We start from the raw sequence: 65,455 nt of genomic DNA, 5'->3' as shown, positions 1-65,455 counted from the left end.
TATTTTAAAGTCCTTTTACATTACGACAAACCATTTCCCGAAGCACAGCGCAGGTTTCTGATTGAATTCTACCTTCCAGGCAGCACAAGGACAATTACCCAGTTACATTATCATGTTTTATTGCTGTGGCTGCAGGGATCATTTCTAAACAAAAATAGCTTCCCATAAGCCCCTCGACACGCCAACAAAAGGAGTGTTTTCGAAACAGTTTCCGGTGTTAATTAGTTGCCTAATAAAAAATAAAAAAAGGCAGCTATATGTTCAGTTTGATGGATTATATCAGCGAGTTGATCTTAATGCTTTACTGCCATGAACTGAAACCAAGGCTGCCCTGAAGGTGGAAATCAATAGTAATGTTAAAAGTAGAATCCATTTGTTATTAATGGGCTTAGACAAAGTCTTCTTTATGGTCCTTTAATCGGTCAGCTCAATAAGTTTGCATGCACACTAGTTATCAAACCTAAACACATCAGAGTAAAGAAAATAATAATAATGAGATGTGATGAAGTATAACTCCGGGGTCTGCAGGGACCACAGATTGTAGGATGAGGGTTAAAGCATCTTTGTCTTTTTCTGTTGAAGCGGCGACGTGACGGAGTATTTAGGAAACAGCTCCCTGAGTTACCTTCCTGAGATGACTCGAGAATTAAAGTAAACACTCTTTGAGCTTCAGAACACAGACACAGAAATTGATATTCATTCAGCAGAAGAAAACTAAATAACCATCACACATTTATTGGCGAACACAAAAACTCACTCAAATGAACTGCTATTAAGAAAAGCCTCACAAACACAAAATAAAACTGTCAAAACCTCCTCCAGTGTTTTACAGCCATCCTCTCGAGCTTCACCACGTCTTCAGTTTCAAACAGCTCAGACAAAAAACATCACACACCTGACTCCACTCACCCCACAATCTCCTCCACTCACACAAGCTGCTTCATAAACAACATTCTCCAACAGCGGGATGGAAATGAACTTCATTAAAAACAAGCGCTGCTTTTAAATATCTACATGTATGCACTTTGACTCGCTGACGTGCTGTTCATGCATAATTTACCGTGTGTATAATGGACTGCTGAAGTGTATAATGCGTTTGTGTTGGTCTGCTGAAAACAAGCCTATTATTTAGTAAAAAGGCCCACAGACCACTGCAGCTCCACACGCGCTAACTAAGCAGATGCATCATTCAAACCAGGAATCCGTGCTCGTGTTTCAGACAGAGCTGACAGCAGGCGTTTAGCGCAGCAAATTTGCAGAAAATGGCTTTAGAGGTAATTTAGTAAGTGTTTTTACAGTTTGTCAAACACAGTGGTTTAAAACGCTGTGCACAGTATGTGAGGTGACAGCAGTGTATCACAGCTGCAGGCTGTGAGGCTAATTGTTCCAACACTTTTGTTCTCTGATGTTGAAATGTAAAATCCATTATAAGTAAATGTCGTGAATTTAAAATGTTGAATGTTGATAAAAGTACAGATTTATTCTGGTGTCAGCTAAATTAGCTGGTTAGCGTTAGCATGAAGACTGGAAACGGGGGAAAACTGCTAGCTTAGCTCCAACAGAGCTAACAAAATTTGCAAAGCAGCACCACTGATGTTGTTGTAATGTACATTTGTGTGTGTGTGTGTGTGTGTGTGTGTGTGTGTGTGTGTGTGTGTGTGTGTGTGTGTGTGTGTGTGTGTGTGTGTGTGTGTGTGTGTGTGTGTGTGTGTGTGTGTGTGTGTGTGTGTGTGTGTGTGTGTTGTATAGTAAGTTAATGTATAAAATGGGGGGTGTTGGAAGGCGGATTTAAGATGTGAACCGTTTCCCCCCTGCTTCCAGATCTTTATGCTACAATACCAAACTACTAAATATAGATGTAGCTTTAATTAAATGTTATACTGGTGTTGTAAAAAGTACAATATATCTGCCTCTGAAATGTAGTGAAGTTGAAGTATAAAGTAGCATAAGATAAATTAAGAAAAATTGTGCAGTAACACATGCCACTGTTGGTGGAGACAAATACTGTTATATAGTACATTTACATCTAAGGGTCTCGCACAGGGACAACGAATTGTAGACCGTGTCTAAATATAACTCAATTTCAACTTTTATTCCAGAGAGAGCAAGATCCGATCCCAGATGTGTAGAGACATGACACATGAAAAAAATATAGTTATGAATATTATATTGCATTTCTGCTCATAGATCCCCCTCCCACTGTGGCTTTAAGTAAACATTCTAGTATCATTTAGTTCCTAATTATTGTATGTCAGCTGAGGACATAAACATTTCTTTCATTTGAAAATAATGCGAGTTGCTGCTGGTGTTAAAAGAGAGAGAGAGAGCTGTAATTTGTACATTCCTCGATGAATGGCAGAGTGAGCATCATTCTTCCTAATAGAGTCTGTGTGTGTGTGTGTGTGTGTGTGTGTGTGTGTGTGTGTGTGTGTGTGTGTGTGTGTGTGTGTGTGTGTGTGTGTGTGTGTGTGTGTGTGTGTGTGTGTGTGTGTGTGTGTGGGGGGGGGGGGTTAGCTTGTTCATATTCCAGTCATGTTTGAGTCACCTTGCAGCCGAGGCTCTTCAGCACAATGAATGGCTCTCCATCCCCCTCCCTCTGCCTGCTCTTCACATTCTTTAAATTATTATTGTGATAATTGCCAGCTTCCAGCCCACAGCACCAGCGAGATGATTTTCATGTTTTTTTATTATTATTACTGTACAGAGTTGTGCAGATTTGGCACTTATGAGAGAGAAAAAAAAAACAGATCTATGAGGTGATATGTACGCTGGTCAGACACACATGCAGAATATAGAGCCTCCCTGTCTTTTACACACACACACACACACAAAAGGCAGATGGTGCCAGATAGAACTGAGACTGAAATAGAAATAGAAAAGAGGGTAAAAAGGAAAAGAGGATATTTCAGAGCAAAAGCAGAGAACAACCCTATGGGCACAAACACACACCAACATGCACATCAGAGGCATGAGGTTGAATGTGGACGCTGACCAAGTCTTGTATTTATTTATTTATTTCATCGCTTTATTCTAAAAATGGCACAAAAAGGTTGAAAATATTCACATTAGTTGGTCTGGATTTTGAGAGCTACAATGTGATCAGTGTGTCTCAGCATGTGTATGAATGTTTAGTAATGTCTGAAACCGTAGTATAAAACCATTTCTGTTGAAATATTGCAGTGTGCAAACATTGAATACTATGGAGGCAGAAATATACCACAATGCAATGCGGTAGTGATAACAATGTTCATAACGGACAATGGCGGAAAGCTCTATAACGCCAATAACGCCTCAATGCAAGTGTAGGATTCCACTTTGCGAGGCGTAATCTATATTTTAAATTGGTTCAGGAGTTCAGTGTGTACGAAAACATACATACCGTTTATTCACACAAAAGTATGCTGAACGATAGTAAATGTTTTGAGTATGTAGGTTTGCAGTTTGATGCAGAATCAGATGATAGATGGCATTATACAGGCTGAATAGTAATAAACTGACCGTCGTGTCTAAAATGGGTGGAGCGACATGCTTATGTGTTCATATACTGTCCAGTAAACGTCCAGAAAACATTAAAGGGTTAACCGGACAGTAAAGTAAGTGCCTCAGATACCTTCAAACTCAGGTTCTCTCTCTAAAGAAGAAGAAATACATGTAGGCCCATCGAGGGCTTTAAGAATAGTCAGCACAAGTCACTTTAATGATTTCCATTCATGATGAAACACAGCACACAGATGGTAATTACGAAAGAATGCATCATGTGATGAAATTGTAACACACAAACGGATCCATGTTTCTTAAAAGATACTGAAATTAATGTGGTAGTTCAAGCTCTGAATTTCACTCCTTTTTTTAAAGACAAAGTGATGAAACCAAACCTCAGAAAAATGTATACATTTACATTCTATGCTCAAATGAAAATAATCCTTCTACAGTGGTTGATGCACGAATGTGTAAGGTGGAGAAAGCTCCGGGGTGTGATCCTGTATATAAGTCTGACGTTATCTTTATGGTTGAAACGTTATATCTGCCAACTCAGCAGAACGAGCGTCCGCATTAACCGAGAGATGTGACTCGGAGAGCAAAATTCCAGGAGGACAAGCGTCAAGATGACGTCATCTGTCCTCCACATCATTTCCCTGACGTTGGACAGGTCCACTCTCAGTCCCTGGTTACGTCACAACGCTGCGAAGTCTCAGCCAGCTCCACATGAATCACTCAGCCACCACTATATCACATACAGGTCAGCTGATGACTAACACATCAGCCATGCAGCATTACTCCATGCGATTCAACAGATTCTCACATTATGGAGGGAAGCTGTGAAATGAAAGAGGTGGCGGGGGTTTCACGTTAGTAACACCCCGATGACCCCGTTTCACACAGACTTTATTTCCCTTGCATTTATTTAAAGGAAGAAAGCTTACAGAAAACATGCAGTAACAGCAAATCTGTAGCCTTCACTTGTATGGTTACTCACCCCAAAATATCAGATACCTCCTGAATGTCAGGAGAAGAAAGGTCATTATTGTTATTATTATTATCATTTCCGTCAACTTGTCTCCCATCAGTTCAATTTCTAGATGTAAAACAGCTGTATGGATAAAAAAACAGAAACTCACTCACCCATCTGGCCATGAGGAGTCATGACATTGCCTGCAGACGACGCACTCTACCCCGGATCATTAACTCACCTCTTCTCAGCAAGTGATGACTTCTGTGCGCGGCGCTTCATGTGAATTCCTGTGAAAACCAATTACCTGCAGGGACGATACAGCTGACAAGTCCTCCGCGAGTTTGCCCCCACCCCGACGTGTGCAACAGAGACAACAAGAGAGCGAGGGAGGTGTCAATCAAGGAGAGGTCTAATCAGGCAAAGTGAAATTACCTGTGTGTAAAAAAAACACACAGGTGTTCCCTCCGTTACTATCTACTAACCTACTTCAAGAGCACACAGTCAGCGTCATGAGCCAGCACGAGATCCACAGATAAATCACGTCAAACTCATCCCTCTGAGCTTCTCTTTGCAAAGCTGTCAGTTAAACCAGTTCACTTCCTGCAGATTGTGTTTCAAATTAAAAGGGAAAACATGGAGGAAGTGAAGAGTTTGCATTAGAAATAAAAGACTACCATAATAAGCATGTTCCTCTCTTCCATCGAGGTAAATAATATTTGAGAATGTATAGTAACAGGAGAGGTAGTCTTGAGGAGATATATGTATATCTAGGCGTAAACATTGGCTTAAAATTAAACTACTGTACACTGTGTCTCGATGTAAACATACTCGAGGTACTTAACTCAATCTGTGAACAACACGGACCTTCCCGTACACGCAGACTGAAATCAGGAGACGAAGAGAGCGATATTGGTTTTGAATCTCATATCCTGTTTTATTGTTCAAATATGGCAGAACAAGATATACAACACGGTACAATAACACACCCACGCGGTCAGACGTACACACGGACGAATGGAAAGACCAACAGAAAAGACATTTGTAGAGACGTTCGAAGACACACACACATACATACATACACACACACACCTGTGAGTGTTCATGATTGATAGAGACATGAATTTCTCTGGAGAACCACTGATCAAACATCCCACACACACACACACACACACACACTCGCTCAGAGACAGACCATACAGGCCAACAGGACAATTTGTGTATTAAAGGGGAGTTTAAGGAGATTAAGGATCCGGTGACAATAAAAGATCAAAACAGAAACGACCAGAGTCCACCGTGAGACAGAATTCACCTGTTATTGACGTTTCAATGAGCCCACAGCAGCAGGACTTAAGTGGATTTCACAGGCACGAGGCCACGTTTTACAGCTCGCACTAGAGGGAAATAAACCTCACATGAGCTGCTGAACTCCTCCGTTCCTCAGGAATTTATTTGAAAACACAACTTACATGAATTGTGTTTCATGGTGGACGATTTTTTTTGACATTTAACTCAAGAATCAAACTCTTTAGCCACAGGTTTACATTTAGAGACTTCGGCAAATCTCACAGCGAAACGAGCCATCGTCACCCAATCACCCTCCACCGGCTGAACAAATAGCTATGTTATGCTAGTTATGCGTTGTGACCTTAAGCACTTACAGAAAAATCTACTTGTTTTTCGTGACTTAAGGCCACTTTGAACAGAGGTGATTTTATTTACCTGCTCTTTAAAAAGTGAAAGCAAAGACAATTAAAAAAAAAAAAAGCAAATTTCATCATTGTGCTTTACCATCTCTGAATGCAAACAATGCTCTTTTTCCTCATTTCAAAACCAAATATCTTTTCAGTAATTTCTTTAGGAGGGACAGCAACACATTATAAATAATAGTTAGAAAGGATAAAATAACATATTTAATGTCAGAGAGCAAACCAATCGCTTGTCTCACAGCTGGATCATCATCAACATCTTGCTGTCAGCTGAAAACCTCAAAGAATATTCAATCTTCCTTAATTTCACGCCTGTGTGATTTTTAAGTTTAACAAAAAACAAATAGATGGAAGACACTGAAATCAAGAGCCGGAGGGTTTTCAGCTGACAGCAGCAATTTTCTGAGTCAACCTCCCCAACATCTGAAGAACTTGCTCGGCTCTTAGATGTACACGACTACAAAATAAAAGCTCCTCAGATCAGCGCGAGGACTCCCAATGAACACTGAGCCTCGAACAGCAACACCAAACAATTTATAAATGAATTTAACACAAAATAGGTCATCTGTGCATGTCGCTGCTGCTTCAAATTCATTTCCCGGAACAAAAAAACGGAAAATATAGTATGTAAACACAAATCAACTTCCTTTATAAATGATCAGACAGGAAGCAGGCGTTATGGAATTAATGCCTGTGCGTAATAGTAGTAATAATAGCCTGTCACATAGTTTTCATTGAGACAAGCAAGCAACCTCTTTAATGGGAGGTTTTGGCATTAATGGAGTGGAAGATGCTTTTGTGGCAACTCGTAGTGTTTTGTTGGAGTGTTATTTTATCATTCTTTGTAAAGTTAGTGCTATTAGCGGAGATAAGTTAAAGTGACAGAGGGATAGCAGTCCGTATGCTCCCACAGTGTTTGTGGACCAGCAGAGGAGTCCGGCTTAGTTTCTTTTTGACAAAGTGTCTTCCCACAGAATTCATAACTGATCTTAAGTTGACGATTGTCTCAGTGCTGCGCCGGCAAAACACACTTTTAGGTTAAATAAACGGCATAATATTTAAAGCACAGCTGAGGCCAGATCACTTTTATACAAACAACTGAGAATAAAGACAAAGATGCGGTCAGACACCTTATGTAAAAAGTTTAAGTAAATGCTGGAAGTTTAAAGTTTGCTGAAAGGGCTTTGAACCCAGACTCGTCCAACATCTCATACTGAAGTCTGAACACAGTCATAAAAAGCTCTTCTCACAAATCCCCTTCAACCACAAAGAAGAGCAGATGTGTAATCTCTTGTGAATGAAGACTGCACTGATTTTTTAAGAGAAAATAAAAAGGAAAATACAATTATTTTCTTCACCTGAAACAATAAAGTTAAGGAGAAGGAAGTATGTTTTTCTTAAGGTCATTGAGTCCCATTGTTAAGTGCAGGTGATGCTCAAAACCAAACGGTCTACAAAGGATGATTGGTCTTATTCTAACAGGGCAGTTTGTGAGAGGCAGGTCAAAGTGAACCCGACATGTGCGTCTCTGGAGGAGTGCTTCACGTAGGTTTTCTGGGTCTGATGTGCAAACGCAGACCGACAGCTGAGTGACGATCGAGGAGACCACGTCCTTGCTGTTAGATGTAGTGAGCTAACTAACAGTCTTAGCTGGCCGGTTGGGATGTTCACCTGAACTCAAGCTACATCATCTATTTAAATAGCATCACGCTAGGTCAGTTGGGCAGGTAGCTGGCATGACTGGCTAGCCGTTGTAGTTGGCTAGCTGGGTTAGCTAGTCAGCAAACTGGGCTGACTGGTTGGCTGGTTCAGGCTTTGAGCCCAGGGACTGCTGACCCGTCTCCTGGTTAGCCAGGCCGGGCTGATGTTTTCTGGGCGGCTGGTTTGTCAAGTCTCTGTACCTCAGTCCGATGATGTCACTTCCTGTTGTCTGTAGTAGAGTTAGCTGTAGTGTCCGTCTTTGCTGCAGTTTCCTCAGTGTTTCCCGGGGGCTGCGGGGCCGTGGCGTTAGGCCCACCCCCATTCTGGAGAGTTTCTTGTTTGAACTGTTGCAAGGCTCGATTGACAGCATCCTCGACCAATCGCCTGCTCACCCTCAGTAGCTCCGCCTCGTCGGGCTCAGACCGGCGACGCCCACCTGGGTTGAACAAGCACAATAGAACGATATTATCCTAATCATTCACAAGAACACACGATCATTCAACTGGACACCTGACGAATCCATCTTTTAGCTCTGTTTTTGGTCACCACCAACATCTGGGGGATATATCCAGCTCTTTAGCTGCTAAACGTTCCACTAAGTTCACAAGCTGGTGGCTAACTTTGTCCCTCTGCTGTTTGGGGCTGGACAGGTAGCGTACAGTTGGTTTAACTGAACTTTTCTCCTCTAAACATGAACCAGAGTGAACTAAAAAGGTAAAGTTGAAGGCCACAAAACCAAAACAATGAGCTGCAAGACACTAAAACGTTCAGTGGAGCGGAGGGATGCTGCAGAGTTGAGTTTTGTGGGTTAATCACTACAAGCAACATCTGTCATACTACATTTTTCCCATTGTTAATATACAAATTGATTAGTTCAGCTTTGTAATACATTAAGTAATATGCCTCTTGAAAAGAACTCTGGGAATCCAATCCAATAGACAATAATATAAACAATAATGTAAATTTGGAATTTACATTATCGTGTTTACGCCACAAACTGAGGGTCTGATCCACTGTGTGTCACATCTAAATTACAATTTATTCAGAAAGCTATAAGCTCCCCAATGAATATGATTGTAACAGTAAGCCCCCCGTGGTGTTTGGGTATCTTTTCATATGTTAAGAAGGCTGATTTCATTCTTATTCCAGCATATTGAAAATGAAAATAACTATTAATCTGACAATGATAAACGAGTCTGCACTCACTCATCATAGACCGAATGCAGCAACAAGAGATGGATGTGACAGGAGATGTGACAAGTAGAGTTAATAATACCATCTCTCAGCTCTGCTATATATGCAGCTTGGATTTAATCAACCTCCCGGAGTGAAACTCTTTAACACAGACAAAATTAACACGGTGAAAAAGAAGAGGAGTCAGACAAACATAAAGGCTGTTAGGAAAAAAAAAAGTGAGACAGGCAGACAGTCAATAAGTCATGTAGACAGACAGGCGGGCTGTAAGATTGACAGGCTGCATTAAGCAGCCATTCAGAAAGAGAGTAATAGAGAATCACTCAACCATCCAGTCTGCCAGACACACACACACACACACACACACACACACACACACACACTCACACACCACTGCAGTGGTTCAAAAACACACCATAACCACCATTTGATTACCAAGGCCAAGAGCTGGGCCCACAGACGTGGTAACACTTGAAAGCAGTTTTATGTTTATTCTTCATCATCAAAGGAGACGGTTCATACAGTTGGAGTGATGCAGCGAACGAATTATATCCATAAAGTGTAATGCATATTTCTTTACATTGTGTAGCGCTTTTCTTACCAACCTAGTGTTACTGTTAATCACAGCCTTTTTTATCGGTTTATTGTTATTATTTGCATATTATCCTTCATCCTTAGAGGTACCCTGTTGAGTTTTTAAACCACTAGTAGCTCGTTGACGCGAGTGAATTAATTCTCATATGACGCACTGCAGGCGTCGCATTTGAAATGCCAACACCACAGAACCAGCAGTATTTTAGGAAAAGGTCACTATTTATGCAACATTTCTGTATTTTACAGATAACCCTCAACAACTTATCTTTTATATTATTGATATATGAAATTCCCTGTATATGTATACCTCTGTTGGAGTTCTTGGGACTACAATGACTCTCAGTTCACCGACTGTACAACGGTGGTGTTACAGAGTGAAGCTTCTCTAAATAAAAAAAAAAACAATCTTAACATTTTAAGCAGTGAAAGCAACAGTGGTATTATCATTATTAATTCAGAATGCATTTCGTTAATCAAATATCGTCCTCTGGGGAACAACCCGTAGCGGTTTATTCCTTCCGCTCTCTCTGAACAGGCACTGCTGCTTTGGTTGAAGGATTCACTTGTCATTACCTTTTTCGGCAAATCGACTCTTAAATCAGTCGAAATGCACCTGCCAGCTCCTATGCACGACACATCTAACCAGAATGACTTGTAGGAGGTGTTCACATCCATGCTGTGGATATTTTATTCACACCCCCCCCTTTTTATCCTCCAGATTTTCTGCTCGGTTGAGATCGATTTTACAGGCCAGGAATACATTCCTGTCACTGTTAACCGCAGTATTTCACCATCACTAGCAGCTTGTACTATTGACACATGCATTATGTATCCATGGATTTGTGTTATTCTGGCCAAATATTCAGCCCGCGCACGGCATGCCAAACAGAACGCAGGATTCATCACATCAGCCAGCATATGAACACTCTTCACTCATCTAATTACGGTCACCATGTGCTCCAATCAGCTTCCCGTTGTTATTTTTTTCTGCTGAATTGATTTGAACCTAACGTGGTGTTGTGTAAAGTGCATCCAATTCATGGTATATTGAGTTGTGCTTCTCGGAGAAGCACCGCTGCTGTAGCACTGAGATGCCATTAGATTGCCTGCGGACTGCCCGTCAGTTTGAGTGACTCACACCTCTGACCGCCGTTTGATATGACAGCTTTGCCCTCAGGTCTGCAGCAGACTGACTTTATTGTAAAATCGGCCTTTCTCATCGAACCATACACGCTAGTACGTGGAAATCCTCAGGAGGTTGGCTATTTCCAATAAAGCCGAGTCAACTCAAACTGGTGTTTCTGGCACTATCAGACCGTTTCAGACAAATTTAAATGACATTATTGTGGATTTGTAAAATAAATTTGTCGTGTTCCTGGGAAGCAATAAAATGCATTAATTTTACATTACGGAAAACTTGCTATCTACGGCTATTGGCTACTACTTGTGGCTTTTGCCGTCACCTTTATTTGGCAGGAACAGGCGGAGTTAAGAGACCTTTCACAGGCTGGATTCTGTGGCGCTTACGCTGCACAGATTGGATCCACACCTGGCTGAGATGCGATCACAATGCAAACCGACCACCTGCAGATGTGGTCCGGCCAGTCCGATGTGCATTTACGCGTGCATTAACATGTGTTTGTCCTTGTCAAGATAGGGCATCTAGACACAGATTGCAGGTTAATGCCAAGCGTAAATGGAGTATATGTGACCCGAACATATTTAGGGCCGGGTAAGGTTTTTTTAAAAGCGGTCTTCCTGGTGTTGCACGCACAGCCACAAACCTCGGCAAGAGGTTTTGGGGGGGATGTAGCCCCGGCACACACACCTCTCATTATTTGAAAAAAATTGCCGGTAGGACTAATTGCGGTCATCATTTATGATTGGCTCCACAGGACCATTTTCTTTCATCTAGAGAACCTGATTTTGATGTCGCTTCATCTGCTTTCCAGCGGGGGGGTAATTTGAAGGTCCACTATTAAAGACATACATCAAGATCTGTGGTGTGGAGTCTCCTTGTTCCATCTGCGTAGCCTAAATTTCTAAATAAACCCATTGTACTGAACCCAGGGTTTATGAATTAAACAGAACCAAAGAACATTCTGCGGCTTTACACACTACAAAGGCTTTGTCATGAGGGAGATGTAGATTGGTCCATGCCACAAACTAAAGTGTCTGAGTGCACGGGTAACTCCCGGGAACATGAAAGCACAGCAGTATTTGCACAAACTGAAGTCCAGCGATCACATCTGTTTGCATGATTCATACTTTATTGACACATAACTCATCGGGTGGTGGAGGAAGTTATTAAAGCATTAAGGGTTGGATGTTCTTCGTGTGCAAATACTCAAAACATGTGAAAGGCAAACATCAGCAAGTAAAGCTGTTGCATTCAAAATGTTTAGGGCTGTAGACACGAGCTTATGGGTACAATCTGTTATTGACATAGAAATAATGTGATACTGTATTGATCGCTGTAAGAAGATCCTTGTTTTTTCCCCATTGGGTCCTTATTAGGAAGCTACAGCGGTGTGTGTGTGTGGGGGGGGGGGGGAGAACGGTTAATGGACAGTCTTCTCAATCACTTCCTGTCCTGCTTCCGTAAACCGGACGCCCCCCTTTTGCTTGGATCATTTAGGTTAACTGAATTTAAACCGATGAGCGTGCCGATTATAGACGAGAAACATAACATCAGCTCAAAGCGAATGCTGGCAGATACTGGTTGTTTTTTTGACTTTATAAAATACTGTTGAGCAACACACCAGATGTGATGTGATTTCCCCCAATGTGAGCAGAGACTGATGATGATTCATTATCATTTCTAGTGAGTCCTTTGATTACACATGCTTCCCGTGATCATTTGGAGGATCTCTTGTAATCAATATAATCACGGTAATACAGAGGTTGCAGAAATAATCACATCATTCATTATCCTGAATTATATTCTTTGATGATCTGAGCGATTTCACGAATTTATGCAATTTTAGAGTGTAATCAGATTTAGATCAGGTTTTAATTGGACCCGGCCATGTGATATGAGGAAGGACACATACTTAACCGTTTGGCTTGGAGAGGGTTCAAATCTGCAACACAAACATCACATATTAGATAAAGATAAAGATATTTCGCTGTCTCGTGGATTTCATACACTCAGTAGAGAAGGTCTCTTTGTCTGTTAACACGAGGGAGATACTGTAGTGTTGGCCAGCAGGAGTTTTCCAACATTCGTTTTGGACCCCCAGGTCACATGAGGACCGAAATGAATGCACAAATATTCGGAAGAAATGTTGTTACCCGAGTCCACAGGCTGTCACACTGCCAAAAGCTGCAAGGCTCTGCAGTGTATAAATAGAGTGCAGGTGTGCACTCTATGGGGCCGAGTACACGGCAGACACTAGAGCATAATTTATTACACAAGTCTGCGTTTTTGAGAAAGTTACTTAGTGCAGTGAAAAAACGGTCAAGTGCCAGAACTGTTTTATTCAAAAAGGTGAAACAAACGTCTGAATGTGTTTCAGATGAGGCAACGCTTCAGAAAATGAACTGCTGGCTGATTTTAAGATGGAAAGATTAATGACATATGAAGACCATATCCCTCATTTCATCTCCTCTCTTATTCAGATATAATATACTGTATATAATACAGTATTATCATGTCATTTTGACCCGATATCAACAGACTTCTGCATGCGTGTCAGAGGTCTGTTCTGTGTCTTTATCTTTTAAAGGGGTGTGTGTTTGTGAGAATGAGTTGTCTATCCGCTTATTCCATGTTGGCCTTTATGATGGCAGTAAAGCTGCCCTCTGCACCGGTTACACACACACACACACACACACACACACACACACACACACACACACACACACACACACACACACACACACACACACACACACACACACACACACACACACACACACACACACACACACACAAGCCCCTCTCACTGTGGATAGACTGATTCCACATCAACATGGCTGACAGGCACATGGATATCTGTTTCTCAACATATATCTGTCTCACACACACACAAATACACTTGTTCAACAGTATCTCTCTCTCTCACACACACACACACACACACACACACACACACTTTCTTAACGCTTACATCCTAACTCTCACACTCCTTTTCTGTATTGTCTACTCCCTCTTCATTGTTCATACTCCATCCATTTGTACAACTGCCACTTTACTTTTCCTAACCACCATTTTTTACTTTTTTTACTAGCAGTGTTGTCATGGTGACGGGATAAGAACCAGACAGGCACTTCATCTTTTAACGACACCGGAGGTTGTTCTGACTAACGTCCATATTTTTCCGGGCAGGTTTCACTACCTCTTGTGTTTCTGCGTGCTCTTCTCTCGCACCGGTTTGACTTCCTTTCTTCTTCTTGGCCCTGCTGCCTCGCTCTCTCTCTCTCTCTCTCTCTCTCTCTCTCTCTCTTTCAGGCTCATCGTCACCATCTTTATTGACTGGTGTGTCTCAAGACCGGTTTTCAAATATCACTTTTGATTTCTCTCCGTGGGCGGATCTCTGTTCCCCTCTGAAAGCTATAGCTGTGTCTTTGGCGTAAGAAAAGAAAAGGCAACAAAAGAAACAGTGGAACAAAAGTGTGCAGACTGAAAACCTTCAGCATTCATGTTTATACGGAGCTGGAGTAGAGCTGGGAAATATGGAGAAAATATTACAGTATTGATGACCAAATACCTCAACTGTCCATTGGCGCTCTTACATAAATATTTTCACAATGAGATTTGGGTAATGAAGCCTTAAAAACCAGGAGACGACAACACTTAAGCCCTATTTTTATATTAAACATCTACGACGATCTCACGGTCTCATAATATCGATATATCGGCAATCCCTAAATTTGAGATTTCAGTTAAAGTCAGAAAGAGATTTAAAAGGTGCAGGATTATAATATGCACTCCTTTCTTTCTTAGTATGCATTGCAAAGAAGTCGGGCTCTGCCTCTTTCACTCTGGGGGTAATTCATACATCGCCCATATGGTGCCAGACCAAGCCAATTAGTAGAATCTGGTTAAACCAGTGGTGGAAATGAGATTAGTCCAGGATATGCCGTCTTCTGTCCAACAACAGTAGCATGCCAGACTGTGTTTTCAATACTGTCTCCTGCTGCAACTAACGATCAGTCTTTATTGTGTAATCTACAGATTATTTCCTTGAATTATCAATTGGTTGTTTGGTCTCTAAAACGTCACAAAATGTGTCAAAAAGGTCCATCACTATTTCTTCAGAAGCCACGATGTCTTTAACTGTTTGTTTTGTCCAACTAAGACTCTATGAACCAAAGACATTCAGTTTACAATGATATTAAACAGAACAAAGACCCAGATGGTTCACAATTAAGTTCATTATTAATCAAATGTCAAAACACTATTTATTACTAAATGCTGCAAACCAAATGACGCTGCCATTCGTCTTAGCTGTACTTTCCATTTAGTGCTAATTAACAAATGTTAAACTAAGATTGTAAACGTGGTAAATGTCTCTAAGTCACCATGTTAGCATGCTGACGTTAGCACAGTGGACTCTTAGCCCTGTTTATATTTCAAATAGTAGGGAAATTAAAAGTTTTATCATGCTGATATTAGCATTTAGCTCATCCACCAGAGCTGTGGACTTATGTTTTCCTTCCACTTTGTTCATTTTGTTCCCACCCTTGCTTCCTCTGTCTTTGTCTCTGGGCTTGTAGTCGGCCAAAAAAGGTTGTCAAGGTTGTCGGTGTACAGAAGCTGTATTAGGGAACATGATTGTTCTGTCAGCGAGACTGTACAACGTTAAGCGACAACCACTGAGTGCCTGCTTTGCTTTTTATTCCATTCCCAGCGTCGCCGCTCTGCTCCGCTGTTATTTATGTTGTGCTATGCAAGAACCTTTTAACATCATTACTTCAAACTCGCTTACGCACGTATTTGTCTTTCTCCAGATAACTAATAGAGTCCACTTCCTGGTTGGAGCAGAGCCGACATTCTGCTGAAGTCTGCCAAAAGTCTTCGCCAGCCTCTTTCAATACTTTGTGCCGCGATGGAGGGAGCACTTTATAATGTTCCAGCTGAGGTAACTCCTCTGTTGATGCCATGCAAGCACTTCACTTCTACATGCAGTATCAAAAGGAGCCATAATAATCCCATTAAAAGACTTGAATCAAAGTCAGTGGACACAGCAGCCTAACTGATTATGTTTACATTCAGCCTAATAATCTGCTGCTATGACTCATTTCCTCTCGCTCTAAAATGAACCGATTTCCTTAAAACTCTACCGCAGCGTATCAGGGAAGAGGACGAGGATAGAGAGGGAAAAGGGCAGATGAAGAGGAGGAGAAGCATCTGGAGAAAAGGGGAGGCATAGAGGAGGAGATGGACCCACACGACAGTATGTGAGGAAGAGGAAGAGGAAGGCGTCTGGGCACAACATGGAGATCTCTTTAATGGAGGCTGGAGGCAGAGATGGAAAATTAATTAAAAAAATAGGAGAGACAGTTTTTATGAGGACAGAGACAGAGAGGGAGGGCTGATGAGGAGAAATGGGGGAAGAACAGACCTTGGAAAAAAAGTTAAAGAAAAGGACAGTGGGGTATGTAGAGGAGGGGGGGGGGGGGGTGTAAAGAGTACTGATGGTGAAGTGGTTTCCTGAGGAAATACCAGAGTCTCTCTCAGTCACGAGATACAGACTGAATATAAATGGGTTGAGCTGGGCTGCACACTGTACACATGTAGATGGCTCATATTCAGGTTACAGGGTGACTAAGGGAGAGCTCCTTATGAATTATTACTCAAGAAACCAACCTCATGGAGAGCAGGAAAACAGATGTGCACATCACTGAATGCCAGGAAGGCTACTTTGGGTTTATCAGAGAAATATGTGCTGTTTCAAAGCAAACACAGATGCACCTCTAAATGCCAAACGACGTCAGGATATTGTTGCGCTAAGAAGTAACCTTAATGGAGAATAATCCGGTTTATTAAACATTTGGCTAGAGGTAGGAAGTCGGATCAATAAACCTGAGCTGAACCTGAGTAGCCGACTCTGTAATCCACTCATTTTTCTACAACATTCCCCAAAACTTGGCGTAATGAGTCTGCATTACAACAGACCAAAATAATTGCATTTCTGACAATCTCTTCTTTGTGCCAGAACAATGGCTCTCTGGGTGTCGGTGCCCAGAAGTGTGCGAGTCTGTTCCTTTTCACCAGCGCACTGATCGACAATTTCACGGCCGATATATTCCTCACTCGAGACGAACACCATCAAAGCTCTGTTTTCTCTCTCGTGATATTTCACATGAAGCCTTCGTCCCTCCTCGCAGCTTCATCGTCCCCATCAAATTACTTTGAAGGCTTAAGAGGGTGATGAGCTACCTGATATCACACTGACACAGAACAGAGAAAATGGATTTGGCAATAATGAGCATTTCTGGTTGAATCAGTCTTTCTGAACTGAACATGACGACAGACGCACGTAAACCCACATCATTATGGGCAAAAAGACACAGCAATGTACCAAATGTGAAGAACTCATTGAAAATACAGCCGCCGATACTGACCTCCATGTATGATAAACCTGCCTTGTACAACTGTCAGGATGCTTACACGCTCACGTTTATGCATCCTCATGTTTAGCAGCTATAATGTTGGAATAGTTTCCATATTCGTCATCTTTGTTTAGCGTGTTAGCATGCTAAGATTTGCTAATTGGTACAAAACACAAAGTGCAGCTGAGGCTGATGGGAATGTCCTGAGTTTTGCAAAGAATTTGGTTGTAAACAAAAGTATTCCAGAAATAAGGTGTTGGTTCGACGGTGGCGATATGAAAAGGATTCATCCTCCGGGGACCATGAATGTGTGTACACAACATCAAAGCACCTAATAGATGTCGAGATATTTCTGGACCACAGCGGTGGACGGATCGAACCAACTTTGCCATCCCTCTAGCCATGCAGATAAAATAAAAAAAACAAAGCGTGGCTTAGCATCCGAGGTGTGAAAGTGGACGCAGACATTAAAGCTGTGCAGCTGGACAGGTGTGCAGCCTGTGGACGCTGATTGACGCGCAGATCAAAGAAAACAGCTCGACCTTTCTGGTGTGAACTAAAAACACACTCGGCTTTGATTGGACATCTTCCGCTCCTCTAGCATCACTACCTAGTCGGTTAGATAACTTACAGGAGCATAACAAGGCATGACTGGGCTCTATCAGCCCCGCTGTGACTAAATGTGATGGTGTGGTTTCTGTCGGGGGTTTACTGGGTTTTTTTTTCTTCATCTTTTAAAATCGTTTCATAAAATAAAGCAACACATGGAATCACATGCCTCTCCCTCTTAGCATCGCCCCCCCGTGTCCACGCCTTGTCTCAGACACCAAACTGGTTTATTATTACTTAAAAAGCATAAATGCTACCTCTACTGCAGCTTTATCATGTGCTAAATAGAGACGCTGGCTGTGACCGAGTCAGACCTCGGCACAATCAAACAGTCGGGAGACGACGCATTGAAGAAGTCGCTTTATTGATTCGACCTTTAAAAAAAAGAAGACGCGGAGCTGCTTCTATTTGTCTCAGCACAACAAAACCTGAGCCCCTTATTCCCCCTGGACACGCTTCAAGGCATTAGCGGCGTAATTTAAACCCAGCTGTGGCTCCCCTCCTCTGTGTCAGGACCCGACAGTCGGCCCAGCTCCACTGAGCTCTAGCTGAATGTCAGACTCAAAGAATGTGGATATTTTCTTTTATATTTCTTAGAGACAGAGACAGCGTGGTAAAGGAACGAGGAATAATCAACACAGTGAGACACCGGAAGAAGAAAACAGTGAGGACTGTATGGAAGAGAAAAAAGGAAGGATTAAGCTCCATGCATCTCTTCCCCTCGCTCTGCTCCCTCCTCATCTTTCTCCCCCTCTTCCTCACATGTGGTCTCTACTGTCTCCACCAGCTCTCTCTCTCTCTCTCTCTCTCTCTCTCTCAATGTTTAACAGTTTCTATTTTTTTTCACAAACCTCTACAGCTAAAAGGAAAAATAAAACAAAAGCCTCCCGTCTGGTGAAGGTTGTTTCTGTTCTGTTGCTACATATTGTTAATGCAGGTGAGCAGCTCATGTCCCGGCCAACCAGAGGCCAACCTGAGCCACCGTCCCTTCATTGGCTTATTGCAAGCTGTGTCTCTCTGCGAGGGGCAAAGCTGCCTTCATCTGACTTGTCATAAGAAGGGCAAAACACACGGCGATAAGAGCGAGAATAAAGGTTACGAACCGAACCAACACCACGAGAGGAGCGGCGTACATTTGTTTGGGAATATCACAAAGGGGAGCAGAGCGAACTGTCCATGTGCATTAGCACAAAGTCACCAAGATCTCTGGAAGAGCTCCAGTGAGGGGGCGTGAGGACAGCAGCACAATTAGTTACTGGATTGTTTACGCAGCTTCATGATCAAACACAATAATCATAACGTATTAAATTAATCTTTAAAACTGTTTGAACATGCAAACATGGCAAATATTCTCTGGTTTCAGCTCCTATAATGTGAAGATATGTTGCCCTTTACGCGTCTTATATCATTTTGAATTGCTTTATCTTTGGATTGGCCAACAAAAGATATCTGGCAACGTCACCTTGAGATGTACGATGGACATTTTATAGATTACAGATTAATTGATAATAAAAGTAATTGCTAGCTGCAGTCCTACATTAGAAGCATAACATTTCTGTCCATTAATTTATTTTTGTGAACTTCTGTTATAGTGACAATAAAGTTAAACGTACAGTAAATTGTAATATAATACATATATTGCAACCAAATCTAAACGACACACGAACAAATCAACATATCTGTGTGAATATGTGACAAAGGCTGATGGCATTTCACCGTTATGTGGCAGCAGCGTGACCATAACTCTGTGGTCATGAGTTCAACATACAGCTCTGATACCCTCAGAGGATACACACTCTGTTTAATGCTTTTCACTACAGTAAAAGTTTAGCAGTTCATGCGGCGATGACGGAGATAGAATGAAAAAAGTTGGAATATTTTCACGATGCGAAAAAGAACGTCTCTTGAGCGATTAATTAATCCATTATTTGATTGTCTGCATTTCTTGGAATATAAGCTAAATGTGCTAAATTAATTCAGTGCGCATTTATGTCTGCCCCCGACTGTGACAGGTAGTGTGCATGAGTGTGTTGCTCTGCAGCGACCGCTAACACCACTGTGTGACACCTTGTCATATTGGTCACGGCTAAATTCACACACACACGTCGTGCTGTGCGCACAAGGGGAGCAGCCGACCGACACACACACACACTCCCCGTTTTTGTCCACCTCCCTTCTCCTCTGTCTTTGTCTCAATATCACCATTTAACTTAAAGTTCATTCTCTCCTTTTCCCCTCATTAGCCTTCATTCCCTGCATCACTCTTTCCCCCCCTTCTCTCCCTCCATCTCTCCCTCCGCTTAGAAGTAGGGCACAGTGGCCTGACTGTTTATAGCAATGCAGCTGCAAGCGGTGAGAGAGAGAGAAAGATAGAAAGGAGAGCGAGAGGAACACATGGGGGGAAAACACAGGAGGGAGGAAGAGAAGCAGGAAGAGAGTGCACAAAGCATCGTGTAGCCCAGTTTAATATCTCTGTCTTTACCCCCTTTACAGCCGGAGTCAAAGTCTGCGTTTATGACCGGAGGATCAGCAACGATGGAGATCTTGTTGACAGCCCGTAAACACACATTGTACACTGTACTTTGTCTCGCCGTTTAATCATTAATCCAACCAACAGGTTAGCAGCAGTAAGAATATGAAGAAACCGTATGTTTCTACCTTTAATTAACAGGAAAATGATCAGACAACGACACAAGTGTAGTTTAGCTTGATTAAAAATGAAAAACTGTGACCTGGCAGTTGCAGATTTTTCTTAATAATAATAATTTCTTGCACTCGAATGAAAACTGGGACACACAACTAATCCAATTTACTCCCCCGGACATAACAAGAAGCCGTCCCTTTCACCAAAGATAATCTATTGCACACGCTTCAAAATCAGCCCGATACTGAGATAACAGGAGATTCAGCTAGCGATGATCATTATTAAAATGTTACAGGGATGCAAAGAAAAAGAGGAGGTCAGATATCTTTTTATATTTTCTTCACGATATTATCAAAGCAGTGAGTAATGAATCCAGACTTCAGCTGCTCCAGAACAATGCGCGTCTAAAAGCTGTATTTAAACCACGAGCTGCTTCGCTAATTATCCTCTCGAGATCGTTTTATTCCGCGGGAGCTGAAGCGGAGCCGCAAGTTATCGCCCTCGCTGTCACATCTTGTGGGAGATGTACTTCGCCCTTACTTTGGTCTTTTTATTTACCCATTTTAATTTCCCTTTCACCGACCACCGATATAGTGTCACAAGTGTTCGATAACAATCAGTGCTCAAAGAACACGAGGTGATATCTGGCCGATCTGTACCTCATGGTTATGTACCAAAGCAGAGCGGCGAGACGACCCCGTGAGAGTCCCTTTAAAGACGCCCTGCGCTCTAATGTGTGTGTTGCTTTGAGTGTTTCACACTAGAAGGTTGTTTTCACATTCATCTGTTGAAGGAGGAGAGTCTCTCGGCGCTCACATTAAAGATGAGTTTGAGATGTGTTCGTACCAGCAGGACAAAGAAATGCAAACACTGAGAAAGGCCTTTTCAGTAAAGTAGGAGACATCTTGTGTCCAAGAAAAGATAATTAGCTAATTCACAGATTTTAGAGGTCAGAGGTCATGTCTTAACAGCCAATCGCCATGTTGAGAGCCATGTGGACGCAATAGATATGCTCTGAATTTAGAACGTAGCACCTTTAAAAGCCAGCGATGCTTTAAAGTTCTTTACCACTAGTAGCACTATAGTTGTGTCTGCATCATGCACACACAGACATGTACATGGGAATGCAATACACAACCTGTCAACAGCTTCACGTTATCCTGCTGATCGGCGCCATGTGACACGCAAAGAAGCGAAGAAATACATAAAAAAAAGAAGAAAAGCTAGGAAACAAGCGATTTATGTGAAAAGAGCAAGGGGCACCATAAGTGTGTGTTTCCTGGAGGCTAATCCGCATAAGCTTAAAGAACACATTCTAAATTTAGCGCTGACAGCAGATATTTTCAGTAAAGTTAACAAGGGAACTCATTTGTCTCGTTGCAGAAGCTCGTGCTTTACAAAACACACACGTATGAGACACTGGACCGCACACAAAGAGAAGTGCATGGTCACCCGCTCTCACAGGAACACTCCTGGTCCATCTGTAGGTCACAGACCATCATGGACGCACACACAGCTGACACAAAGCGACACACACACACACACAAACACACACACACACAGTGTACGGTATATTCCCACGCTGCATGCATGCAGTCCCTCTCCACAGACAGCACCACAGAGTACATCAATCCAATTGGTTTGTCCAACAATGCACACACCCACGCATGGTGACAGGAGACACTTACTGATTTTCTCCTCCGCTTGGGAGAACGGGAAGCAGCACAGTTGACCCATGGCGCCTCCTTCCCTCACCTCCTCTTCCCCTCTGTGTCCCCCTCTTTTTCCTTTTCCCCCCCCAAAGAGAGCTCGATGGAGCGAGGGTCCTGCTTCCTCCCTCTGTCTCTCACAGAGACTCTTTATCTCCCCGTCTGTGTCACTCTTTCTCCCCCTCCACCCTCCTCGAAAAAGGACAAACGGACTCGGTGAGGATGGAGGCAACCAAAAAAAAAAACAAAAAAAAAACTCCCTTTCCCTCCGTGCAAGCCCGAAGAAGACCGAGTAAGTCAGCAGACGAGGAAAAAATGAAACGAGTGGCTCCTTGCTCTCGCTCTACTTTGCACTGGCACAGGGAGGAGGGGTGTGTGTGTGTGTGTGTGTGTGTGTGTGTGTGTGTGTGTGTGTGTGTGTGTGTGTCAGGGAGAGAGAGAGAGGGAGAGACAGAGCGAGAGATAGCTTATGTGTGTAGAAGACAAAAAGAGTAATTTGTTGGTGTGTTTGAAGTGGGGAAAGCGGAGGAGGGGTATGTATAAAATAGAAAATGTGTGTGCATTTTATGTGTGTGTGGTGCTGAAATGGGACAGAGTAGGAGGGGCGTGTTGTGCGAGCAAATGTATATTTAAGACGGAGACACAGTGAGCATGCTCACCAGTGTGGCAAGTGTGTGTGGAAGCGGAAAAGGGAGCAGTATATATGAAGAGACAGCGGACGCTACTGTGTGTGTGTGTGGGAGGGGGAGGGGGGGCTCCAGGCTCCTCCCCCCCCCCCGTTATCCTAGCTTGAATAATGGTTGTAGCATAAAGCCGGCAGCTGCTGCCTGCTGCTTGTATCTTTGTTATTTATGAGACCTGTACTGTACTGTACTGTTCTTTTGTGGCGGTCAAATATTCCCAAGGAACAGAGGATTTAAAAAAAAATTTAAATTCCTTATCAAAAATAGGTTCATTTCAATGTCAAGTGTGGTTAAGATGACAGGAGGTCAGGGGCGAGGGTCAAGGGAACACGGAGACACGCCGTCAGCAGTCTGACATTTAGATTCAGTCGGTCTCATATCATTTTGTTATCTTGTGCCGCGCAGTCGAGAAATGCTGCAAAATGTAATGAATAATAGATACTGCAGTGAGGTATTCACATCCTGAACCTCACTGAGCCCGACCGGACGGTGTTGGGTTGGTTCAGGCTAATATTGTCTTTAAGTCCCACCTGCCTTGAATGAGCTCTGGTTGTGTTTTTACTCACTGGCATAATGAGTAATACTCTTCTAACCACGTGAGAGTGCTTCTTGACGTCTTAGTTTGCTGTCAAAGTCTGAAAATAAAGAACAAAAAAATGCTATTTTGAGATATCTGTAGAGGTTATTCTTTAGGTATCTCATCGTAGACTACATTATACATCTTTGGGATTTTAACTTTAGCCTCGACTATTTTAAGTGCATTAACATGAACATGATAGTTTTGTCTATTATCTATTGATAGCCCATCTCGTTAGCTTGTAAGCTAAATCTAGTCTAGCCTTTGACTCCCTAAAATACGGGATTCCCAAGCCCAACATGAGGATCAGAGTAACAGCGATAGCATTCATTCATGAATCCTTGTTTGGTGTAATCATGCTGCACGTCAGACATTCCTGATCACACTTTAACACACAGGAGCAGCAAAGTGTGATGAGTAAACGGTGAATAATTCAGTGTTTTGGTGCAGCTATACACTCCGAAAAACCAACGATAACTGACTAGTCAGCAGCAGTTTTCCCTCATTATCATCACCATACCTCAATCGAGGCTTCATCCCGCTGCGCCACGCTGGCAGCATCGCTTAATTATTTGCATAGTGAAAGTAACTGAGCCATTTTTATGTAATACATGTTGTGGTGCCTACAAAAGACCGACTTTCCTTCTCTCTCTCTCTCTCTCTCAGCTCAGCACTTCACTGTGATGTGATGTAATGGCCTCAAACGAGCGCTCACAGTCGGAGCGCGGTTTAGTCTGGCAGCACGAGCTGCTAGCGCTGATTGAAAGCTTCATTGACAGCAGAGAAGTTATGCTGAGCTTCATCCATTTTTCTGCTCACGCTGAAATGGAGTTACGATGCGAGAGCTGAGAGTCAACAGAGACCATCGGTCTGTGAGATTGAATGGATTTACAAAAAGATAGCAATAGCTGTTTGTGAGTGAGTGCACTCAGTTTTCCCATTCACATTGTGGAGAAGACGCACGCACCTAAAAACTCATCTGGATCGGTCAATATGTCAAATGTACAAGAATAACTCGTCATAAATTAAATTTCGTAGAAGTAGTAGTTTGTGGTCTTATTCAAAGTCTGATTTTCTTCCCCCAATGATTCACTTTATAAAATAAAGATCTACTAATATCGGGATCAGCTGATAAATGTAGCACGTTTTGTTTGTTTCAAAGTGTCGTACTATGTGGATGAGGGTGCAGGTAGTCCTTGAATAAAACAACGAATCACCAACGATTCCAGGGACGCTTCAAGGAGCCCTCAAGAGGAGGCCTCGTTAGAACGCGCCTCCGCTCTGCAGGGATGATGAGAGATGACAAACGGAGGATGAGGAGACGCCAGTGTGAAGAGCGAGGGAGACGTTAAAGCAAACAAGCGCGCACACACACACACACACACGGCGTACAATGCAGCGCACTACGCAGCGAGCTCAGCTGTGTGAGCAGACAGTGGAGGTCCGTCTCCGACAGCAGCATTCAGCTCACAGCTGCCACGTCTCACACGCAGCTGCATCCACTGCTATTTGAGGGGCTCAAGTGTCGTCATTGACGAGAACGAATTGCCGTTGAGCGTCAATTATACTATTTCCATACGTGTACATGAACACATCTAATTGATTTGTGCTTTTTAAAATAGGTGCGAATCAGGTCGTATTTATTATCCAAAACACATTAAATCAGAACCAAGTAGCGCTTTCATAACTGGATATTTTAACTTTAGTGCACATTTTGTTTCCTGCACGTTTAATTATAAAACACTAATCAACCAGGTAGAGGAGACCAATGAGTACATTTCAGAGCCACTTTCATAAAAGGCTTTAAGAAAGAGAGAGAGAGGGAGAAAGAGAGAGAGAGAAAGAGAGAGCGAGCACTGCAACAGTGTTGACTTTGTTCGGCTGAAGGTTAACTCATAGTGCCTCAGTACTTAGTCACAGGACAGGTTATGCACACAAAGAGCTGTATGTTGCAGATAACAGGGCCTTCAGTCTGCTCTGGTGATAACATGCTTCACTGTTTATTGTAATACTTATACATGCACATACAAAACAACAGCAAGGGATGCACACGGCAGGATGTGCGAGCACAAAAACAAGCACCCGTGATTGTGTTGTGAATAATGTTAAGACTGCGAGGAGCATTTCTACAAGACTTTGGTCTTTCCCCAGATGTGGCGGTGGAATAATGAACAATTAAACCGGTGTAGCCACACAGTCGCCGTCTACTTTTACGACATAAGATATTGATTTAGTGCCGGTATCAATACCCGGTCATGTATTCATGTCTTCCAAATGTACACAAATCAAACCACAGCTCATCTACCCATCCCATCATCACCACATACACACTGAGCGTCATTCTGATTACCAGTAACGCGTGTTAAACCACACTTGTGTTAAATCTTTAGAAAATCTTCCATATAGTGTGCACTGCTCTGTAAAAGGCCCATTTTACATCATACAAATTATACAAGATAGAAGAATTATGAATTGGTCCTAATGTTAACCATTAAAGTACCGGGACAACTTGAATAAGCGTCTTATTTTAGTTATAGCTGTAGCTTTATTATTATTAAAAGCCTGTTTGCACTCTACCGGCTTTGCTTTTGCCGTTTACTGGTTTATTGCGTTGAACTGATTCGGTGAACATGCGTTCATGCTCCACCAGTGTTCTCTTACACTCCAGTAAACATTCAGTCGGCTGCTGCGAATGTGACCGACTGCTCTGTGGTATTCCTATTCGCTCATCCCGGCTGTTCAGGTCGTTAAAGCTCCTCCAAATCAATCATGCAGTTTACGGCCGTGGGGTTTCTCCGTTACGACCGCCGTGGGTTCTCATTTCTACCGCAATCTCGAGGCTGTTTGCCATATTTACCCAGCCTCTAATTGGATTTGAGTCAGAAAACTGTGAAAAATGATAATTTTAGGGTTAGTTTTTTATATTTGTTGTACTTCTAGTTTTATTGTGGTGGGTTTATTGTCATGACCTGAGGGACCGTTCTTCCTTTCTAAACCTTCATCCAATCTTCCTCCGTCTGCCGTGACCCACGTTGGCCTCCTCCCTTTAATATCAGACCTCGACTCCCTCGTCTGTTTAATGTCACCTTCAATCAGACTCTCAATGTTCTCTCGCCGTTTGTCTGGCCATCCTATCTGCTCGTCTCATCGAGTCTGTTTAACTCTACTGCCAGCCTATTCTCCTCTCCCCATACTCATTCATCATTTGTGTTTAATCTCACTTAATCCACGCTCTATCCTCTTCGATCTCCCTCTCTCACTTGTCCTTCCACTCTCCTATCTGCTAAGTCACTGTTGTCCCCTTCTTCTTTAGCCTTTCCCCTTGTGGGCCTTTCCTCTCTCAGCTACTTATCCTTGTCAGGTGCTTATTGTTTGCTGCACTGAACGCAGATTTAGATAGCATGACATAAGACACTAGCCTACAATGCACAGGCTTTGCTCTTAATGCTTTTTACAAATATTATTCAGGAGCTTACAGATGCTGATGGCAACCCATGCGCGTTGATATTTTTTGTCTTTTGCTTCCCAGATGTTGTGGCGGTCGTCTTCCACCACGACACGGGACAAAAACAAGCAAATGTCACACCTGTCGGGCTGTTGTTGGGCAGATGTTGCGCGCTCTGACTGCAGCACTGTGTGACACAGCCAGCCCAACGCAGTCAAGGTGTGAGAAGTTTAAAGTTAACGCGACATTCACTCAACGCCGTCAGTATGGGAAAGACGGGAACACGGTTTTCCGACTTGGGATTGTTGGATGAGTCGCCCCATTGGTAGCCTTGTAAACGTATAATTAAAAAAATTAAGAAACGTGTAACTTTGGCAGCGTTATGTATTTTGAGTGGCTTATTAACCAGCAAACCCAAACAAGCTGTGCACAGATTATTCTAAATTAGCTGAATCAATCGCATTAGTGCAGCAGATGTTCATGTCAGTGACGGAGGCTTTGCAGACTGCTTCCAACCGTTCGTTGACATTTAGGTTATTTTTCACTAAGTGGGAAAAATCTCTGACTCTCATTATCACATCATAAATGATAAGACTTAACCTACATCAGGCCAACCAATGACACAGACTTCTATATATAAAAATAGCTCTACGCCTGGTAAATTACCGTTAACATTTCTTCCCCTTGTATTTTCTTTTGAAGCTATGAAATGACGTCCGGCTCAAGCGTGTTAAAACGCTGTGCTGCTATCATCAAACAAACATTTGTAACGCTCTGTGGTTTAAGATGCACATATCCAATTTCTGTCCGGATGCATCCTACAGTTGAAAGAGGACTCTGATCTCTGCTGTTTACAGTAAAAGAGCTCCTAATATAACAATGACACGCTGTTAATGCAAAGTGAAGCGAAAAAGAGGAGAACATGTGCTGCAATGTCCCAATAATTAATTAACAGTTACTCTACGGTGCTTGCACTGGAAATCATATTTTAAAATCCAATTTCTCACGCAGATCTTTGTTAATCAAATTAATTTCATCAATTTAATCCAATTACCCCGAGCCATGTTTCTTTTAATATCGAGAGCATCATCATTTTTATATCATAAGAATAGAGTAAATGTATATTTAGTCGTGTTCTCCGTCCTGCAGAAGGAGCTCCCTACAAAAGCCATCCATGCAGGTTCATAGTTCATGGTTACGGGTCAAATTGGGACTCAAGATGCTTTCCCTCGTCAGCATTTTCATAATTATTACTGCGAACACTGTAAGCCTATTTACGGTGGTCTAGTGTGTGTTACCTCTGAACCGAACCAACGACTTTTTACACGACATGTCACAATGAAGGCCTCAACAACCATCAACTGCTAGAATATTGGTGTTCCGAATGCTGCAGTTTAATATTTCTCCAGGAATAAATTAGCCCACTTAAAATGCAAATCAGCAAATTGTGTCATCGTGGCTGGCGACCGGAAAACAAGCGCTGCCAAAGACCCGTCGTATAGGAAGCAGCCGAGCAGCACAGTCCGTACAGAAGTGAGCGACCTTATCTGGATAAAAAAAAATACCAAAAGGTCACAGAGCAGCAAACCAACCTTCATCTGTCGGTGACGCCGTTCGAGTGCTCGTTGTTTGTGTTGGTGTGCACATATTTATGCATGTATTAATGCTACACTGTGAATACCAAAAGGCCATGACAGGAGCTGCTCCTACCGGTCTACCTGAAAAATAATGATCTCCACTTTACAGATCAGCTGGAAATGTCACACCGGCCGCTTGTGTTTGCGTGCCAGAACACAAACGAGTAAAGACGAGTTACCCATGACACGGCATTTTCCAGTTCATCTCTCAAATTGTTTTTGGCCTTTCAACTACCCACTGGCTTTCCAGAGAAAATGTTTTCCTGCTAAACTGAATGGAGTTTAAACATTACCCAGAAGTCCTTTAGAAGTGACGTGACAAGCGAGGAGACTTTGTCATCACAGCGCGGATAAATGATCTCTCTCACAAACACGCGCTCTTTTTATTACCGCCATTCTTTTTGCTTACATTAAAGCAGCGTGTGGGATCAGAATGAGATGAGACTTAAGTTTGTTTTTGTTCCGACGAATAAACTTTCATCCATCTGTCTAAACAGAAGCGGCACCACAATATTTCATGCTATTTCTTTCCTCAGTACTTAGAGCGGAGGAGAGAGAGAGAGAGACGACCGCACAGTGTGGCTTTTTAGTTAAGCTTCAGCTCATTGTTTCACAAGACGGCGTCATGATGCAGCATGTGATCCAGGCTGACTGTTTGTGATTCTGTTTTACTGATTTACTACTTTGCTGTTCATGTTAAAACATGCGTTTTTGCTGTTAACACGTTAGCCACAATTGTCACCAAATCCACTAGTGTCAACATTTTAAGGATGAGGACTATGATGAGAAAATCCCAAAACCTCCCGTCTTGTTTTTTTTCAACCATCCATATGTTCTGGCCCCTCCCCCCTCATCCCCCACACACAATGATACCCTAGGTTGCGTATCACAGGCTCTGTTGTGGATTATGTTGTACAGTGGATTACAGGATTAACATATACAGACATAATCAGACACTGACCAGTGTGCTCGACCAGAAAAAGCACTCTGAACCTCGGTGTGACGAACAAGGATGTGGAGGAGGACAAACCCGGCAATAACTAACCGAGAGATATGACCTTCTCTGGTGGAATTTACACAGCTTGATAAATCTGTATTACTCACTCCATCAAGGTCTACATCCAACAATAAGTCTATTGGCAGTGAGGCTGAAGTACTGCTCATCATGGCTTTATTCTACATAAACACAGCTCTGTCATTCTTAAAACGTAGGTTTGTCTTCGTCGATCTAACAAACACTGTATGCTTTGGATATTGTCCATGCTACTTTGAGGACATATTCTACGGAAGGTAGCCTGGCTTGTGCAGTACATCTGGCTAAACCAGCAGTGCCAGTTTTTCCCCAATAATAAAAAAGTTACTTTCCAATTTAAAAAGTTTCATTTTGTGTTGGTTTTGGCGGCCCCTGTGGACAAAGGTGGTAGTGTTTTGTGTCCTAAAGATCTGCAGCTGCCAGACTCACTTTAGAAAACCTCTTAACCCAAGAAAACAATATCTGTAAGGTTGCAAACATGAGCAATTATCAGCAACTAATTAAACCAGAAGAAAGTGGAGGAAGTTCCTTGTGAACAAAAAAAAAACAAAGCCCTACAAGGTAACACAACTCCACATTCCATTCTCAAATTCAACACTTTGAAGTTTGTTTGAAGTCTCTTTAAATATTCATCACTTACTTTCTTGTCCAAATATTTACTTTTCCAAAACCACTATTTGACATTAGCATAACACCTCACGACACTCATTGAAAAAGAAAACATGTCTGTTTTAGAAGAACACCCGGAGCAAACAGTTGAAATTTCATTCAAACTAAATCAGGACTGGCGTGTTGGCCTGCAAGCCAAATTAATCGGAGCACACAAGGCCAAATTGTCTCTGGCGCTGTGCTCACTCCACATAAAATGAGCTGTATTACATAAATTCCAGCAAACTTAATGGAGAACGCTGAGAACAAACACAAGAAAGCCTCCACAGAGCATTCTAATATCAGAGAACTGGATGCACTGCTCAGTTTTACCTTCCATGCAGTTAAACATATATATGTATATTGTTATCAAAAACACTTAAGACCTGTGAGGTAAACATCCTCCTGCTCTGTCGCTCACTCCCACTCACTCCCACACACACACACACACTGTCGCTCTTTGTCTCTCACAGACAGCTCAGTGATCCACAAAACATTGTGACAGCCTCGCTCACACTCACGGCAATCAGTGCAGCTCCTTCACAGTCGGATTTTAGGAGTCCCTGTCAAGTGGCTTATGCGTACTTGGAGGTGTACGCTAATCCCGTTACAGTGTGATAATGTATTCATGGGTTTGTGGATATTGGTGGAGATCCTGGGAGTCACAAATGCACATAAACCCTGTTTTTCCTGAATAAGATTAAAAAAAGCACGTTCGGCATGATTTTTGTTGTATTCGACACTGCTGCTTTTAAAAAGGTGCGATATGTTTAAGAATTGGCCCCATGCTGAAAACAAATAGGCGTCAGAATTTCACCTCTATAATGGCAACATATAATCTACATTTACAGTCACCAGTTGTAAAAACTAAAATAAAGCCAAATATTTACTTTAAGAATACGCAACATTCAACCAAATTGCTGAAACTTTGAGAGCTGTCCAAAGCAAAACTGCTATTTTTGTGTTTACTTTGCCACTAAAGTGCGGAAGAGAGTCGGGAGGAGAGACGGCCCTTCAGTTAGCGGTTAGCTGTGGCAACTAGCATTCAGCTAATGCAAACCCCAGCGCCAGAAGTCACAGCTGGCTGGTGGAGCTCACATGTGTAACGGCTACAACAGAAAGTTTGCTGATCTATAGTGACTATCGTCTCTTAAGGGGGTTAGCTTTAGCGTGCTACTTTTAGTAGATATCTCTGCAACACGATGCATTGAAGTCTTTAACACGTCGACACTGTAACCTCTTCAATTTCTGTTGATAATGTTCATTTTTTTTATGTTTCAAACTGAAATTCTGTCCAGATCGCACCTTTAAAAACAAAAATTATAAAAAGGTACTCAAGTCGTAATAGCACAACATTAAAGTTTCTTTGTTTTGGGACGTAGATCTCTGATCTATAGAAGACTCGTTTGAATTGAACCCATAGACCTAGACCACAGACTAGGCTAGCAAGTAGTTCAAAAGCATGGTTCCCTGTCTTCTAACATTTTTCCTTAACAGACCTTGAGAAAGCCACCGTGTTACACTACAGTAATATGCTATTTAACTGTGAGCAGAGAGTCTTTAGGTTTTAATAGATTATGTAACTGTGCAGCCTCAGAAAAGCCTCAAAGCATCCGTCTTATGTTCAATATTCTACTTCCACGTTCCTATTTGAATAACAAAGCCGTTTAATGAATAAAATGTGATTACAAACAATGATTTTTGCTTCTCATTAGGAGACAGTAGACATTGCATTTTGCCTTCATCACCATCAATCGGTGTTGGCTTACGACAGTCACAAAGCACCAGCACTTGTTGCATCTCACATCCCTGTTGATTTCGCTTTGGCCAAACTGGACGAGATGCATGTTTAAAACCAGATTGTTGATACATTCATAATATCAATCATCTTTCCTTTAGAGAGCACTTAGACATCGCCCGTCTGGCTTCAACCCAAGTCAGACAGCGGTCAACAATGCCATCTGGAGTTCATGTGGAGCAACACAGCAACAATATCTACTGGGTCAACGTCAACATGTGACAAAAAGTAAACAATTATCTCCACGCTTCACTACTAGACCTCAGGAAACTCACATCAGAACATAAACCCGTTCCACTCACATTCATTTGAATTAATTACGCCACAACCTCAGGCCCGTTAGCATCACATTCATTCAGCAGCCATTACAGAGCTGCTATTCAACAACGCTGGCAACTGTTGAAAGAACTGGGCAGCCATGATTTAATGGAAATGAGCTCTCGAGTATCCCCATGCTGTGTGATTAGGCCAGCTTGCGTCTCTTTTAGCTTCTGATAAGCGCATTAAGATGTATGGTGTTATTTTATATACTTATTTTAAAACTCACCTCCCAGGCACACAACAAGCACTCCTTTGTTGACTGGTATGCAACAAGTTAACAACCTAACCTAAATTATTTACAAATTTACACAACTTTGAAGTATATTATCAATCATCCAACATCATTGGCAGGAAATACAACACACAACAATTACAGCAACATATTTCCCCAAAATATGCCAATCTTGCCCAACTGCAACAGAAACTGATTGTTCTGTATGTGAGCAGAGAGCGCCCTCTGGGGGTCAATAATGCACCTGAACGCCAAATACTGCACACACACACACGTCTCTGTGTGTGTGTGTGTGTGTGTGTGTGTGTGTGTGTGTGTGTGTGTGTGTGTGTGTGTGTGTGTGTGTGTGTGTGTGTGTGTGTGTGTGTGTGTGTGTGTGTGTGTGTGTGTGTGCGTACTAACCAAGTTGTAGTGATGTCTCAGTGTGGTAATATCCATCGTGTTGCTTCTTTTTCAACATGGAACAAAGATCCACCCGCTCAACCGTCTGGTCTCCAAAAAACCTGAGTGTCGCAAGTGAGACAGACAAGAGTGACAGAAAGAAAGGAATAATAAAAACATTCTGCATTACTGTTATGCAAATAAAACATTTCAAGTGCAAAGACAATCCATAGGGTCTTGAAGAATAAACACCAGTGATTCACAAAATGTATTTAAAAGATATAGTTAAAATTGGATTCACGCAAACAGAGCAGTAGGTCTTTCCTGTTTGTCGTTATTACACCTAAAGCATGCAGAATGGACAAATAATGTCCCACTGCACTGGTCAGTGTGCTTGGATGTCTGAATGGCTACACGACAGAACAAGCACCTACTTGTTTGTATAGTTGGAGTAGAGGGCCGGGTCCACACGCTTTATACCCTGAGACACACAAAAAGGAAAATACTGTTAATGTCATGTTCATCACACTTTTTAAGACACGTGCATTCATTGACACACACACACACACACACACACACACACACACACACACACACACACACACACACACACACACACACATGAAGCCGCCCAGCAGACGCCAGTCAGGATACAATGTCAACAGGTGTCAAAGGACAAAACTAAAAAGATAGATCTCACCTTCCTGTGTCCCTCCCCCCACCGCTAAGTTTCCCTTCTTCACATACCTTTCTCCTACTTCTGTGTAACTTCTGGGCCTAATCCATCCTAATAGAACGGTTCAGAAACCATAAAATCTTATACATTCAGTTTCTTTTATAATAACACAGCAGGCGTGTTGTTCCCAATGGTAGTTTTGTGTGGAACAATAATTTGTCACTGTGACTGCATATGAACGCTTAATTGGAGTAAGTAATACGATGCAAATCTATGTTGACATGATCCATTAAAAACAAAACCACGCTGTGCCAGAGCAACTTTATGCTCTTATTTATTCATTAAAATGAATTTATTATGCAACTACAGAAATTGCTGAATATAATGGGTTGTTTTGTTTTTGTTTGGTGCCTTAAATCACAACTTGGTCTTGCAGTTAAAGTAGTTTATAGTAAAATCAATTAATTGTTTTCTAATGTGCACAATGCAAGAACCTCCCAGAAGCCCAGTGGGGCGCGACACTCGGTATACAGTTTAAACAATAGCTTGATACTAGAATTAAGCTACAAACCTGGAGAATATAATAAAAAAACAAACATTACAATCAGTTAAATATTGGCAGTAAAATGTATGTCGGACTGATAATCATGTTGATAACATGCTACTATACGGAGCATCTCTATCACTATAGAAGCTTAGCTTGTGTGTGTGTGTGTGTGTGTGTGTGTGTGTGTGTGTGTGTGTGTGTGTACCTGGGATCGTAGTTTGGATGCTCTGGAAAGCTTCATGATGGTGAGGTGGGGTTCAAACCCACGATTGCCTTCTTGCAGAAGACCCTGCTCCTCAAAATGGCTCCGCAACAAATCTGCAAACACACAAACACAACAGAAAGTTATAGAAGCAACCAAAGGAGGAACGTCAGGTATTAGGTCAGTTGACACAAACAGCGCAGACGTAGATGGCACAGAATGTGTGTCAGAAGCTCTTTACTCACATATCATTTGAACACACGACATGAACACATACACTAGAAGACCTGCAAGGACAAACGCACACAAACAAAGACGCACACACACACCAGCTGATGAGGTTTAGAGGGAAACCATGGAGGTATTTTTAGTAGAGCAGCTCTACAGGGAGAGAAAGGTTAGTAGATAATCAATAAGAGTGGTGGAAGGAGCAGGCGAGAGGACAGGAGAGTCTGATTTCATGCCTTATCCTTATATTGCTTTTCCAAGGGGAACAATACGGGCCTTTATCTTCTGATGTTGCCGTTTCATTTGCCGTTTCGAGAAATCTGGAACTACTTGGCTTCGTTCTTTATGACCGCTCTTTTTGTTCGACAGCCGTTTTCAAAGTGTCGACATGCTGCCCTCTGTTTAACGGGTCATACAGGTGTTCAGAACGAGACTATACGGATGTGTTGCTGTGTTTTTGGGGCTGTTTTAAAGCCCAACTACTGCCACGTAAAGGCAGAATGTCACCGCACCAAAACGTCAAGATCAAATCAGCAATTGAGCAAAACTGGTTCCTATTTATAGTTTTTTTCAACACACTTCACATTTGCTGCAGCTCGCACTCCATCACTCAAGGGTGAGGGTTGATTGTGTTTGGCTGGGTCAGTTATGGAGGGTCTGCCTGTGTTTGTGTCAGCTAAGAGAGGCACAGTTTGATGGGATAGATCCAGACTTTAACACTTTTTATGCTGCATGTTGAATGTCTAAGAAAGAAGAAGACACGCCCTCTATCACTACCACACGCTTCTCTGGTTGTTTGGTATGAGAAGCACATCACTACTGCCTCACATAATGAGTTTAGACTTTTTAAGATTTAACTAAACCTGATAGCTGTGGTAATTGCGTACAACCTCGGCCCTTGTATCTCTTTAAAAGATTAATTTACTGCATTTCCTATTCATATCAAGCCTCCAGATGAAATGCCTTTTGGGATTTGTCTCGGCCATCACTAATATGCCAAATGTAGTATTTGCTCTGCTCTGAGCAGTTAAGACACTGGATGAGCCGCTGGGACATTTCCTGTTGAGCCTGTGCACAGAGAAGCATGTGTCTACTTTTACAAATCCCTGCCTGCATATTTCTTATTAAGCAATTATGTGTGTGTGTGTGTGTGTGTGTGTGTGTGTGTGTGTGTGTGTGTGTGTGAGTGTGTTGGTGTTGCAAGAGCACAGAATCCTCTTAGAAATGTTAGATTAGTGTTTTTGCCAAAGGCACAACACAAAAACACACATAAATGCTTCTGCACACACCCCCACACTTGTACAGATAAAAAATGACAGACGTAATCAGATGAATGAATGCATGTCACATGCACAACCCCAGATGTGTGTGTGTGTGTGTGTGTGTGAATAGTATGCAGGTACACACACACATGCAGAAAATCATGCAAATACAATATAATTTGTCCAGATCCACTTACACTAAGAGGTTGTCGTTACACTCAATATCAAATGAGTGCAAGTGGTTGACTATCAAGAACTAGAGCTTACATCCGTCGACATCCATTATGTTCTTATGGTGTCATATTATAGTGCAGGACCCGACTGAAGGGCCAAACCAGTCTACCTGCTCCCCACAAGATCACCTTAACGCATCTCCACAAGAACAGGCAGGCTTGGACCACCTATGAACTTTTAATGTGAGTTAGCCCCACTCACTTTACTACCGACAACCCCCAGAATATACCCCACGCTCCCTTAAAGCAGTCTAATCTGTGACCTCCCATAGCAAATCCCCCACGTCAGCGAGCATCCATAACAAAGACTACAAATCCTCCAAACCGGCTGCAGTCCTCAGCTGACCCCGAGTTCAGACATCCCTCCACCGGAGACAAAAGAGAAAGTACCGTATCACATTAACATCCTCTGATGAAATGTTTCCCCTTAGTAATATACCGCACGAGTAGCACTCAGGAAAACTACTATGATGAACAAAATGTAATATAGTGACACTGACCTGCCACGCTGTCCAGTGTGTGTCTGTGTTCTCCGGGGGCCAGCCCAACAAACACCACCTCCTTCCTGAAGTGACCGATCCCTGAGAAGGGCAGCACCAGGTCCCGCCCACCCAGTAGCTCAGCCAATGACGGCTCGAACTGAGCCAGCACGGTTCCCGCCCTATAAGGAAATATACACGTCAATTTACACACACAACACACACACGCACGCACACACACACACACACTCACCAATTCACAACTTAATCCTCTCTCTCCCTCCCTCTCATATTACATAACGAGGGAATCTAGTGATTACTAATGACACAATCTTCTGCGTGATGCAGATTAAGCATCAGTATCGCCACATAAACATGGCCGACACGTTCCAGAGCTGCATTGAGTTGTGTCTTTAAAACCTGGTCATGAAATGTTAGGATGACAACTTCACAATATGAAATGTACTTCTTTTTTTTAACCACATATTCAACGTGGGAATTACCTAAAATACTAGAAATTTGTCACATTTTTCCTCAATGGAGACACTACTTTAGTTCGTACTTTCTGTCTTTATACGGGCGATTATAACATAAAAAATATACGCAATGAGATGATTAACTTAAGTGAGACAATATGACCATTCACATCACAAGTATTGGGGGGGGGGGGGGGGGTATTGCAATGTAAAGGAATGAATCGTATGTCAAAAAGTCTAAAGGAGGCAGTCTTATTCTGATTATTAATAGTAATAAAAGCCTCAGACTACATTATAAACTACATTCTATCCTCAGACACTGTCCTCCTTCAGCAGCGTTTCATCAGAGGAATCTAAAACTAGAACATTTGCAGGCGTATCAACAGGTTTTCCTGAAAGTACGGAGAGGAAGAGATAAGACGGGAGCAGCACTAACGTGACATGTTGTGATTAGTCACTGCAGAACTCTGCATCCCCGTCTTCAAGCAGTAACTTATGTCTGTACAAAACAAACATGAGCCAGACCTTGTTTCTGGTGTTGTGTGATAATCTACATGGTCACAGAGACGGAATGGGAAATCCGACTGTGGCAGGTAACTCATTTGCGGGATACTCTGATTGAAGTTCACTATTTTAGCTGTAGCGTGTTGTATTCTGGGGGAGCAATAAGGAAAATGGAGAGACCAGGACGAAAAAGAGAGAATTAATTCTACTCTATCCTGAATTACAGAACAGACATAACGATTAGTCAATGTGCAGCACAGAAAAACATCTTAAACGGCTCGTCTTAAAAGTTTCAAAGTAAGGAAGAAAATCTATCTTCCTACTATAAAAGCACTTCCTAAACTCATTACCGGTTCCTATCCAGCGTTCCTACAGTTTAACGCTTCAGGATTTAAGACCAATTGTACAAAATCCAACATTTAACTTGCCGAAGTATGTCTTGTCGGAACTGGGTGCAGTTTCAGATTCCACCAACATTGTGCGGAATAAGTCTCCTACTCCCTCATTTGACTTGTATGGACTGTGTTTTGTTATCGTCACATTTTCTAAAAATCCTACTCCTCACATTTTGAAGACCTTTTAAAGGCTAATTTTAGACATTTTAATTCGAATTACGGACGTACATTTAGATTAATAATCCAATGCCTTTTGCAATTATCCTGTCTCAGACCTCTCATCTTAACTAGAACTGTAAATTTGATTCTTTCATCGTCACCCGTCCGCTCATGCCTGTATCTGATTAGAATGTGCCGGTAGTTCATAAAATCAACAGCTCTCACTTATCACTGTGAAGAGTCTGAGATCTAAACATATCGATGGCGGAGAGGAAACCTTTGTAGTTTAATATATACATAATATATATGATAGCGTCATTAAATGGTTTTAGTAGCCTTCCCATCATTGTGTGTGTTTGTATTGTTCCCCATCTTCATTGTCATACAGATCTAACAACAGCGCTGCGGCCATTTTCTGCAGTTACTTTGAATCAAGGACAGGCTCTATGTCGCCCCGATTTAGGATTCCGAACTTGGGATACTCTTAATTAGGACGGTTCAGTAAAAGCCACATTTCTTACCTAAAATAACATGAGTTTCTGTAATACTGACAATCCTAAATGTCATCATAAACTGGGATAAGATTATCTGTAATGAGGTCTGTGTGTGTGTGTCAAAAAGCTTATTAGTAATCATGTGCATGCGTGTGTACATAAAGAGGGGGACAAATCAATGATGCAATATACACAGTGGTCTGCAATCACATGTATTGATACACTAGCACCGGTATTGGATTACATTTTGTTTGACTATCTGAACTTTGAACCGCTTTGTTTTCCGACAGCTCAGACATCACCAGCTAATGGACTGTTTAACATTCAAGTAACGACACGTGTTCATGTTGTTGTGCTTGTGAATTTATGGCTCTAATTATAAGCAATTTGGTGCACACCACCCTTCATAATGTAGGATTTCTGCAAATTACAGGACACATTTTCCTCTTCAGTTAGATGGTTTAATATGTTTGTGTGCATGTGTGTGTGTGTGTGTGCACGTCCACTCACAGGTCTACTTGCTCCTGACTGGCGAGATGAGTGACTAGCAGCGTGATGTGGAGAGTTGGGACGGGGAGCATGGCTTTGGCCAATCGGGGCTCCTGCTGAAGCACCGCCTCCTGGACCTCGCTCACAGCTGAACTGATCTGTCGTCAGATACATTTAATTAGCAGCAGCCGGCAGACGCTGTCACACACATGAACTGGCTGTTTTCTCTCTCGTCCTACCCCTCCACTCCATGTTTTGGTCAATTTACTACAAATCTTTAGCAAATTACTGCAGACTGTCCAAATCATATCTTTACACTTTGAATGCTGTTTTTACAACCTCCCATGCATCCCACATTTCCATTTATTTTAGCAGCGTGGAGATAAACTTGAAAGACTTGAAACATGCGTTATGATACAGATAATCCATCACAATGATGTTAGCTTGATTTTTTTTCTAGTTTTTTTGGTTAAAAATATGCTACGATTATGAAAACACAAGATCTTTGAGTTACAACCATGAAGAAGAAGTGAGACAATCACGCGATTCATTGATAGGCTGATCAACTGAAAATGAACTGGCAAAGCTTAGATATAGAGACGTATCTGTAATAAATGGGACACAATGTGCACAAACTTCAGCATGATCAAAGTACAGCAAAGTGAAGAGACCAGTAATTCATCACCTGTGTGTTGGTGATGGGGATGGAGACAAAGTAGTTGGGTCGTTGGCTCTTTTTCTTCTTCTTCATCTCTGCGTCCTCTTCACTGTCCACTCGCCCTCCATTGTCTCCTCTCTTCCTCTTCCTCTCTTTCTGGGTCGACTCTGAGCCGGAAACTAGAGAACAAGGGGCGAGCAAACTTTACATAAAAAAAAGAAAAAAGAAAAGTGAATTCTAGAGTTCATCAAAACATAATATTAAGAACATACATACATGCAAGCTCTTTCCATGTGGTGGGGCTGGTCACAGAAAACGGAAGCTCCGACATTAAAGTGTCCAAAGTATCAGCCGACTTGAGCTGTTTCTTCTTCAATTTCTGCCTCGCCCTCTTCATCTTCCTCCTCATCTGCCTATCGCTTGATCCTGCTTGAGAGATAAATTACAATATAACAAACACACATATTGTATATGTATACACATGAATAGGAGAGCACTCATACACATGTGGTGCACGGGCATGGTTCAGGAACACAGTATATTTGTCCCATGTGAGTTTTACCTTAAAATATTGATTAGGCTCACCAAAAAGACAACTGAAGTAATATCTTATACATTTTAAGTGGCTAAAAAACGGGTGACTGATGGAGGGATCATTTCTCTTTTGAATTGAGAACCAATAACAAAAATAATGTTGGGAACTTGGTAGCTACATATAAGGATTTCATTTGATCATGCAGACATGACGGATCCTTCAGTGACACTTCTGTACACTTGAAACAGGAAAATATTGGGCGGAGCAACATAATAAACGTGTTAAAACTGAAGCTACATGCAAACATTATTGAAGTAATAATGTCATCTTTGGTCAAGATAATGCATGCTGATGACGTCCAAAGCTTCAAACCTCACTGGTTTATTGAGTTGTGAAAGTTTTGCAGCTAAACTATGTGATAGGCACATTAATGAGGATAAACAGAGAGGAGAATAAACAAGGATTATATGGGAAAATTTCCACATTACGCCAGGTAATAAAGTAACACAAGTAATTTAATAGACTAATTAAATGTAAATCTTTCTCCATCACATTGCAACTCATATGAAATGTAAAGTGAGAAAATGGACAATGCATTTATTTATTATTTTACTTTAACATACTGCACAATGGCATTTACATCGAATGTAGCAATTCTGAACAGGAGTATTAAAGATTGAATAATAAAACAGAGTCTTCTTGGACTTTAATTGCACACAAAGTGTTATCACCAGGAAGGTGTTGTAGAGCTTCTAGTGTAACCTCCCTCCATCCCTCCGGTACAAAGTGGCACTGCGTAAGTTGGGTTTTTCCGAGCGTACCCAGGTCAAATAGTTCATTTTGGCAAACACAGGCAGTCGGTTGTACTCACCCGGCTCTGTGGAGGCTCTGGTGTTTTGTGGGACCTCCATGGTGACTGCATCCACCTGACCAGGACTCATCTTCTTCCACTCCTTATCTTCTGGCCCAGTCTTCTCTCTAATCACAGCTTCTTCACCACCACCCTCCTCCTCCTCCTCAGCAACATCATCTGAGGCAGGTGTGGTCTCTTTGCCATAGGAGACACTGGCTGGCTGCATATCACACACTGTTCGCTGATACAGACAGGACTAAAACAAAGAGGAACGACCATGAACCATCATCATATTGCACTGTTTCTTTCTTCTAAAGACTTTCATTGAATTACCTTTAGTCGGAGCACGTGTGCAGACAGCTTCGGCGCGGTGACGTTACAACAGTGACTGGTGGATGTGGGATGCAGCCTCCGGAGTGGGAGTTCATTGACAGCAAAGCAACTCTGTAAACGAACGATTTTTGAACACGTCGATCTAATAATCGGTCTCAACAGAACGCGACCGAGGAGCATGACACACAGTGAAGTGTGACAAACTTTAGCTAACAGCTGGCTAGTTGCAGAGACATAACAAGCTAATTTAACTACAGCTAACCTGGTCGCAAAACAGATAGAAGTAGCCAAAAACTCTCTTCGGGGTAGTTACCGATGAGAAGCCTCTAAGTACAGACATTCTTTGCCTCCCTGTAGCTAACAGCTGTTCAAAGTAATCACACTAGCCATGCAGTAAGTTATCTGTTGAGCTAGCTAACAGTTAGCTAACTGTTGTGCACCAAATTAGCTTCACTAACCGGAATATCATTTTTGGTAACTTGTCATTGGGTTGTTGGTGCGGAAAGCTCGTTGGTGGCAGTCTGTCAGAAATATTCCTCTAAATAAATAACGGAAAATAACACAACACGCGCTAACTTGGAATACCGACTGGAAGCAGTTTGTAAACAATGTCCAACTTCCGGCCTGGTTTTTCAGAGCAAAATAGCTTTTCTCTTTCCAGAATAAAAGCATCGGGCGCTTGACCTAGCGAATGTTTAGCACAAAAGGTGATTTTTGAATCGTAAGAATTCAGTTATGTTTTGGTGTCTAAAAATGTAACTCATTTAGCTGGACTGAAATTTTATTTTGAAATATTCAACACAACATTCATCTATAATTACTGCATATGAAATGTTGTCCGTCAAAACATTACATCTGTATTTTAGACACTTTGGTGCAGAGTAAGAGATACAAAGGTGCACAGAAATACTACTACTGTACACAAATATTTGGGCACAAAATACATGTTTTTTAATCATAATTACAATGCCATAAAAAAAGGACAGCAGACTATATGATTACACACATAATTGCATTTTATTGAGAGTATAATGTATATTAATCTTCGTACCTTACATGCACTTTCTACAACACGATTATATAATAAGGGACAGCAAAATTGCACATTCATGCTTTGAAGCAAACATGTTTTTATTTAATCTTTATTTTTGCATTAATTGTAGACAAAGCTCATCCTTTGGCCAGTTACTGAGCTTTGTGAAACTCCCATCACTTCATTTAAGTCCTAATATACACAGAAACGGTAGCAACTGGAGAAGTGATTCTTGGACATATTAAATCTATTAAAATCTGACCGATAATTGAGCGTTGAAGAATTGACAAAACGCAAGTTACAAAATGTACTGCGCAGAACATGTGCAGAGAACTCTTTGTTTAACGATTTACACCCATGAGAAGACAATTATCATTAGATTATAATCAGTAGCTGAGATGATTTTACCAAGGAGGAGACAATAATGTTTTCTGCAATGTGTTTTATCTTTTGCTGTTGATGCAATCCATTGCATGAACTGAAGGAATACCATTAGAACTATTATTTACCAGATAACCAACTGGATAAAGTGGGTAAAGTAACCCAAGGGCCAGCACCCCTGTGGTCAGCACCCCCACCCTGGGCATTTCGACTGGTCTCTTTATTTCTCTGGACGAAGTCCTGCTCCAGTAATTTGTTTTGTATCTCAGTGACGGCAGCATCATTTCGGTCACACTTCAGTAATCCAACCGTCTCATGGTAGAAAACGTTGACATGCAACATAACTCTTTTGTCAACAGGCCACGTTCTCATAGGTGACGTGGGCTTGACCTCGCGTGAGTGGTGCATCAACACCAGAATGACAGGTTTTTGGTCTGAGGACACCAAAAGAGAGAAGGGAGAATGAGAGTTACCAAAAGATTCTCTGTTGTCCAACACATCATTATGTTGATGACTAAACTTTGATTATCTAAATCCAATGCAATATTCCATTTCAATATGAACGGGCTGAAAAATCCTTCCCTTACCTGTAAAATCATTCAGGGCTGCCTCAACATCTGACGCAATGCGTGAACTGATCGGACAGAAGACAAAAGTGATCTTGTTATCCTGATTGCCTTCACAATGCTGGATCTGATTCTGAACGCTTGTCTTCACTTTCTCCATCAGCGTCAGGTGGGTACCAAAGGTTTTACCGCTGATGACCATCTTGTACAGTGTGGCTATAGAAAGAGAAATGGTTGTGCATGTGACACAGATTTATACATTTGAAAGAACAGTAGAATAGAATTGTTCTTAAAATATTTTTGATGGATAATTCAGAAAGATAAAGCTTTCAAACGGTCCCTTTATGTTCATTGATACATTCTGTTTCAAACAAACAGTGACAACTCTTAACAGATGACATTTTTTTATGAAGGGTTTGCAAAAAAAGTAATGTTTTAGATTCCAATCAGCTGTTGTGCAAAGGTCCAAAGTCAGATATTATTCCCCAACACACTCTGTGCTTTGTGTATGTATTCAATTCACCGGATTGAAAGGTATTTCAGTATCATAAGGCTAATAATATATTTTAAAATCTGAACAAATTCAGAACAGATTCATGAGAAAATCGTATATGTCATGAAAGTGTGAAGAGGAAAGGCACAACTTGAGAGAGAGAGAGAGAGAGAGATTGAGATTCACCTTGTGCTCCTCCTGGTCGGACATAACTTTGGCCACTGTGGCGCTTCACTGGAGCACTGGTGGCTGGAGTACTTGGACCTGACGAAGACTCTGTTAGGAAAACGACATAATGAAAAATGTAAATGAATCTTACTACCTTAACACCTATATGTAGCAGGCTGGACAGACGTTTACCAGATAGTGAACCTTGAATTTTTTGAAAATCTTATATGACATGAAAATATGAAGAAAGTTAGATTTACTTGGTGGTTCTGGTGGATAGCCACCAGTGGTGCCAATTTGATGCAATGTTTTACCACTGGCATCTGCGTTGCCTGAACCTGGCAAAGAGACAGTCACATAAAATGGCATTATTACTCACTGACTCCAAATATTTTAGTATATATATTTCAATAAATCAACTCTATCTTTTCGTCACACTCTCAAAAATCAACTCATTAAACATGACAGTTTAAAGCGGACGATTCACCTTGTGCTACTCCTGGACAGCCGCCAACAGATTCTCTGTTGTGCAATATGGTCCAGTCAAGACCACAGTTGTCAGTGACTGGACCTGGCTGATTGTTGCTGAATTCTTCCAGAAAGCTGATGTGAGCTTCAAGGAAACTCTGGACGTTATTCGTTTGGGTCTTCATGTCCTTCAGGATTCGGAGGTAATCAACCAAGACCCCATTGTCAGTCAGAGCAGCTGGAGAGAGAGAGAATCCGGTTGTGCGTGTTAGAATCTGGATGACAATATAATAGGGTGACCATATATTCAAACCAGGCGGCCACCTCCGGTTCTGCCGAGCGAAGCCGATGCGGCAGTGTCTTAAAACCTGCATTCTCTCTACTGACGCGCAGGGGGCGACTCCTCCGGATGCAAAAAGGAGAAAATGACCCTACTTTTCACTTGATTTATTCCCTCAGTAAATATTGAGTGAAACATGAGTTTATGGTCTCAATCACTAGTTTCAAGTCTGAAACTACTAAATGTACGACTAAAACTACTAAACTACTAAATATACCAGACAAATCAGGACATTTGGTCCCTGTACAATATTAGCAAGGTTCCATTTAATGGCTCCACTCTCATGGTCCAAACAAAATGGCTGTCAAATGTGAAAGTGAAAGCAACTGCTAGCAAGGCTGTACATACCCCTGAAAGATTCACTTGAGATGAAGCCCTTCAATTTTTTTAGGAGCAGTTCAACTGGCCGCTGAAACAAAAATATAATATTACATTCAATCTTTTTTTTTACAAATCCTAGTGACTAGTTTCTATCCATGTTATTTATCCTTATTTAATTCCCTCTCTAATCACACTTGTTAGCTCACCTGTTTGTGGATTGCATCAAAGATTTTCCTTCTCAGTTTGAAATCCTGAACTCCAGGAAACAACTCATGTAGTTCTTCTCGAGTCAGCACCTGGATGTCTGAGTCGGTGTGCAAATCTGCCTCTGCAAAAACAAGGTGAGGAGTTGGGTAAGTGCTGGAAACACTTTGCAGGGTTCCCACTCTTTTCTATGGATCATTTTCCAGGATGCTTTCAGTGCTGAAGAACAGCACAACATAACTAGATAGATAAGACTAAAGTTCATTCTCAGCTAAATGAAAATATGAGAGTGTTCAAAGAACTGGGAACCCTGATTTTGGTTTAAATTCAGTATACCTCATTTTTGAAAGTTGTTTTTATGTTTCCAGCACCAATAGGCCCTTTTCACAGCATCTATTTTGACGTGTCATTGCAGGATAAACCCAGCTGCACTAACAGCATGTATTATAGTCCTGTTCCATTTAGGTGGGCCAGGGCCCTGGTATTGTACATGCTGGCTCACTGTTATAACTGTGACACACTAAATAGAATGGGAATTAATTGAATCAGTTACACCTGTGTTTACCCTGTTATGACAAGACAACATGGCAGCTATTAAAATAGACTATTATGTGACAGTAACAGTCAGCTGTGTTTATAGAAGTGAAGCCACATACTGTAACTATGTTTATGGTTTTATTCAAATAAATCATCCTGTATTTAAAAATTAAAATGGTCTATTACGTTTAAACACGTCAGCTGCTCTTTTGTCGATGTCCTGTATTTCCTCCAGTAAAAGCGACGTCATGACTTCACCTGTAGGAAAAGCAGAAAAAGAGGCACATTCATCACATTGGATTTCTCTTTCTATACTGCATCGCTTCTGTCTTTTCTAGTGTTGGTCTGACATGTTTTGTGAAAGATTGGGACACAAACCTGCTGTGTAGACGAACCAAACCGAAAGAACCAAACCGAAAGAACCAGAGAGGAGACGCTGGGAGGAAAGAGAAAGAGACCTTTAAACTGATCGGATCACACGACAGATGATTGACTTCGATAATTAACCAAATTCAACCGTCAAGAGTTAGCTGTCAATCATGTAACCAAATAAAAAACAGAAGTCTATGTGGTATAATGCTCTCCGGTCGTCCTCACAATCCCGTCTACAGTGAACTGAAAGTGAAACTTAAAGTTATTGATTCTTCTTCTTTGTTTTTAATGGACGCGTTCAAAATGTCGCTTTACCGCCAGCTACTGGATTATAACTGAAATCTCTACTCACTAACTTAAATAACTTCACAGCATGTTCATGTATACAGCAAAGCCAGCAGGGAGCAGCACTCTGCAGCTTTTATTACCGCCCTGCAAAATCCTAACCTCCTCAGATAATTCAGCGTCATTTGCTCTTCAGCTACATTTAGTTTCGGTTTTTTTGGATGTTTTGTAAACTGATCCTCAATAAAAAGCTGTACAGCTTATGAATATTTGGGGGCATTGTCACATAGGCTCATTAATAAACTATCTGCTGCTTTTAAAGGGTTAAAGAGGATGTGATTTATTTAACAGACGACATCACATCACCACAATCCTGTCTTCTCTTCACTGGCTCTCTGTACAAAATACATAGAAGAAATCTTGAGCCCTTGTCAGCCAGCTCGCAGCCTTAGATCCTCAGGTGGGGCCCTTCTGGCTGAAAACTAAAGGTGACCGTGCTTTTGCCTTCAGGGGCCCTCGGCGTTGGAACGAGCTGCCTGAGGAGATGAGGCTCACAGAATCAGTAATCTCTTTTAATTCACTTCTTAAAACTCATTTTTACAGACTGGCTTTTTTCGGAGATGTCGTCGCTTTACTGCTTTATTTTTATTGTTGATTTTACAAAATTATTCTATTTTTATCGTATTGATTGTTTTTTTTCTTTTCATCTATTGTACTGTTTTATCCGGGTTTAACTCTTACCTTAGCCGTCGTGCTGTGTGTCTCTGTCTGTCGAAGCACTTTGTAAACTCTGTTTTTAAAGGTGCTATATATATATATATATATATATATATATAAAGTTGTTATTATTATTGTTGAAGCTCACTCCAACTGCTGTTATGGGCAATATGATTATGATTTAAATAAAAACAACACAATTCTAAAGTCAGCACAGATTAAATTGACTTGCATTGTATTTGTATATGTTAACATGTCCATCTGTCTCTTTACCTACCTAACCTCTGTCTGTCTGTCTATCCATCCATCCATCCATCTACCTACCTAACAATCCACTTACCTACCTCTACCTTCCTACCTTCCTACCTACCTACCTACCTATCTACCTACCTAACTATCCACTTACCTACCTATCGATCGTTCTATCTAACTTGGAAAAATAAAAAGTGAAATAAATAAAAAATAAAGTCTGTTGTTGCTCGTTTGCAGGTTTGGACAGCTACGTTCCCACCAGAAGCCTTGAGCCTCTCAGAGGGAGTGACACTAACAACATGGTAGTTCAGTGTTGTGGCCTCAGACAAGCTCTCTTTTTACAGTCACCCATAGTGTAGAAAGCTGAAAAATAACGAAGACACAGAAGCCGATGTGTGTTTGTCTGATGTGTCCAATGTCATTCACCAGTTAGTCTGCAGGTGTTGGAAGCTGAGTCTGGTCTCGGAGCAGACGCTGTTGGCAGACACTGGCAGTAGGTGAAGTGAAAGGGGGGCGAGACGGCTCCTGGTGGCTCTGCTTAGTCTCCTTCATGTATGACGGTGGAATAAAAGACAGTTTTGTGCAGATCTGACTGTGTAGCATAGCGCTCTCCGTGTAATGACATGCAAGTCAGTTGGAGGAAGTGAAATCTTGACTACTACAGATGGTTTTGATATGAGGCGGCATCTTTGAACAGAATATAAACATGAGTCGTGTCAATAGAACGGTTAAAGGTTTATCTGCAATATGGGACATACACAAACTAGTGTTGTGACATATTTACTCTTTTCGGCTTTAATAAATGAATAAATCAAAAGTTGTGTAACCATCTGTTGGTTCAGGGGCATTCATGTTACAAGCAGTGGCTAGAAGATGGTAATGAGATATCAGAAGTCCATCTGTGTGATTCAGAAAATGAAAGAATCTTAATAGAGAAGTTTCAGGGCATGATTTGGCATCCAGCCGGATTTTCAGATCAAGCAGTGCATCCGCAGACTTAAGGACGGAGCCAACAGTTAACACACACAGATGTCTCGGTCCTACTTTCTGATCTCATTTATGACTATCAAGATTATATCAAACATGTTTCATTCTGAGTAAGAGGCTATGGATTTATTTATGCTGCATTTTTTAATACAAATGTCCTTCACAATAAAAGCATCCACAATAAAGTATCAGGATAGTTCATACGAGTAACACAATTAGACAAACAAGAGATGACATCAAACAAAAAGAGCAAAGACTGAATCTTGACCGATTCTTTTTTTTTTTATTAAATGAATAAGATTATCTAATAGGTGAGATAAACCCAAATTACAAATTGCTTCACACAAGTCAACAAATTAACAATCAACAAATGATAAAATCATGAGAGAAAACAGACAAAACCAAATCCAATATTGCAATTTAAAAGAAACTGGGTCAAATAAAAACACAAAACTGATTTGAAATCAGGATAAGCTCCCTGATAAAAGTTTGTTTTAAGAAGAGAGGAGAAACAATGTAAGCCTGGCCTCTACAAAAAAAAGAGGCCGGTCTGAGAAACTCAGACCGTGTACAGAACAGACGTGAATGGTACAAACAGAAACAAGAGTGATTGTGAACGCTGCAACACAAAAGTAAACACAAAGCAAATTGACAGAAGTGTTTAGGGATGAGCTCAGAATTCAACAGTGTGATCAAAGACATCAGAATGCTGTTTAGTTTGGATTGAGTCACGATAACAAGATTATGTTTTACATTGTGAGGTCCGCCGTGTGCACTTCAGTTGCTTTACACAACAGCAGGGAAGTGGAAACAGCAGCGTGGAGGCAAATAACGCAACAGGTGTGGGCGGTTGTCTGTGGCAGCCGCTGATAGAGTCGTTTGGCAACACCACCTGAGATGACAAAGTGGAGGAGACAAATGTTTATCTATTAATATTCCTTCAGGGAGGTGGAATCGAGTCGCAAGAAAGCAAAACAACAGGAACTCAAGGGATAGAAGATAAAATGCAATATTGAGCCATACCATACCAGCTGAGGAATTCCCTTTTATTGTCATTTATTGCAAAGAAATCGAAATTATTTGGTTAAAAAACTGACACAGACAATGAAATCCAAAAGGGAATCAAAAATGTGTCTTATGAATAACTTTGCCACTCTCTACTGTTATGCAAATTAGGGATTACATTGCAATTTCACCCCACAGCTGGCAAAAAAAGACAAACTACTATCTCGGAACAGTGACAGAAAACAATGCGTCTCGCTGTGTGCGCATAATCGAAAGAGCCGATGTTAACCTTTGGATGTTTTACTCAAGGAATAGAAAGCTAAAGTCAAGTGAAGAAGAAGAAGAAGACATTCTCGTGCATTCGGATCCTTTGATATGAACCACAGCGAGATAAGGAAAGATGAGACGCTGCTGTAAAACAGGGACGCAATGATGCAACTCACGCTCCCTCACACCAGGAGTCACATCTCTCCCTCTTAACACGCTCAATTATTGCAAAATGTGATTTTCTCTCATCGAGGCACAGGCAACATGTTAGATTAAAAGTCAGGGCTTTGTAGAGTCAAATTCAAACACACACTCTTGCTCACAGTCACAGACGTTGCCCTCAGTTATTATGCATTCATAAATCAAAAGGTTGTGACGGGAATTAATCTAAAACGATGGTGAGTGTAAGTCACCGGATGCAAATATGACAGCTTTATTAGAAAACTAGATTGCTTGAATTTGTCTGAATTAATGTGACACTTTTTTGATTAAATAGTATCCCCCTCCCCTTCGCTTTGCTGAGTCGAGGCTGAACCAGGAGGTGGATTAGGCAACAGCAGAGGAACACTGGTGGCTCATTGTCACTCTGTTCTCTTTTTTTCCTGTTGTCATCTGTTCACATGGCGATACACAATACAGTAATACTTTTTAATTATGTTAAATTATTCATTCTTTCTCTGATCCAAATAAACTGAGGAATTTGTTGAGCGTGATTCGAGCTAAATGCTAACATCACTAATCAGAGGATCACTAAAAGATTCCTAAGATGAGTTCTCACAAGATAAAAGATTTGCAACATCAATAAATCATGGTGTTGAAATTTCACAATAAAAGCCTGCTGACAGTTAACAGATTCTTTGTAATTCTTTTAAATGTATTTTCTTCTATATGAACTGCATCAAACTGTAGCTCTGCCTGCAGTATTACTCATACTTATTCTCTCTTCTGTCTCAATCTGTCTCTTTCTCATGCTTTTCCTCATTCCCTCTGATGTTATGTTATACGGCCTGTTTGGTGTGCCTTGGGGTACACAGGAAGTAACACTTGCTCATCTTGCAGCATGCGCTCACCTGCTTCTCTTTTTTTCTCTTGATTGAAGTCACCAGGAGAGGAAGGAGAGGAGTAGGAGTTAAACGACTTCGGTCTTCAGGCGGACACAAAATGAAGGCCTTTCCTTTTCTTATTACTGCTTTTATTGTTCTAACTGTTGTGAAGTCCACACAGAAACTGTTAAGGAACAAAAGCATAAATGCTCTACAGTACAACGGGGACTTCAGCCACCAGAAGAGCTACGAGTGTAAGAACAGACGACAACGAAACCGAGAGGAAATGAGTGAGAGACGTGTGTTGACCAAATGTATTGACCCATAATCTAGCAAACTTTGATTTGTAAGTGTTCATTTTGAAGTAAACAGTTGTGTTTGTGTGTGTGTGAGAGAGATAGAGCAAGACCAGCTGCGTTGTAACTAAGTTGGAAAAATAAAACTTCTACAACTTTATACGAAATGTGTCTGAGTTTATAGAGGAAGATTTTAGAGGAAGATCTTAAGTATCGAGCACTACCTTCAATTATTAAAGAGTACTATAATACTGTCGTATTTTCTGTAACAAAGCAACCAATCTACTTCCTGTTTACACCGGCACCCGCATGCCCAGTGTACGTGAATAGTCATGTGATATTCAGGCTCAGTATGGACGGAAATAATTTCACAAACGATGCTGAAACGCCCGTGTGGACGGAGATCGTTTTTGTTTTAAAACGTGTTAGTGTGGATGTAGCCTTACCTGTCGGTGCTGTTTTCTGTTTTTTACAAGTAAACTACCCTGGACACAATCCCCTCATCCAAATATATATATATATATATATATAAAATTTAGGTCAGAGGTGATGTAATTTATGTATTGAAGAGAGAGGTTTTGAGGTTATGATGGAAAGGGAGTGTCGCTGCTCATCTGACTGTAGTAAAGTTATTCCACCTTTAAGAGAGGAGGAGGAGGAGGAGGAAGAGGTGGCAGTGGAGGGTGAGCGATAACCAGCCTGCCACAGGGAGAGTGAAGCTAAGTGGCAGCTAACGACAGAATGCAGATCACAGGCCGACGTGCGCGACTAGACTGCGGCCTGGAGGTTTGAGCAGAAGAGTTTTGTATTCGAAGCAAACAGCCCAGTGCAGGGACTGTGGGACGTGTGTGTGTGTGTGTGTGTGTGTGTGTGTGTGTCGGGGTGAGGGAGAATTCTGGATGTAAGGGCTAAAGAGTGCTTTGGGAGTCGAGCCAGGAGGGATGTTGCAGCAGCCTAGGCGGGATGACTAAAGCATGAAAGGAGGGTTGGGTAGAGTCCCTTGCGAGGGAGGGAGGGGGTGGGGGTTTGATACAGTGGATGGTGTCGAATGCAAACCTGCAGCAGCACATCTGCGATTTACTGTGGCACATCTTTGGAACAAATATCAGCCTGGTTGCCGGTAGAAAACATCCATGAACCAACCGCCAACATACAACCACCTTCTGTATTCGTCTCATATTTTCTGCGGCTCAGCTGCCGACTTCAGATCATTGAGATGCCTCTCTGGTGGATGAAGTCCTGCATTTGTGGAAATACTGAATATTTCAAGCTGTCAGCCGTGCTTATTTTGAAAACCTACTGGTGCCACGTCTTCATTTATTTCAAGTAAAGGAAAATTAAAAGCAGCATCAAAGTCTTCATGTGGCTGCCCCTACATGTCTATTTGTACTGTATTAGATGTGGGATGGTTGCAAAAACACGTAAGAAAATGAAACAATTTCTCTCTGAATGCAGTTTCAGATGGCGTGGGAGCTTCGACTGATCATTCACTCTCTTGTTGGATTCTGCTGTGCAGCTGCTTTGAGTATTGGTGCGTGAGAGTGTGCTCGAATGTGTGTTCTTGACTGGTGTGTGATTATGTGTGTGTGTGTGTGTCCATTCCCACACTGCCATTTTCCCAGCATGAGCCAAGCTCCTTAAAGAAAACTACACAACATCAAGCGGTGGTGAGATTTGCTTTGTGTGTGTAAATGTAAGTCGCGGTGTTTGTGCTAAAAGTCCACGTGTGTTTGATATGTGCATGCCTCTGGGCGCGCGTGTCGGCGCATGCACACACGTGTATCCGTGTGTCTGTGTGGGTTGTTGTGTGTGATAGTCATGGGAGTGTGATCCCTTTGATCACGACAGCAGCATGGAGAAACAGATTACCTTTCGCAGCCGCGGTGACAGAAAAAGCGCTCTCAAGTTGACAAACCTCACGAGGAAATTTAATATCCTTCTCATTTCCCCGACAAACACTAGGTTACACGGGGTTGTGTGGGGAGCTGGATTGAATTTGTTTGCGAGTATAATGCTAAATAGTTTGACGGTACCTGTCTTATTATTCCATTTCTGGAAAGTAGAGAGTATACCGTGCTGTGCTGCAGGTTGTGCTTTTAAAACGATTGAACCTCGACACTAAATTCAGCTGAGAAGATTAAAATGGATCCCCAAACTATGGATATAGCACAAGGATTGTTGGCAGGAAAAATTACAACTACCTACAAGAATGTTGGTTATACAGTATGTCAAAGCAACACATTTACGACGGACTATTTCTTGGCCTGGCGCAGGAACTTCAGCCAAAAAGTAGTCCAGCAGCAACTCCCCACAAAGTGTCAATTTCACAGGGATTAAAGAAAAAGCCTTTTAATATGTTTATCAGTGAGCTTTAGAGGTGCTGGTTGGTAAAGTGTGTTACCTTTAATAATCAAGAGGCAGGACAGCTAAGCTAACCAGCTGTTATCTCATGTTCTATACTAGCATACTGAGGGTGGTCTCTGGTGGTACTCTCATCTAACTCTCTGCGACAAAGCAAATAAACACATTTCCCAATATGTCAAACTGCTGCGGTTCCCTTGACAGTAATAACAGTAGCAGCAGCGTGCTACTGTAACATCGGCCAGTAGGCTCCTGAAAATTCATTATCCAACCATGCGTCATGTTTTATTCCTGATACGGTTTCAAGAATTATTAATGTTGGGGATCTGATGAGGGATGAACAGTAAACAGCTTATTGTGATTATGATCATTACTCAGCGGGATCACAGGCGGGTGCTGTAAACACACTCTGGACTTTTGGCAACATTAAACTCATCATGGGATGAGTGTAATCAAAGGTTGGTGGCACTGCTGATCCCGAAATCTGTTTTGGATTAAAGGATGTGGGGTTTCACGATATATGTCCTGGATGTTAAATAGTTACTTTCTGCCCATGCGAGGATGAAAAATCCTGAATAATATCATAGAGAGCGGCAACTGTTACATCTTGATACACACACACACACACACACACACACTCATACTTTTCCTTGAACATAAAAAAGAAACTGAACATATGTTACACTGCTGTAGCGACAGTTTGGACCTGGCATCCCAACCAGCCCTCCACAGCTGCGGCTGTCTAATCTTGTCAGCACCGGCGACGGGTTAAGAACTAAATCTGGCAACCCAGAAGAAGAGGAAGAGGAGGAGGAAGTATGCTGGATCATTAGTGCAGCTTCCTTCAGAGTTTTGTAACTTGTTCTTTGCTCTTCCCCTGTCAAGTGTAATCTTGTCATACATACTTTTCCCTGATGGCATTTCATAGCAGGTATTAACAAATGTCATTCACTTTTGTACAGTTAATATAAAACACTTTTTTAGATTTTGTCAAACATATACATATAATCCAAACTGACACAAAAAACTCAAGAGCATCTGCCATTCCAGATAAAATCTTCGTCTGACTGATTAATACTGACATTTCTTTACTGACAGCTTTCATGCTACATACAGTGCATCGTTAAAATGGCTTTTAGTGGCAGTCTCATTAGTTTGTCTGATTTTGTAATCAGAATTTCGCTGGTTTTATACCTCAGATATCGTGAATCAACTCATGTTGACGTGTGCGTGAGCATTCAAGGTTAACACATTGTCACTCTACAACTCAGGGTTGGACAACCAAATGCAAGTCCCTTTACGCTTCACAAGAGAAAACAAACTCATCTTTTTTACGGTGGAGTGCGGAGGATGAGTTGAGTATAGTCATAAAGCCTGAGGAAAGAAGCTGCTCTGTATTCTGATGGTACGACAGCAGACACATCTGTATCGCTTGCCAGACAGCAGCAGGGTGAACAGGCTGTTGTTTGGGGTGGTTCTTGTCTTTTAATATCCTTCGGGCTCTGCGCAGGCACCTCACCTCACTGATATCACCGATGCTCAGTAGATGGGTGATGTTCTGGCCGGTGTCAATAATCGGCTGTGGAGCCCTCCTTTTCCTGGCCCACGCACAAACCGTCCCAACTTGTAATGTTTCCAGGATGCTTTCTAGTGTTCCTCTGTAAAGTGTGTGAATGTATAGAACTCTGAATACTCAGCAACACGTAACTACTTCACTTGACTCGAAAAAGGAACGACTCAATACTTAACTATCTGTTGAATAAATATTGTTAAAAAGTTTTTCTAAAAGTGAAAATGAAGTTCTGAAATATACTTCTTGGAGATAGATGGTGTCGACGGGGAGGGATCTGTTATCTCTGCACAGTCATCAAATGTCCAGCACGAACATGTTTCTTTGTGAATGTGTGAAACAGACAGATTGTCTCAGAGATGGAATTTGCATAAAAGACGTACAAGATTATGTGTCATACCTGGTGAAGATGTGTGAGTCACACGCACTTTTTCATGAGTGTGTGTGTGTGTGTGTGTGCGCGCACATGTGTGCCATATACCCTTACCTGGGTGGTTCAGTGCTGCACCCACTGTAGCCTGAGGGGCCAGGGTTGCCAGGGTGTGTAAATAAATTAAAGCAACAAATTATGTTTAAAAGCTTCTCCCTCAGGCCAGAAAAAACTAAGATCCATTATTCGTTGCTTTTACTGCCGGGAATCTAAAGGCAAGTGTGTGTGCGTGTGTGTGTGTGTGTGTGTGTGGGTTCCAGTATTTTCTGTCAATTATTCAAAGATTAACCGCCCTTATCCCATCACATTATCTCGTTGATGAAATTGAATACCATTTACATTTTGATACGAGTAATGAAAACCACAACAATGGATGCCGAACCTCGTGTCTCCGTAATCACAAAGGGAGAGATTTCTCGTGCGAGCAACATTTGAAAGCTGACACGGCGGTTTTCTTTGTCATCAGCAATCACAGTTCAGTAAACAGAGAAAGACACAATGATAAAAAAGCTAACAAAATATATATTTATAGAGGACGCTTTGAGAAATCATGATACATGATACACATGTGCACACCTTTTTCCTTTGAAATATGATTTGACCATTTCTTTTGAAGGTTAAACTTATTTGAGATGAGTAATAGTAGGAACGCTCTGCAGAGAAGAGCTGCAGCCGTCTTTTCCATGTCAAAAGAATCCAAAGGAGTTTTTTCTTGCCACTGTTGCCAAGGTGCTTTCTCATGCTGCGAATTGTTGGGTTCAATACTCCAGGAAGTTACTCGGCTAAGCTAACCAGCTACTAGCAGTGGCTTTGTTAGTGTTTGCATATAGACATGGGAGTCCCTGTCCCCGTGCCACATCCCTGTGTTTCATTTTGTTTGTACAATCAAACTACACAGTTTAATTGAAAATAGCGAATCATTTTGCCGTCGGGGTGGATGCTGTGTTTGCTTTGACAAATCAAAGAACCCTTTTTCATGAACATCTTCACCGAGAAGGATTTCTTATGTTCAGCGATTTTATCTTCAAATCTGAGCTGTATGGTCTTGAAGAGGTTTTCAGTCTCGTTATCAGGCTGTATCAGGGAATACAAAGAAATAGCCTTGTTCTAAGGATGATGTTTCTGATTCATTTCTATTAAAATAGATGATGATGTATAATGTGATGACATTTACAGAATCATCTCCCTGCACAGTCTTCTTCAGCAAGCCTGTTATGTTCGTTACAATCCATTCGAGCTGTAATCAAGTTATGATTTCATTATGACTTCATTTCATTATGTTTCAATTGAACGTGAATGTATTTACATTTAATTAATTTAAATATATGAACAGTCTATAAAGTATGACGCATTGTACCTGAAGTAGTAAAGTAGAACAGTACTTACATGTTAATGCATCAAGTATCATGATCCAATGATGTATCACACTGCATAGCGAATATTGTTACTTTATTGTGATACTACTGCACATCTGTACTTTTACCAAGCTGTTTTCTTGTGACGCAGTACTTCCCCACTCTCTTCATAGTATTTCATAGTAGATTATAGAAGGTTACAGCATATAAGGTATTCCTATATCTTGGTGATCTCATGCTCAGGCTTACAGCCCGTTTTTCTTGTGTTCTCCTTTATTCAGTCCTGTTTTCTTTTAACTGCGGGTCACGCTGCCCTCTTTATTTCAAGAAGAGTTATGAATTTGCCGTTGTGTGTTTTCTCTCTGTCGCCCACCATCATCTGCTTCTAACTTTCAAGCTCGGTATTTGGAGTCACCAGCCTGATGCCCCCTGCAGGCGAGTTGATTCTTATCTCTTCCACGACTGCTTCCTGCTGGCACAACCGTCCGTCTTGCTCTTACTGTACCTCATGACTTACCCGGTGTCGACCCGGGGGAATGTTCGTCGTTGGTCATCTCCAATTCAGACCACCTCCTATATGCAGACGGATATAAAGACTGGAGAGGAAGTGAAAGGAAGCCACGTTGGTAAACAGTGTGTGTTTTATTTCTATCACAAAAACGGTCCTCGTGGAAAAGGCCCTCCTTTAATTAATATTATGTGTCAAATCATTAGTGTGTCATAGATGTAGACAAAAATATAGTAACAATTGAAAAATCCAAAATGAGGTCAGAACAATGTAGAAAGGAGCATACATGTAGAATTAAATGTGTGAGGAAAACAAAGGATTATACAAATAAAATGAGCCCCTTAAACCAAAAAAAAGACTGAAATAAGTGGTGAAGACAAATAAAAGACACATATAAAGATTTTTCTTTCTTCTTTATTATCATGATTGTCTAACAGCAGCCTTTACTTGTATAATTACAGTTTTGACATTTTTCATCTGATGATCTTTAACAACATTTTACGAGATGCAGTTTGTTAAAAGTTATGAAGAATCATTGTTTTTTAAAAGATGAGTACTTTTTAAAGAGCAAATCCAGAAAACAATGTGCAGAATACAGTTTTTGTTGCACTATTTCATGGTTTCATAATTTTCAAAATTCCAGTTAACAGCAGACAGAAACAATAAACTGTACACCCTCCTCCTCCCTCTGTTTCTTTACGTCCTCTCCTCCGCTTCAGTCAGATCCCTTCTTCCGCTCTCTGGCTCTTCGTACTTGTCCATTCGTGTCCTCCCTCCACGCTCCTCCTGTTCAGAGCTCCTCAGAGTGGAAAGCTGAAGGCCAGAGGAGAAAATGAGGTGTTCATCGGTCCCAGTATACTTCATCAATCGCAGTTATTGCAGGTATAAATATTAAACCCCAAACTGCAGTTTCTTGGCGGAAATTACCATACAAATGAATATTAAGCTACCTGCACAACATCATTATTTTTTCATCTGTCTTCCTGCTGTTGTTTTGGCCTTGAACCTCTTCCTTTGAAAATTAACTGCTCCTTATGTTTATAGTACAATAACTCAGACTAAAATGTATTTCTGCCCCTCAATCTGAATGAGAGCATCTTTAAGCGTCATTGAAGTTGTCCCCCCGTCTCTGCTCTCAAGACCTCTTTGTGGTTACTCAAATCAAACCATTTTCCATTCGTCCACCAGATGGACTTTCCCTCATTTCCCCCCTCACTTGACTCCCACATCCATCAACACACCTGTTTGTAAGCCGTATGAACATAAAAACAACCTGGCAGCTAGTTGGTAGAGGAGGGAGGATCAATCCCAAAGATATCGAAACGACAGTACGTCTTGTTTAAAGATCGATTCGAGCATCAAGAGGATCGATACACCAAAGAGATTAGTTTCTCTCGTCTACACCCACTTGAAGATTAGAACTCATCTGTAAAAATAAAGTTTCGTGGTACTCTTTGCTTCATGCTGTTGTCCTGTTGTGTGCGTTCAAACCACATCCGACTAGTTACTCCCACTGGCACATGATGTCTGAATGGAAGAGGAGCATGTTTGGATCTATTTCACAGCTGTGAATGTTGGTTGACGGTTTTTATGCTTTTATTTGCACAAAAATAACTTAAATATATATTTGCACTTTGTTAAATCCCAAGAATTATAATTTTCATCTTTACACATTCAATTTACAATCATGAGAAAGAAAAAAAAAAGTGTTTTAACATGCATGCGATTAAGTAATTAACAGTGGAAGCAATATGAAAGTACATATAAGCCTAAGCCGCTTGTAATTGTAAAACGTATTGGCATTGGCGATTCTGGCCCTGTATTACTATCAAATGGAAACCACAAAGCGGTTGCCGGATTCGTCAACACTTCCACTTCATTTGTTCCATTTTCGTCATAGTTTCAAGGTTGTGTTCGGTTTGCCTGTTCCCTGTTTACCACTTGGACTCACTCCCTGTAAGCTATTTACAATGAATCACCGGATTCATCTGCTGCGTCCTAATGTCTGCATTTGGCACCAGTCCCAGTTCCAACTGTGACAGAAGTATTGGTAAATAAAAAGCGCTCCAGATCAAGTTTTCACTGCAGTTAATTAGCGGTATTTGAAATGGGCTGTTGGTTCTGATAATTGAACAAAGAAGACGATGGGAAGTTTATTTTCTGCCTGATTTATTTCCACAGTTTAGCGGGTTAAAAGGGCGTCATATTCATTACAACTGTTAGTCAGTGAGTGATTACATTCTGACAGCTCTCCACCATTGCTATTATCTGCACAGCGGGGATTATCACACTGAGCATATAGTTTGCTTTTCATTACATTTCCATGCTGATTAATAGTCTTTCTATTACCAGAATGTTAAAATGTTTCATTTATGAGTCAGTGCATGTAAATGCCAGGTCCTGAATAAGCCAGCCAGTCATGATATTAGTTATCTCCGTCAGTAAATGGTTACTCAGCATGAGGTGATGTTTTCTTACATGTGAGCGGTTCAGTTAGCTGGTGAATACCTTCCTCCTCCTCAGCATCAGGAGCTACCAAACTGGCTGCAAAAGTCCATATCATCCCCAACCAATCAGTGCTCTCCTGAGACGTGACATCAACAGCGGAGCTTGATTTCATTGGACGAAGACCAGCTAAATAGAATAAAGAGGATAGAATTAAAAAATCAGAGTACAGTAGGATATTATGAAATATTTAAGATATTTTAACGAGTAAAATTAAACTTGAGCAAAAATATCAGCGATGCTTGCCAACAAACTACAGTCTCAAAAACTAGCATGTTGGAATCTCTTCACACACGACACAATTTAACAGAAAAATGAACATGACACAAAGATAGTGCAGTATTTAACAGCATGTATACTATATAAAATGCCTGTGTAGGTGCTCATACTCTACAGGTGGGTCACAGCGGGTCGCAGTGAGAGAAATATTGATTGATTTCATATATTTAACTTCAGCGCTAAGGAGTGAATGTGATACGTATGGTGGCTCTCTGCTTGCCTCTTGCCTTCAAACCCCTCTTAGCGGCGGCAGAGGGAGGAGGGAATCCTGAGGGGGGGAGAGACACAGCGTTAACAGAGACAGCACAACGGGAAGTAAAGAGCATAGAGGTTGAAGAGAGAACAATCGCTCTCCTCATTTCTCAGTTTGTGCATCCTCAATTCCTTTCCTCACCTCCTGTCCTTGCGCGGTAGTCCCTCCCTCCTCCTAAAGATGCGACCGGAGGAGGCAAGGAAGACACACAAGGAGAGAGAAGTCGAGGCATTAACAAAATTGGACGTCTGCTCATTTTAAAGCAATGTCAATTATGACGTGTTGCACAGGAGTATCTTCTGTCCATTTATAGTCTACAGACTGTATTTCATGATCTCTGTCAGATGAGCACAACAGTGTTAATGACAACTTATATGTTTACTTTTAATTCAATTTACAACGTTTGTATATTCCAGATGTGTGTCACGCCTCTTTTAGACGTCACAGGTGCCGAAAAGACTTCGGCAAAGATACACCTGCCGCCCTCATAGCTTCCCCCGACAAGCTTCCTCTCTCGCCTCTTGATGCATTTTAATGACTTAGAAATCCTTCAAAAGATCGATTTCCGGGTCAAAGTTAGAAGGACGGAGGAAACGAGGAGGCACAGAATGAGAAGAGTGGAAAGAAAAAGAAGCAGAGAGAGAAAAAGACACATACCAAACGAGGGAATCCATAAAATCCATCAACAGCCGTCATCGAACCATTCACAGCCACACATAGCTCTAGAGATATTGTTTTGCTGCTTTAATAATAACATGATCAAATACAAAAAAACATCACACAAAACACACTTTTCATCTTACGGAAGATGTTCGGACTTTGACGACATGCTGGCTGAGAACACAGCAAGAAACGACAACAACTCAACCAAGTTTTAACATTCCTGACACACTTTTATTAGTATTTCCACTGTTGGACTCTGTCTGCCCAAATATAATATACTACCAAATAAAGTAGTCACACGCTAACTTTTGGATTCTATTCCAGGAGTCATCAATTACAACAAAACAAATTGCTAACAAGGCAATCTTTGTAAAGGATTGCAACGAATGCCCTTATTTATGGTTGATAGATCATTTAATGCTTTATAGATCATTACTGAGGCTGAGTTGGATTGATCTTCCTACAGCAGCTTTCTGTTTAGCTCTTTAATAAATCAGGCAGACAAAGCAGTTGACAACTGCAGAAAATCTGGAGCAAAATCCATTTATTAACCAATTATAATTTAAAAAGACTTTGCAGACTTTATGCAAAAATCATAAAAGGTATTAACATTGCTAATGACTGAGTAACTGTTGTTGGATTATCAGACGGTGAGAAGCCTGTGGTGCTTATTGACGACTTATTAACACCATTAACACCTCCTAACAAAAGCAAAAACCAACTCAAGCTTCTGTAAAAGGTTTGATCAAATTCAGTCTTTTCCTTACAGCTTTCTAAATGTGATACTTTAATTAAAAATACGTGAATGGAAACGCGACTAACGACACTTTATTTAAACTGCATCGTGAATTACTTTTCGCAGGAAACTTATTTTGTCATGGATAACATTTGCTTTCACTGTATCACACATTTTCAACATCAGGAAAAAATGGTGGTTTGTGGGAAAGGTTAAAAAACACAGGACTCTCACCCAGGAGACCGCCGTTCCTGTCTCATGTGAACCAGGTACTTTTGTCGCCTGAACACAACTAAGTCGTAGTTTTGTGTCAGATTCGTAGTCATTTTAAGCCGAACCATGATGTTTTTCTTAAAAACCTAACCAAGTAGTTTCGTTGCCTAAACCTACCGAAGCAGTTTTGTGTTTTTTGTTTTGTTTTGTTAACTGTGACGGTTATCTGGAAGGAAAATACGTTTCCCTTGAAACGTAAATGAGCACTTTAGTTGTATCGGAAGGTAATTTTGTAGGAGACAGGGCTGCTTTATTCACCACTGCTTTGTCCCAGCAGCAGCTCTCATTAATTGATCTTTTTAATATTCCCTCTCCCAGGTGGAAGAAGCTTTGTGCCTGTTTGTTGCCAAGTGTGGAGGAGTCGTATAATGCATCCTCATAAACAGCTGATTAATGCACTGACATTTCTTTGATTGGCACCAGGAATAGAAGGCTAGCATTTCCCCCCCCCGCTAACTCTCCCGTCCTTTTATTGCCTTTACTTATTCATTCAGTCTCTCCTCCATACACCTTTCTACCCTCTCTTTCTTTGTTTCTCTCTCTAACTCACTCCATGTCTCCGTTATTCTCTCTTCTTTTTATAAATCTATGTTCTGTCTTACTTTCATGTTCTCCTTCTGTGACTCTTTTCTTCTGCCTGCTTCTCTCTACCTTTTAGTTTAGCCACCACATCAAAATGATAAAGCACAAAGAAAAGAGATTAGAAATACAAATTGTAGACAAAAAAAATAAAAAAGAGACCCAGAGGACTCTGAAAAGAGAAGAGAATAAAATAGCTGGAAGAGATGCATCTGAGCTGGATAATAAAAGCTAAATGATTCAGAGATTTGTTTGTTTGTTTTTATTTATACTTCCTTCTTTCCTTCATTACATCCTCCTTTCTGTCTTTCTTTCTTTCACCTGGTGTCACACTGACATAGGAGAGTGTTTTGTGGATACCATGAGGTTTTGCAGTGTAACACCCTCGTCAGTGATGTCTGATCGGAACTAATAAACGCTGGATGGTTGTAACATTTGCAACCGTCTCAATCTAAGTAAGTTCCCTTTTCAAGAGTAATCACATACATTAAGAAGTTGCCTCGTGCCTCTCTGTCAGATAAAGAAAGAACAGGGGTTTGATAAGATGACTGATGAAACTGTGCTGCAGCTTTGTCTCTCTCTCTGTGCTGTACTGTATTTTTATATATAGTATGACTAACTGTGTGTTCCTGTCTCCCCAATTCTATATCTGTATAATTTTCTGCTGCTATTTTGTCTATTCTTTCTTTCTCTCTCTCTCTGGCTCTACACACACAAACACACACACAAACACACACACACACACACACACACACACACCCACAACTTTATCGCTGCTCTTTCACGACAGGGAGGATTGCATTTCTTCTTTATTGTCCGAGAATGTCTCCTTGCTGTTTCATTTACACACGCTGGCCTTTATTGAAATGTCATGATGGGAGAAAAGCTTTGTGATTAAAAATGCAGCCCAGCATTTTGTCATTGTCAACTAGCAAATATTTACCTCAGAAAACGGAAGTTGACTTCCACCTGCAGGGACGCTTTGCATTTCTGCTGTATTTTCTCTCTAACCCGGGAGTAACGTTTCCTTGATTTAGAGAAAAGATCCGCAATTTGTATTTATGTCTCTGAATGAAATGTAAGTTTTCTTGGATTTTCATGTAATGAAGTCTGAACATGCCGGCTGTCGCAAGAAAATAAATCTGCAAAATTGCACATATGATTTACTTCAAAATCCCAACAGGCCTACAGATTTAATGCTTTAGAAACAATAGTCGTAACCCAACACCTAAGGCTATTTCAAGCCGGTGTATCACAAGGCTTCTTAGTCATTGATGACTGTTGGCAGGTCCAGAGGAAACACAGATATAGGCTACATGCAAAGTCACACAGGCACACAATTTGAATTGTCATACACCTAAAGACAGGGACTGAGAATACCAACCGCCTCACGGCAGGTTGTGAAATAGTGAGGAAATTGAAATCTAGAAATTTACAAATTTAGCTTTTTTTCGTGCCGCTAAGCATGAAAACAATGCCAATAGAAAGTCGATTAGGATACATTAAAGTACAAAATGCATCTACAACTGGTCCCGTTAGCAACTGAGCTAAGACGCTTGTAAACTTACCCTTAGTGATGAGTAAAGGGACAATAATTTAGCCAGTTGACAGCTGGTGGAAAGGAATCATGTACATCTTGATAGTCTCCAATCTGTCACAGGCAGCACTCTAGTACAAGCAAGCTGTGCAGTCAAACTGTTAGTGGTTTTGCGTTGTTGTTGTTGTTGTTTTTACCAGAAGATAAACACACGGGGTCGTCACAGTATGATGTGTACTCTTTGGATGGGATGGCAGGTGATTGACAGCATGAGGATGGAGAAGAGGTGGTTGTGGGGGGGTGAAGGAGGGAGGAGAGTGAGGAGAGGAGTTAAAGATGAGTGTGTTGGATGTGCGAGGCAGGACTATCCTCACGCTGGATAGTCCAAAAACATGGCGATGTGTGGTAGTGGTGGGAGAGATAAGGAGCAGATGTGAGTAGAAAATCAAAGGGATTGATTTCCTGTTGTGTGGTTGTAAGATCGCAGGCAGTTTGACCTTTTGTGGCTCAGGTTTACTTAGATCGCTACAGTGCATACTGAAAGTCTTAAAGACGTTTGGTACATTTAAACTAAAATAAATATGAATTTCTTATTCAAAACTTAAATCTCCATACAGTATATGTTGAATGTTTTCCTGTGGACCGAATTGACTTGTGTACGAATCAAACAATGAGGCATGACATGTAATTTAAAGCGCTTTAGGCAGATTTTGCTACCTTCATACAAAGCTCGGCTAGATGTTTCCTCCCGTTTCCAGTCATCATGCTAAGCTAAGCTAGCCGACTTCTGGCTTACCTTCACGTTTAGCAGACTATTGAGAATGAATTCAGTGTTCAGTATTACCTCAAATGTAAAAATGTTTGCTTTACCTGTAAAGTAAATTATAACAAGAGTATAATCACTTCAACATGACATTTTTTTTGTTCAGTGTTTTGATTTCTCGGGTAGTTAACGACCCAGATGCTGTGTTTACCGAAACAAAGGAACGTGCTGAAGAGCGCGGCGCGGTTGTTCTCTGTTGATTTCTCCTGTTCTGCTACAATCAGACATTTCTCATTATCTGAAGATGTAAATTAATGGGTGTGCGGAGCCTTGTAAGCCTGATCAAGGGTGCCAGTGAATACGCGGTCTTAGGCTGAACTGAAAATGTTTGAAGGAGATCTTGACTGCTGCACTGGTGCGTTCTAAGGGAAATGAATTTTCTCTAATGACAATGAAGTAA

The 65,455-nt window shown here is 41.4% G+C and overlaps 3 protein-coding genes across 7 annotated transcripts in view; all 3 read right to left on the bottom strand.

Moving 5' to 3' along the window:
• Positions 1 to 5,362: 5,362 nt before the first annotated feature.
• Positions 5,363 to 41,662, bottom strand: akap7 (A-kinase anchoring protein 7). 2 transcript variants are annotated; one of them, XM_079180608.1, is made up of 10 exons: positions 41,449 to 41,662; positions 41,134 to 41,371; positions 40,004 to 40,156; positions 39,755 to 39,906; positions 39,091 to 39,227; positions 36,574 to 36,734; positions 34,354 to 34,466; positions 33,360 to 33,406; positions 32,947 to 33,047; positions 5,363 to 8,296 (listed from the first exon to the last, which is right to left on the bottom strand). In XM_079180608.1, the coding sequence occupies exons 1-10, from the start codon at positions 41,626 to 41,628 to the stop codon at positions 8,076 to 8,078; spliced, it is 1,503 nt and encodes a 500-aa protein (XP_079036734.1). In that variant the 5' UTR covers positions 41,629 to 41,662; the 3' UTR covers positions 5,363 to 8,075. The 2 variants fall into 2 exon arrangements, with proteins under 2 accessions (XP_079036734.1, XP_079036735.1); XM_079180609.1 differs by having other exon boundaries at positions 40,004 to 40,153.
• An 802-nt stretch (positions 41,663 to 42,464) lies between these two features.
• On the bottom strand, positions 42,465 to 46,557 carry LOC306711124 (uncharacterized protein). The gene is made up of 9 exons (XM_079179919.1): positions 46,338 to 46,557; positions 46,146 to 46,217; positions 45,425 to 45,546; positions 45,246 to 45,306; positions 44,577 to 44,795; positions 44,350 to 44,427; positions 44,108 to 44,197; positions 43,450 to 43,644; positions 42,465 to 43,296 (listed from the first exon to the last, which is right to left on the bottom strand). The coding sequence occupies exons 2-9, from the start codon at positions 46,207 to 46,209 to the stop codon at positions 42,983 to 42,985; spliced, it is 1,143 nt and encodes a 380-aa protein (XP_079036045.1). The 5' UTR covers positions 46,210 to 46,217; positions 46,338 to 46,557; the 3' UTR covers positions 42,465 to 42,982.
• An 11,265-nt stretch (positions 46,558 to 57,822) lies between these two features.
• LOC306711140 (triadin-like) overlaps positions 57,823 to 65,455 on the bottom strand; it is a 13,500-nt gene continuing 5,867 nt past the window's right edge. Inside the window, exons 3-6 of one of the 4 annotated variants that reach the window (XM_079179940.1) lie at positions 64,430 to 64,471; positions 60,412 to 60,459; positions 59,886 to 60,041; positions 57,823 to 58,220 (exon numbers count right to left, since the gene is read on the bottom strand). In XM_079179940.1, the coding sequence (XP_079036066.1) occupies positions 58,198 to 58,220; positions 59,886 to 60,041; positions 60,412 to 60,459; positions 64,430 to 64,471 (269 nt within the window). In that variant the 3' untranslated portion in view covers positions 57,823 to 58,197. Of the gene's footprint in view, positions 58,221 to 59,885; positions 60,042 to 60,411; positions 60,460 to 60,585; positions 60,619 to 64,429; positions 64,472 to 65,455 lie in introns of all 4 variants that reach the window. The other 3 variants (XM_079179942.1, XM_079179941.1, XM_079179943.1) reach the window with 3 other exon arrangements.

Source organism: Pholis gunnellus, assembly GCF_910591455.1.
Source record: "Pholis gunnellus genome assembly, chromosome: 19".
In the NCBI taxonomy this organism is placed as follows: domain Eukaryota; kingdom Metazoa; phylum Chordata; class Actinopteri; order Perciformes; family Pholidae; genus Pholis; species Pholis gunnellus.
Note: the sequence above shows the minus strand (reverse complement) of the source record. Positions and strands in the feature narration are given on the sequence as shown.

Coding starts and splice junctions, on each gene's coding strand:
- akap7 (XM_079180608.1), bottom strand. CDS start 41,628: ATGCTCCTCGGTCGCGTTCTGTTGAGACCGATTATTAGATCGACGTGT. Junction 41,372..41,448: donor CACACGTGCTCCGACTAAAG/GTAATTCAATGA, acceptor TCTTTGTTTTAG/TCCTGTCTGTATCAGCGAAC. Junction 8,297..32,946: donor TGAGACATCACTACAACTTG/GTTAGTACGCAC, acceptor TGTTCAACCCAG/GTGGGCGTCGCCGGTCTGAG.
- LOC306711124 (XM_079179919.1), bottom strand. CDS start 46,209: ATGACGTCGCTTTTACTGGAGGAAATACAGGACATCGACAAAAGAGCA. Junction 45,307..45,424: donor TTGATGCAATCCACAAACAG/GTGAGCTAACAA, acceptor TTTTTGTTTCAG/CGGCCAGTTGAACTGCTCCT. Junction 44,796..45,245: donor CTCAAGTGAATCTTTCAGGG/GTATGTACAGCC, acceptor CTCTCTCTCCAG/CTGCTCTGACTGACAATGGG.